Below are 72,089 nucleotides of genomic sequence, written 5' to 3'. Positions count from 1 at the left end.
CACGTACCCGTACGTGTACTACTAGTGTGTACCCGTAAGGAGATCGCACTAGTTGTACACATACGTGTTCGCAATAGTAGTACATGTACCCGTACGTGTACTACTAGTGCGTACCCGTACGTGTACTACTAGTGAGTACACGTACATGTACTACTAGTGCGTACATGTACGTGTACTAAGGTAGTACACGTACGGGTACGTACGGGTACGTGTACTACTAGTGCGTACCCATACGTGTACTACTAGTGCGTTCCCATATGTGTACTAACTTAGTACACGTACGTGTATGCACTATTAGTACAGGTACAAATTACGTGTACTACTAGTGCATACACGTACGTGTACTACTAGTGCGATCTCCTTACAGGTACGCACTAGTAGTACACATACCCGTACGTGTACTACTAGTACGTACACGTACGTGTACTACTAGTGCGTACATGTACGTGTACTAAGGTAGGACATGTACGGGTGGGTACACACTAGTAGTACACATACGGGTACGTGTACTACTAGTGCGTACCCGTACGTGTACTACTAGTGCGTACCCGTATGTGTACTACCTTAGTACACGTACCTGTATGCACTAGTAGTACACGTACCCATACATGTACTACTAGTGCGTATACGTACGTGTACTACTAGTGCGATCGCCTTACGGGTACGCACTAGTAGTACACGTACCTGTATGTGTACTACTAGTGCGTACCCGTACGTGTACTAAGGTAGTACACATAAGGGTATGCACTAGTAGTACACATACCTGTACATGTACTACTAGTGCGTACCCATATGTGTACTACCTTAGTACACGTACGTGTATTGTAATAGCTTATGTGGTGTTGTCATGGCACCATGAATGTTCTATTGGCTCCAGGGTGATGGAATGTATGTGCTTGAAGCATAGTCTCATTCCCTGGAAGCTGTTGATGAGATGAGCAGTAATAAACACGTCTTCAACCACAAGTTGGTGGTGTTTGTGGTCACTTCAATTGGCGACGAGGATGGGATCTACTGCTCATCCTCAGTTCGTACCCACGTGTGTGTATGTGGAGCTGTGCTGTTTTCTACATTTTTTTTGGACCTGTGAACTTCACTGTTGGTGAGATGAGCAGTAATAAACACGTCTTCAACCACAAGTTGGTGGTGTTTGTGGTCACTTCATGTACGCACTAGTAGTACACGTACGGGTACGCACTAGTAGTACACATATGGGTACGTGTACTACAAGTGCCTACCCGTATGTGTACTACCTTAGTACAAGTACGTGTAGGCACTCGTAGTACACGTACGTGTAGGCACTCATAGTACACGTACGTGTATGCACTAGTAGTACACGTATGTGTACGTGTACTACTAGTGCATACCCGTAAGGAGATCGCACTAGTAGTACACGTATGTGTACGCACTAGGGGGCCGATTCACAGAACTAACTTAAGACAAAATCCTAAACTTACTACTTTTGGTATTCACAGAAGTTAGGATTTTGTCTTAAGTTTGTCTTAAGACAAACTTAAGACAGACTTAAGACAGACTTAAGACAAAATCCAAACTTAAGTCTGTCTTAAGTCTGTCTTAAGTCTGTCTTAAGTTTGTCTTAAGTCAGTCTTAAGTCTGTCTTAAGTCTGTCTTAAGTTTGTCTTAAGTCAGTCTTAAGTTTGTCTTAAGACAAACTTAAGATAAAATCCTAACTTCTGTGAATACCAAAAGTAGTAAGTTTAGGATTTTGTCTTAAGTTAGTTCTGTGAATCGGGCCCAAGTAGTACACGTATGGGTACGTATACTAGCAGTGCGTACATGTACGTGTACTAAGGTAGTACACGTACATGTCAAACCGTACCTGTGTGTGAATTTCAAAATTACATAGGGGACACATAAGGGACAAGTATTAGGCCCTAAATGCATGCTGGTTGTCATGGATACAGAGTTTTCTGTTCAAATTTGTCCATCAGGTGGCCTGGAAAAGTCAGGTGGTCAAAAAATACAATGTTGCAAAGTGGTTGTTGACTTGACATGATGCTCAAAATTTGAACGATGCAAATGCTGTCACTGGTGTATGTTTAAAGGGATTGGAGTAAACGTACGATGCAAAGGATTTAGACCAATCACTATGTACTCCTCAAAATGAATGCCCCTAGCAAGACAGATATAAGGCAGCCAGAACCCATGAGAGGCCACTTGCCTGCACAACTTTCCATTCGACAACATTGCTGCTGTCTCTGCTTCCTCTGGACCATGTCACGTACTGTGGAGAGGGCCCAGCCATTCACCCTTGAGGAGAATGAGGCCTTGCTGGACTGCCTCCTCCCACAGTACACCAGCCTGTATGGGAGGCCAGGGGAGCAGGTGAGTGCTGAGTCCACTAGCTTTGCCTATGCACCTGTTGTGTGACAGACAATATTGTGTCCAGGTGGGACACGCATGCAATATTGTTTAGAGTGTGTCCCGGGGGGTCATGCTTATGGCTCTCATGCAGAGCATGAAGTAGTTCCTGTGTACACTCCTCACTTGCATAGTGCTTACAGTGACTTCCACTGCATAGTGCATGACACATTCAGCCTGACAAAACCTTGGTGGTTTTTTTTCCTGTTGTCCAGCGGTGATTCAGTGGTCCCCCCGGTGTGACAGGTGACTGTACCCGCAGATGTGTATGAGTTGAGTGGACCTGTGGTGAGAGTGTCCAAATGATGTGTACGACCTCATTGACATTGATGTGTGTGAATGTTCCTTGTCATGTGGGTGAGTGTCATGTGGGTGAGTGTCTATGTGAAGTGTTGCACCACAGCTGCATGGTGTAGGCAACAGATCTACCCATCTGATGTGACAAGTGAGCCGTGCTTTGTGTCTGACTTGCAGAGCTGGCACGACACCTGTGACTCTCCACTGGCAAATGGCACATGTGCAGATTGAGGGTTGTATCTGCTGTTGTCAATGACAGGCAAGTGATCTGTGCCTGGGTGTGTCTGTCTAGTCTGCTGAGGGTGCATCAGTGGAGAGGGACATGTGACTGCTTGGCACGTGCTGGCCATCAGCCTGCTGTTGCATGTGCTGCACAGTGTGTGGCATGATCAGTGAGTGTGTTGCACCCCTCATGCCACCTGTTATCTTTTAATGCCATGTAGGGCATTGGCGCTTGCACACAGTCAAATTTCTTGTTGTGAATGAGGCTATTCATGTCAGCATCCTATGCCCTGTGCAACATTTCAAAGATGTTCTAATGTGTGTCTCTGGGACATGGAGCAGGTGTATTGATGTTGTGTCACTTTGTCATCCTGACAGGTAACTGCCTACGAGAAGGGGGTGATATGGGACAACGTCATCAGGGCCGTGAGAACTGCGGGGGAGTGTAGTCGGCAGCTGCCACAGGTCCACAAGAGGTGGCAGGACATCCGGTGCTGGACCTGGCGGATCGCCCGGGTCCAGCTGGGGCTCGACAGTCCTCGCCCCCACGGCGGCCGCCGACGCCTGACCCCCCACATGAAATGTGTCCTGGCGGTGGTCTTCCCTGACCTCGATAGGCCGTTACAGGAGAAATTGCAGCAAGGAGGGGGTAGGTACATAGCTTTTTGTCATGTTATGTGTCGCCAGCTTAAGGAAGTGCTATTTTGCATGAATCCACTCCCAGAGTTTATATGTGCAGTGCATTTTCTGTTCCCCAATGTCACCTAGGGCTCTTTTTCATGCCTTCCCCTCCTTGACATGTGTCCCCTGGTCTGTGTGTAATCACATTTGCACATGTTCATCTAGGGTGCCAGTAAATCTCTGTGCACATAGCTTTCTGCATCATGTGGGAGGGTGGTCTGTGACTTGTGTTGGTATCTTGCCTGTGCCATGACCTGTTCAGTATGTTGGGGGGCCATATTTGTTGTCACTGATGTTGATTCTCAACATAGGAGTGTGAGATTTCAACTGAACACCCTTGCAGCATGCATGACCAATGTTGTGGCCTCAGACATGATGTGCATGAGTGGGAGATATGCATAGTTCCATGACGGTTGAACATGGTACAGTCAGCTCATTCCAGGACCACGGAGCAGTGTGCCCACTACAGTCCCCTGAGACACCCTGGCCTCCTAATCATGTGTGTCATCCAACACTGTGCACATTCACTGTGGGTTCAGCATAGGTCTGCCTCTGTGGCATTGTTCCCTGGCCTAGTTTGTATTTTTCCACTGTGTGCTACATGTGTCCACTGGACAGGGATACACCATTTTGCTTGTGCATACTCACACTGGGCTGTGCCTGTGTGGCTAGTCACAACAATCGGTAGATGGTTGTTTGTCACAAATATGTGTTGGCAGCCCCACGAGGTGATGTTGTGTAAATGAAGCAAGTTTTGAAGCACAGTTATTATAACCCAGAATAAGAGGTGTCACTTCTTGATCAGTATCAGTCATATTGACTCAGGTATGGGGGGTGTGTGGGAGAGGCATACATGTGCATCCTTGAAATTTCATTGCGAGGTCTGACTTGTGTGTGGGATTTTGCTGTATAGAATTTCACCGTGCAGTGCCCCCGTGAAGGTGACCAGTGCTTAATGTTCGTGCTTTGCAGCCTGTGTCAGTTTTTTCAAAACATGATTCCTGCTCATACATTTTTTGCACTTGTTTGTGGTTCAGATGCTACGCAGTTTGGACTTTGTGTGCTGACATCTGTGTGTAAATTCTGGCTTGCCATGAGGGTGTCCCCACAGTACAGCTAGGCTTTTTTTCACACCAATTGCAGGCCCATTAGCTTATGCATTGTCCTGGGTGTGGACATGTGTGCCACTCCAGATGACAGGCAGTAGGTCAGATGTATAGGCATCTGTGTAATCAGGTGACGGATAGCCATGTGACAAAAAACATTATTCAAGTTGTTACTCCAAGAAATTGTACCTTGGCGCTCACGGCACTTGTCATCAGTTCTTTATGTTTTAAATGTGGTAATATGATGATTTGTGTTTAGAACATTAATGTGCCTGCATGAAAGATATCTCCAAAGGAAGTGCACACCAAACGGCATTTCCACTTTCACTGAACACACTGCCACCTTTTCAAAGGAGCCACTGTTCGAATTCATTGGTGTTGCAGATTCTCCATATTCATGTTACCACAGTGGTCTTGATTTTGTGAGACTCCTTTGTTGTTGGTGATACACACTAAAGAGTCTCAAGACATTAAGACCTTCGTGGGCACATGTATATGTACTTTCTGCTACACCATTTTTTTCTAACTGTGGCTTCTTAGAAAAGGTGCCAGCTTCTTCAATGATAGGGTAAATGTACTTTTGTGTGTACTGCCTTGTGCAACATATTTCACCCAGGCAAATGAGTGTTCTTTTCACGAGATGGTGAATTGGCACATTCAAAACATGTCGATTGTGTAAAGTAGTGTGAGTCCCAAGGTAGCAACAATTTTTGGTTTTATGTTCCAAAGTACTTACAGGTTTCTGAGTGTGGTGACACCTTGAGTATTGAGGTGTGTTAGTTTACCTTGGATGCACCACTACTTTTACTTTCAGGGTAAACAAGAGGTGGCATAACTTCATTGTATTGCTGTTCTCACCGGTTCACAGCCAATAGCTTCTCAGTGTATTTCTCATCCAAGTTGTGGCCTGGTGTGTTATTTCTTTGCTGATGTCCAAGTGGCATAGTGGGTCTACCAACTGGGCAGTACAGGGCATACATATGTGCGGAGTGATCTAACTGTTACTCATGATGCATTGCCGGATATGCACTCTGACCAATTGTTTTGTGCTCATGTGTCAGATGTATACAGGTGACTGATGCATTTTGGTTTCTTCTCCTTGCCCACAGCATCATCAACCACAAGCGAGGGAGACACCTGCATGGACCTTGAGGAGGGACACAGCGACTGTGCCACCAGTGCTGTGGAGGCAGAAGCAGCCAGTGGCACGGAGGGCGAGGGGAGTCAGTCGGAGGACCTGTCTGGAGGCGAGAGCATCTACAACACTGACGGGTCCGAGGCTGACATCCTTGAGGAGGCGGAGGATGCAACAACAACTGGCAGCATCCCACCATCTGTACCCACCTCCTCCATTGCCATCTCCGCCCTCCCAGTTGCTCCCGTCCCTTCTGTCCGTGCAGGGTCCCTCCGTGTCTCCTTCGGACCAGGCACTGCACCCCCTGCCCCAGTCACCCCTGCTGCCCTCAGTGAAGATTCTGTGGACACACTGCGGCAGTTGCAGGTTGGTCAGGCATCGGTGCTGCATGTCCTCCATGAACACACTAGACTGCTCACACAGTTGGTGTCGTTCGTGGAGGGCATGTCATCAACGATGGCTGAACAATGCAGGACTTTGCGGTCTATGGAGTCTTCACTGACGGAAGCAGTTTCTCTCCTGTGGCGCTCCGTCCCCCCTACCCCGGACCCATCCACACTGCCCTTTCCCATGCCTGATCAACGCACACACAGACAGTCACAGGCACGCACCCCAACAGACACATCCAGCACACCCCCAAGTAAGGCACAGCGCACACCTCCTGGCGCGCACACTCAGGGGGATGTAGTCACACCCACAGGGTCTGGGGGCAAATGGCAGACACGCAGCCACAGTCAGAGTCCGCAGTCCTCACAACCCAGTTCCTCCAAAACCACTCCCCTTAGCTCCCCTGCCAAACTGTCACCCAAAGAGGTATACATGGCTGGTCTGGCCCTCAGCTCCACTGTGACACCACCCCGCAAGCAGGCGAGGAAGTCCCCGGGCAGGGGAGTTGAGTCCCCCCATGTCCACCCCCTCCCTCAAGAGCGCTGCACCCCATCCCGGCCACCCCCCCTCCGTTGGCCCAGGGGTTTCTTCAGGTGCAGGGGTTACTCTGGATGCACTGGCAGCAGTGTGCAGCGCCGAGCTCACCTCCACCTTTGGCGCTGCCCCACCCCCTGTAGTGGAGATGTCCAGCCCTGCACCCACCACACCTACCCAACCCACTCCTGTCCCTGCGGTGCCTGGTACTCCCACTGATGATGCCCCCCCGGTCGACAAATCTTGAGGTTACTTTGTGCAGGCAGGGTAGGGGTGGACACAGTCACCTACGTCCACCCTTGGACTAGAACAATGGACTGGCCATTGGCCTTTGTAAATAGTGTGTTCTTAATTTATTTTTTTGTGTGCTGAATAAAGTCTTTTCTTTTAGTTTCAACACTATTGCAATTCAGGTACTTGATGTTGGTGATGGGGCTCATGAAGGTGGTGTTCTGGTAATGTGTTAGGGTTCTGAGAAATGTTTTGTATGATGGTCATGAGGTGGACCATGGTATCTGTGTGCCATCACAATGTCTGTGCAAATAATCATTGGTAGTGTGTGTTCACTTGGTTTTGATACATTGTCCTAAGGAGTGTTCATTCCTCTGCAGCACCTGACATGTTCCCTGCAAACAGTTGCACAATTGTTGTGCTGACCTATGTCAACATATCCTTTGTTGGTGACGGATCCCTTCAACAATGGCCATGCCTGCTCACCGATGTCTCCTGCTGATTCGTCTGTGCCATCCTTGCCAGTCACTGTACTTGTGTTTTGGGTATGTAGGAATGGCATCAGGGACCAATTGCCCCTTTTCAGTACTATGCATGTGTGTAATCACGGCCTAACACACAAATGGCACGTGTTATGGAGGGAATTTTGGCACCTGACTCACAATTGTGGGCATTGTATCTAGTCGTATTGAACCCTGTTCCTTCCATGAGAGACAACATCTGGGTGGCTGGACCAGCACCTGGACATTCCTATCACAACCGGGATGTGCGTGACAGTGTGTGTTCCCTTGGGCTATCTTAGTTTTGTATGCAGTTCCATGACTATACAGTCTGTTGGCATGAAATCAGGGTGTGTATTGTGCTGCATCCACCATGGGTGGGTATGCATTTGTTATATGTCCTCACACCCACATGTGGTGTGTCATGCAGTGTGTGAAAGACATCCATCCTCCTGGCAGTGGGACACTGCTGGGAGTCATATGCCTGGACACTGCTGGGACTCATATACACCCACCCCTCATTATCCTGGACACTTCTGGGAGTCATATGCACCCACCCACATATCTCTGTTCACTGCTGGGAGTACTCTGCACCCACCCCTCATATGCCTGGACACTGATGGGAGTCATATGCACCCACCCCTCATATGCCTGGACATTGCTGGGACTCATATACACCCACCGCTCATTAGCCTGGACACTGCTGCGAGTCATATGCACCCACCCCCGTATCTCTGTTCACTGCTGGGAGTACTCTGCACCCACCCCTCATATGCCTGGACACTGCTGGTAGTGATATGCACCCACCCCATATCTCTGTCCACTGCTGGGAGTACTCTGCACCCACCCCTCATATGCCTGGACACTGCTGGTAGTGATATGCACCCATCCCTCATTAGCCTGGACACTGCTGGGAGCATACATGCGTGGGTACGGTGCTACCTAAGTTGACATGGTGCCATAGGGGTACGCACCGTACCCACGCATGTATACGTGGGTACGGTCCGTTCCTGAGTTGTTATGGTACCGTAGGGGTACGCACCGTACCCATGCATGAATGCGTGGGTATGGTGCGTACCACACATACCCCTACGTCACCATGACAACTTAGGTACGCACCGTACTCACGCATGAATGCGTGGGTACGGTGCTACCTAAGTTGACATGGTGCTGTAGGGGTACGCACCGTACCCACGCATGTATGCGTGGGTACAGTCCGTACCTGAATTGTCATGGTGCCGTAGGGGTACGCACCGTACCCACGCATGTATGCGTGTGTACGGTCCGTACCTGAGTTGTCATGGTGCCGTAGGGGTACGCACCGTACCCACGCATTCACGCGTGGGTACGGTCTGTACCTGAGTTGTCATGGTGCCGTAGGGGTATGCAACTTAGGTAGCACCGTACCCACGCATACATGCGTGGGTATGGTGCGTACCTAAGTTGGCATGGTGCCGTAGGGGTATGTGTGGTATGCACCGTATCCACGCATTCATTGCGTGTGTACGGTCCGTATCACTGTTCTACTGTGCCATAGGGGTACATGTGGTACGCACGTACACGTCCACTTCCGTTGTTGCGGTACGCAGGGGTTGCTGGACACGCCCCCCCAAGTGGCCAGACCCTGGTGGTAATGTATGGCCTCCATATTATAGGTTTGGGTTTGAGTATGGGGCATGTTTCCTGCCCCTTACCACCACCCTGGCCCCTTGGTGTTGTTCTCACCTTCTGCGGCGTGTGCGTCAGGTGCAGTGCACCAGGTCGTAGGCCAAGATGACCGGGATGACACGTAGGGCGGGTTTCCTAGCTGTACGTCGCGTACCGGGGCTCCGTGGTGTAGGGTTCTGCTTTCCTGGCAGTTTTTCACTCCTGTAATCAAAGCGTGGTACGTAGTGACGTCGGGACGAATCGTACTTGCTGGGCTGGAAAACGCTGCTTAAATACGTGCAGACGTCGCGTACAATCAGTTCTAGATCAGAATCGTTGGTAATTTTTAGCTGTATGGTCTTTCGTACGATTCGTACAGAAAAAGCCTTTCTGTACGAATCGTACTTCCAAGGTTGAAAGGAAAGTTTACCGGGTACGAGTCGTACGGGTAAAACGCTCCATACAACAATTTGTACAACCTTTTTCCATGATTGGAATCGGCCCCTCTAAGAAAATTGTAAAGAACCAATAAATACTTCCAAAGGATGTTGCATGTCAGAAGCAGTATGGATTTTTGTTTTATCAGTTTTCAACTTTTCAAAAATATAATGTAGCAAAGAACAGAATCTTTTTTCTCGATTTTCTATAATTGCATGCTGTAGATTTTCTAAAAAAACACACAACGTTCACAACTACGTTAGCATAGAAGCTGATAGCTGAACTATTTTCTAATTGATATCCTACAATGTTAGCAACCGTGTCCACTTCCATTTTCTTTCTAGCGTCATCATTCTTTTCAATTCTTTTCTTCTTTGCAACCTCAATAAATGTTTCCCATATTTTCGTTGTGGACATATCAAATGTTTTTCATAAATAGGATATTCACCTAAGTTAGGAGGATACAGTCTTCTTAACCTATTGTACTCTTACATAATTTACATCTGCACTAACCTTTTGCTCATCAAAATCAATCAAATACAATCCAGATAATGTTCGTACTCAAGACAATGCAACATATGCCATACCTTGTTTTTAAACATAGAACTTCCAATATTTACCAAAGCACTGTCTATACTTAAGCCGTGAGATTTATGAATGGTCAATGCATATGCTAAACAAACAGGAAACTGTTTTCTACGAACATAGAAATCTTTCGCAAGCAAGAAACGAACAGCACAATGTCTAATCTGTTTGACCTCTTCAATCTGATCAAATGTAATCTTCAAATATTCAAGTCCATCTCTATTTGGATAATTAACAAAGTCAACAACTTTCCCCATTGCTCCATTTACTAAACCTTTCTCAACATCTAAATTACGCTGTAATATTACCTGACAGTTTTCAGATACATATAAGGTCTTTTCCAAACCAGCAGTCTTAGATATTGATTTTTTCAAAGAGTCTAATTTTAACTGTAATTTCTCTAACCAAAAAAAAAGTTACTCCTTCATGTTCTATTTTATCTCTAGCTACCATTTTCCTTATCAGTTGTTTCTCCAGTTTCAACAGTACTTCATTGAATGTAGTGCATTCTTTCAGTCTGGCATAAGGCAAATTATAGACTTCTTTTTTGCAATTTTTTGGTAGATTATTTCAGGTGCAATATTTTCTTTTGGAAACAAGTTTGTTAGTAGCCGACTTTCGAAAGCTTCTTTGCCATCCTTTGTTAAGACACCAATTCTAATATTTTGAAGAATGTTTCCATAATCTTCATCATTTGCTTGTTGCATGTTTTTAATAAGTTCTTTATATTCAAAATAACTCCAAATGTTCACATTTCTAATACTTCCCAATGATTTTTTAGTGTCTTCATGAAGAAGGGTCTTAAAAACTGGTTGCCCTTTCATAGGTGTGAGTTGTAGTAGATCACCGAATACAATTACATGTTTTCCCCCAAATAAAACATCATAATTTGTTTAAAGATCTGCTGCATCCTCAAATATACAAATGCAAGCATTAGGATTGAGACCATGCTATCTATTTTATACAATATTTAAATACATTACAACAAACTGTAATTAACATTTCTACATTTAATATTATATGTCAAATTTAAAAGTTCATGATTTATAATTTACCTTTAAAAACAAAGCCAACACATAATACACCTCACAAAATAATAACTCACCTTTCAAATTGATTTGTAGAATATGAAGTATCAGAAACTCAGAAAAGATTTTCTTATGCACACAATCAATATAATCCAGTGCTCTTAGCAAAGCAAAACCACTAATGGCAATGTGTCTCTCTCTTTCCCCACACATATAGATGTAATCACATTGCTTGCCACATTCTTTCAAATTCTAAAACACATTTATATTGGTTACACATATCAACCCTTGCCAACTGACTTCTAACTAAACCTAAACTGTTTCTGGAATGTTTTGGAGTTGCGACCCCACCGTGCAGTAAAACGATGGAACCGCAAATCCAAACAGAAGTTCAAAAATATATTACAAATAAATGTACCACTTTTTTTAATAACACACCACTTCTAAAGATAGCACTGACTTGGGAAATCTCACTGTAATAATATATTACTTTAATATTTATTAAATAATCACATTTTAATGCCACAGTTAACTTTCACGTCTACCCCCATTCTGCTTAATCCCTGGTTCCATAGTAACAGTTCATGGAACACTCAACTGAACTCAGAGGTCACAAGTGCAGCATATTTTCAAGTTCACCACACAATGTTGCAAATACAAACAGCAAGTGTGGTTGACTTTCCAAAATATGAGTGTATCCTATCTAATGTACCTTTCAAACATTTTTTCTGACCAATAAGAAACATGCTTTTTAAACACAGAAACATGCACCCTAATTTTGACTGTATAATGTTATAAAACAGCCAATCATTTCTCTTCTTTTTTTAAAACTGCATCTTGTCCACCATTTTAGATAAAGCTCATTCTACCAACTGCCTACTTCAGCTGAAGACATATTTTCAGTGCATCCAGACTTCCCTTCGAGATGCTTAGAGTGTGGATTGTGGGACACAGCTATATTTTCTGGTGCAAAAGGTATGCTGAACACAGAGGTATTGACAAAGATCCAGCTTTGCAAAATGTGGACATTAAATGGATTGGACAAAGAGGATTAAAGTGGCACCAATTGATGACTTTGGTGACCTCATGATTGTCCACTGTGGTGGCAATGAAACAGGTACATTGACTGGAGTAGGGCTGGAAATGCTAATGAAGGACACCTTTGCAGAATTGATGTTGCTTTTCCTCCAAACTGTCTTTGTATACTTTAACATATGCCAAAGACAGAAATGGTAGTGGTCCAATAAATTCTGTCCGCAAATTGACAAAGCTAGAAAAAATGTTAATAAAGCTGTTTCTGCTTATCTCAGAGACGATAGGATGGGCTCCATATACAACAACAATATGTGCTTCGATATGGATGGCATCTACAGGAGTGATGGTGTACATTTCACAGATAAGGAAAACAGAGTCCTTCTCAACAACCTACGGCTCTGCATTGGCAGTTACATGTAGCTACAAAAATCTCCCAATAAACACAAGGGCTGTTTTTAGAGCCACTTAATAACCCAACATATAACTTAGTTTTTGAAAAAAAAAAAAATGTTTTTGCTTGGAGTGGCGCACCCAGCGCGACTTTAAGAGCCGTGTACCCATTGCGTTCACACTTGGTGTCCGTGCTGAGAACTGTGCACCCATTGCATTCACACTGCGAGGCCACGCTGAGAGCTGCGCACCCTTTGTGTTCACACTAGGGGGCTGCGCTGAGAGCCACGCACCCTTCATGTTCACACGGGGGGCCGCGCTGAGAGCCGCGCACCCTTCATGTTCACACTAGAGGCCGCGCTGAGAGCCGCACACCATTCATGTTCACACTAGGGGGCCATGCTGAGATCTGCGCTAGGGTCGCAACTCCATTTATTTTAAAATGTCCGCTATCACCAATTTTCATTCGCCTTAGGGACCCCATCCCCCGAGGCATGCTCATCTTTTTTTGGGACAGGAAATGGAAGGAGGGCCGCCTCCCTGGCCAGTTTTGGCCACGGGCACCCCATTCCCCTGGGGCCTGGCCTCTGTGTTGGGGACCGTGGGGGGCCCCCAATGCACCTACGGTCCCACCGGCTCCCCGCCTCCTGCGGGAGCTGGCATTGCTTTTGGACAAGGAGAGCTGCTAACATGCAGCTCCCCTTGTCCAAAAGCTATTCGGCTTTTCTTCCTTGAAGTGAGAGGAGGGTTTCCTCCTCTCGCTGCAACGAAGCAAACCAGGGTTTGCTATGACAGGGCAAGAGCTCTGTTCCCACTCTCTCATAGCAAACAGCAATGTCCCAGGGTGGTCACCCCGGGACACTGCAGGAGCCGGCTCTAGGGGTGGCAGTCCCCATGGCCATCAAGAGTTTCAAGAGGAGTGCCACGTGACTCCCCAAGATATAAAGCCCCAGAGAGGTGGTGTCCCTGGGGCATGGGGGTCCATAATGGACCACCAAATTTAAATATTAAGTGCCCCGGGGAGGTGGTGGTCCCCGTGGCAGTGTGGGGGGTTTAAGCCCCCCACACTAATTTTTATTTATAGCCCCGGGGAGGTGGCCGTCCCTGGGACTCAGGGGGTCCTGCAAGGCCCCCCCACTTACTTCTATTTGTGCCCCAGGGAGGTGGCAGTCCCCGGGGCTGCAGGGGCCCCCACAGCCCCCTGCTAATTATTTTCAGAGTGCCCCCGGGACCTGGCCCACTGGGGGCTTTCTGAGTACGAAATGCCTCATTTAAAAAAAAAAATCTCGGCAGACTCTGCGACCCCAGCGCGACTTCTGCCGTTTAAAAAAAAAAGGCTCTTTTTGCCCTGGGGGGCTTTGTGAGACCCCTGAACAAGCCTAGGGGGTAGGGTATATGCACCCTGGCCCCTTTTCTACATTTTCATCTTTATTTTTCCTTCAGTTCTTGTGACTGGGTTACCGAGTCACACAATAGCTGCCAACACATTCTAGTTTGGAGTGTTGTTAGCCAATAAGAATAGAGCTGGTGATCGGGATGACTCGTGAACCCACCGCGCCCCTAGATATCGATATTTTTATTTTTTGAATTTCTCACAAACTACTGAATGGATGTACACCATTTTAAAGAGCTACCTTTCTTCCAAATTTGGTGTAATTCTGTTCAGCAGTTCGGGCTGTAGCCTATCTCAAAATTTCCTATGGAAATTAACACACGAAAAACACGTTGGGGGACCCCTTTTTTCCTCAGCACCTGCTTGATGAATCACCCCCAAACTTTCAGGATAGGAGCTGACATGGATAGACCTTTTCTTGGAGAATTTCACGAAGATTTGTCAAACCCCCTCGTTTGGTCCAGTGACTCTCAGGTAATCCTTAGGAGCAAGCAGGTCATGCTCCCTGCATTAAATCCACACATGTTTCTCTGTAGGCCGGAGCCCGCGACCCTTAAGGCAGCCTTGGCGGACCACGGGAACAGAGTGTCCCACTGAAATTGCAAAAGAAAATTGACGAATCACACCTTGAGCAATAGTCTGTTTTTTATTTCTATCACAGGGCGGCACCTTTCATGAAGATCTAACATGTTTCAGCTACAATGGCCTCAATCATAGATACATTTTTGCAGTTGTGGGCTCACATAGATTGTAGTCCAATTCCTCTCTTGCCCATAATGCACCACCAGGTAAGTATGGGCACAGGTCAAATGCATCAATGTTCCAATGGTGCTATCGAGCTTTCAAATGCTGCTGAAAAGTGTAGCTGCTATTCCTTATTATAAATTCATGTCTCTTGATCAATCCGCAAGAGGTGGTCATAATACCCCTCTTGTCTCCCTTGCTCACCTCCTTGTTTGGTCCAGTGACTCTCAGGTAATCCTTAAGAGCTAGCGGGTCATTCTAACTGAATAAAATCCACACACCTTTCTCCGTAGGTGGGAGCCCATGACACTTCAGGGCAGCCTCGGCAGACCACGGGACCGGAGCGTCCCCAGAGAGATTCACCCACTCACACATCCATGCAGGGAGTCACACATCTCTTCTCCCACCCACACAGACACTCAGGGACCCATATAGGTTTTCAGACAACTAATCAATATCAATAACCCATATAGACACTCATGTACCTACTCACCGACCCATGCAGACACTTACCTACCAACTGACAGACTGATACAGACAGTGACACAGATTAGTCACTCACCCATACATTCACTGAGACACATATATTCACTCACTTATACAATCAGTCACACACCTACTAAATCTTCCATACAGACACTCTTACATCCACTCATTCTTCAGTATGCCTTGGCTCTTATATATATGACGGGCCCGATTCACAGAACTAACTTAAGAAAAAATCCTAAACTTACTACCATTTTGGTATTCATAGAAGGCACTTACTCATTTCGGTATTCACAGACGTTAGGAGTCCTAACTTTAGGACTCCTAAATGCCTTCTGTGAATACCGAAAGTCTTAAAGTTAGGATTTTTCTCAGTTTAGGAGTAGTAATTTTAGATATTTCTTCACTAACTGCCTCTCGTCTGGATGCCAGTAATCTATAGGGTTTTTGCCGGACCACTACCCCTTTTTCTGTGGGGATGGCATGTCTGGCTAATCTAGTGCAACCAGGGATGTCAGAAAAGATAGAAGTGAAGGATTGCAACACTGGTTGTAGGGAGTCCTTTTCTCCTTCATCAAGTTGATCATTAATAACTAATTATTTTAAGGTACTGGTTAGGGAATCTTTTGGTTGACCAACCAACACTTTTTTGGTGGGGTACTTATCTATTTTTTTTAACATGTTTATTATGTAGATTTGCTCTTTTGTATATCCCATTTTTATTTTGTAAGAGGTTGTCCCTAATTTCTCAACTATTCGATAGGGGTCCCTCCATTCAGCCTTCATTTTCTTTTTTGAAGTGGAAAGCAGAATGAGAACCCAATATTTATTTGATATTCTCTCTGTGTCTTCCCGTTATCATAAAATTGCTTTTGTTTCTTCTGGCTTTTTCTATTTGGGTGTAGGTCAAGTCTAGTAGTTTACTAATAGGTGGCCTTAATTCTTGCATATATCCTAATAGATCTTGGGCTTCTGTCCCATTATTCTTCTACCAGGCTTCTCTGGTTAATCCGAGTAGGGTTCTGGGTTGTCTCCCATAAATAAGTTCAACTGAGGAGCAGCCTAAACTGCTTTGAACCTGGCAATTGATAACAAACTGGGCTAAGGGAAGGAGAAGATCCCAGTTCTATGCATCCCCTAGGAGCATTTTGTTTAATGTGAGTTTGAGGGTCCTATTGTACCGTTCAACTAACCCATCAGTTTGGGGGTGGTATACCGAGGTCTTAAGATGTTTCAAATTTAACATAGTACACAATTCCTACATTAATTGGATATAACTGGAATACCCTGATCAGTGAGAATCTCTTTAGGGAACCCTACCGTAGAGTAAATGTCAAGAAGAACTCGGGCAATATTTCTGCTAGTGGATGTCTTAAGGGGAACTGTTTCAGGATAGCAAGTGGCATAGTCAACAACTACCAAGCAATAGGTGTTACCCTGTTTGGTCCTTTGGAAGGCACCAATCAGGTCCTTTCCAATACTCTGGAAGGGCTGTCCTAATATACGTAAGGTTTGGCGACGGCCTGCGGGAGGTTTATAAGGGTTCTGTTTTGACAGATCCCACAACTCTGGCAATATTATTTTATTCTTGGCATGCTATTTGAGATGTTTTTGTTGGTCCAGTAAGGCCGGCCAATAAATGCGAATGGGAGGAAAATAGAATTTGTTCCTTAAATTCTTTTGGAAATAGGAGTTGCATATCTGACCCTTTTTTCTATTATATGTAGAAGCCCCTTTTTTTATAAACTGGGAAAAGCAAGAGCTAGTGTTTTCTTAATTCTCTATTGCATTTTTTTCCAAGCATTTTGTAGGGTACTGTCATTCCTTTGTGCATGATGGAAATCGCAATTTATCTGCCAAGGTTCAGCTGTGAGGAAGGAATTTTGAATAGGTCTCCTTTTTAAATAGAGAAGAAGACAATTGGGCCTTGAACATAGTGCAAAACTCTGTGTTATCTGTGCCAAGTATCAATTCTTCTAGCAGAGTTGGCACGACTCCGGCTTTTATTTTTATATCTCTACCTGTGTGAATAGTCACTGTCACCTCATCTATTGGATACTTCCTTATATCTGTATGAACACACCTAATCTCTACTTCCATATGTGGAAGGATTTGGAAGAGCTATACCTATTTCTGTAGGATAATTGACTGACGACATTGCGAATCTAACAAAGCCTTAATCCTGTGATCCTGAGTGTATAGTAGGCCTGGGCGGTAAATTCCGTTCCGCTCCCGGAATTTGCGGAATTTGCGTAATTTCGCGTTCCGCGGAGAACGCGAAATTGCTCAAAAGTCTGCTTTCCGCGATTTCGCGAAATTTTTGCTTGTTCGCGTTCTCAAAATGTGTGTTCGCGAGATATTTCTCCCCGAGCACGCAAACAGCAATTGTGAACAGGAAAAAAGCATCGCAAACAAGCAATTCCGAGTGTTCGCGGAATTTTTGCGTGTTCGCGGAGATTTTTTACCGTTTCGCGGAGATTTGCGTGACGCAATTACGCAAATTCCGCCCACCCCTAGTGTATAGACTTAAATAGAAGCAGTGTCCCAGCTCTTGAGTATAAAGAATGTTCCTTGGGATTCAACTAATGTCCATGGGTTCCTCAACTGGTTTTCGAATGGGACAGGACCGAGAAAAGTGTCCCCATTCACCACACTAAAAACATTGGGGATTTTCAAAGAAGTTTGACATTGTTCGAAAGGTCCTAACTTTAGAAGGTTCCGTGACAATTAGAATTTTCTCATTCTTGAAAGAGGTCTAACTTTCCACTCAGTTAGGTTCTCTGACCTTTAAGCGTGGCTGGAAGTTGCGGCCATCTCTACGGCTTGTTTTACGGTTAGGCCTGTATGTTGTTTGAGCTATTCGTGTGATGTTAGGAGTAAAGCCTCTAGATATAGTTCCAAACAAATCAAATTCATGATTTCTTCCTTGGTGTTCTCAAGTGGTCTGAGCCATTTATATGCGGCCAATTTCAATTTGAAGAAAAGAGTTTTGTGATATTTCCCTGCTATGCTGCGTTCCTTTCTAAACTTCAGGCGATAGGCTTCTGTGTTTAATCCGAGGTGGTCCAATATGATATTCTTGACTTCTTCAAAGGAAGTGATACCATAAGGATTGGCTACCTGGTAGGCAACCTGTGCTTCCTTGACTAGTAATGGAGCCAGTGAGAAGGGCCATGTGTCAGGGGGCAGGGCACAATCTCTAGCAGCCCTCTCGAAATTTAAAAAAAAGGCATCTGGGTCTACCCCAGGGACATATTTCTGTAATGATATGTGGGGTCTTTGGATTAGGAATGAGTAACAGAGAGGTTGGACAATAATTAAAATTGATCTTCTGCGACCTTATGTTGACTGGCCACTTGCAACTTCATAATGTCCTTAAAGGTTTCGCGGTCCACCTTGGCGGAAGACACGTGTCTTTCGAGGGCCCATTCAAATTTTCTGTGCACTTGAATGAGCAGTTGTACTATGTTTTCCATTTTTATCAATGGTTTAATGTGCCCACCCTCTCCACCACTTGTCGGTTGTGGGTGAATATAAACACGAATCAAAAATAATCAAGTTCTAGGGTTTTATTGTTCCCCAATTATTTTCTCCAGAATTTCACACAGGTTTCAACTAAAGTGAGGAAAGTAAAATTTCCTTCATGTCTTTTATCTCCTTTCTTTCTTTTAGGGTCGGTCCTGGCGGAGTCTCTAGCCCGCAATCCAGTTCCCCCCGGAAAAAAGATTAAACCCCAAGGTAAGTCACGTCTCTTTTGCCCTATTGAATAAGAACAGACTAATTACCAAGGAATAAGACACCCGTGTTCCTGTACTTTCTTCACAAAAAAGACAAAGAAGGAGGGGTGGATTGTTGCTTTTTTAAAACAAGTATTAATTTGTTAAGTCATGAGAAATGAAAGAAAGAAATAAGAGTCCCACCTAGGTACAAATAAAAAATGGCTTCCCTTACTAACTTGAAACCACTTTGACGAGAGAAGAAGAGACAGAGAGAAAAAAAGAATTGGAAAACTTAGGAACTTGTGGAAGTTTAGGTTCTTCTCCCTACCTGTTTTCCCCAAACCGGCCTTGGAGCTGGCTAAGCCATGTTTCTCTGGAAACATGGCGGGGCAGAGCGTCGTTTTGCGGGCTCCATCCTAGTCTTCCACTCTTTGTGGAACTCAGGGATGCTGATTCCAAGAAGTTACCAGGACTGGGATTTGCTCTCCGAGTTCCAGCAGCTGCGGAGTTTGGATCGCTGAATCCCCGGGTCCTTCCTCTCTGCCAAATTTGAGAAAAGAACCATGTTGGTCTTGGCTCTTGGCAGCCTGGGGGTTTCTCTATTGGCGTCGTCCAAACTTCTGAATTTGTTTCTTCTTCTTCGTCCTCTGGTTACGGATAACGGTCCTTAAAACGACTGTGTTGTTCCCTGATTGGCTCCGAGGAGGTCTCATGACCAAAATCATCAGGTTTAACCAATGTTATCATTGCCCCTTCCGGTGTGGTTGAAGAATGGCAGCTGGGCTGTGGGGTAAGAGAAGAAGGTTCAGGTAAGTCTGTCTCATATAGAACCTGCCAGGGAATGTTACTTTCTACTTCTGATTCACTTTCCTATTTACAGTAGGCTGGTAAAATATTTGCCAGATGGCAACCGTAATCACCAGGGAATCACTTTCGTGAGTTGAAAAAAGGGCAATTCTGAGGTTGAAGAGGCAAAAACAAACATGGACAAAGCAAATATTGTGCCATCTATAGTGAAGAGGTATTGTCAAGTTTCACGGACACACACACACACAACAGGTACAGCACTACAGCACCAGTGTGGACAGCAAGGAAAAAGGGGGCACAGCAGAGGTACTTTATCTATCCCAGGCTAATGGCCAATGTAATGGTTCTCATCCAATTAAATGTGCAAGAATAGATAACTATGCCTGCATTGTAGACATTCTAACTTGTGCCTTGCAGATTGCACACAGATCTCTACAGTAGATGTTTAACCTACTGACCTATGTTAGTGGCTTGTCTGTCCTCGATCTCTATAAAGTCTGTACTAGTTCTTTCCACAGTGCACTGCCATTCAAGCTGGTGTTACATTGTCTTGTGGTCCTACTCCCAATCTTTTCAAACCGGCTTCTGGCATTTTAAGTCTAGTACAGAGGAAGGTTTGCTGTCTCTCTATCTCTCTCTTTCTCTTTCTCTTTTTCTTTCTCCTTCACTCTCTCTCTTTCTCTTTCTCTCTCTCTCTCTCTCTCTCTCTCTCTCTCTCTCTCTGTCTCCAAGAGTTAAATTGATTAATTACCACAGATTTAATAAAAGCCACACATCCATATGCTCACATCAATAGCCACCCATAAAGAAAGCAATTGCTCACACCATTCTTGCACCATCAGTCTTGTAAAAAACTACTGACTCTCACCACCAATATTACAGCTCCTAATATTTATTGTCCACCAGAAAAGGCAGGGTGACTAAAGATCTGTTGCTGTAAAGGGATGAAATGATGAAGTGAAGTTTGTGAGAACATGAACTTGAAGAGTATGATGTCACCACAGGGGGAGGAGTGTGGGTCTCGGCTAATACTGTTAAATAAAGTGGTGTTGTGTATTCCCACTAACTTGTAGTATTTGCACATTGTTTGGACAACATAAACTAAGGGCTTGGTGCCTAGACTGCTTCCAGATACCTCTGCAGGACATGTTGGCCTATAGGTCAGCTAGCGTGTAGTGCCACTGCAAGCCCCCCAAACGTATCAAGGAGCAAACAGTTTCAGGCGACCACTGAATATGACAACCCTGACCCCTACGGAATCGTGAAAACAGTATAGAACCTTTCGCTCTGTTACTCTTGCTCACTTGTTCTCAGCGAAATATACAGAGAATACACAGTGGGACATTTTCAATAATATTTCTTGAACCAACTTTATCCTTGCATGAAATACATATGCTGCAAAGATTAGGAGACAAAAGCAAATAAAGAAGATTATAAGCACCGAGAGAGTAAACTGTAGATACATTTCTACCATAGTGCAGAAGCAATGAATATATGCAGGTATATATGCAAAATGATAATTTAACCCACTCTTACGATGCAAACCATACTCTAAGTGTACATAGAGTGTCCGTAGGGGTAGAGCCAACAATCCTCCCGAGGGACGATCCAACCCCATTACCTGATGGGAGAGATTGAAGGACCTAGTCTTGGGCTTGAGTTGGACACCCCTCATGGAATGTCAGCCGGTGTGTGGTGATTTCTCAGCAGGCAGGGACCTTCAGTGTCAGCAGAAGTGCCTCCTCTACCAATATTTTGAGATGCATATAATTTATGATAAAAAGCAGCCTTCACAATGTGCATGCTAGATTAGTGAAGTTAAGGATATTTGGAAAGTGCTGTCACCCCCATAGATGAAGATATGATGACTTTGGTACCTAGTGCGTAGAGAGTCATAGTGCATGATGTTCAGGGCATTGTGACAATGTTGTACGAAGCTGGATGTATAAACAAAAAAGTTGAAATGTTATTTTATAGGACAATTTAAGGAATAAACTTCCTTGCTACATAGGCCTAACTCTGGAATATAACACCCCTATTTTCTAGTACAATATAAGGAATAAATTGCTTTGCTACAGGGGCCTAACTTGGCAATACAGAAAAAGAAGAATATTTATTGTATTTAGTTATTTAAAACCATTACAACAGTACATATTAATTGTCAAGAGCTAAATCATTTTCAAGTGCAAATATTAAAAAAACATCATTTAATTTAAATACACAATTTACTTTTCCTAATCATCATTCAAGAGCACTGTTATATTATAAAACAACACTAAAAACAACACATTTTAACTACTGACAGTAATAATTTCTCCTGAGCAACATTATTATGAAAACAGATTATAGCCAATATTCTTAGTCCTGTAAACCTATATTTGAAATTTCCTTCAATAAAGGGGTTATAAACTTTACTCCTCTACACGCAAGAATGGCTAAACATCCACTTAGCCAAGTGATTGCCAGCATGTGCGTATTCCCATGTTTCTGAATAGTGATTGCAGAGGTTTACTTTTGCTCTAAGGGAACAGGACAAACACAAAATAGATTAATTAATGATTTGCTCTTATAACCACATAGTCTACAAGAAAGGTTATATGGCTGTTTTTCCAGGATGAAACAAGGACTTTAGTATCTATTATACCAAACCGGAATAGCATAAATTGATGTTTCAATCTTAATGAGAAATGTTCTTCCAGATACCTTTGAGGACCTATGCTGGAATATGAATGTATTACTGTCCAGACATGTCTCCTTAGTGCAAAAGCATTTTTATCTGTTAGATTTGATGACATCCGCGCTGCAGATCTTAGCGCTTGTTTGAAAGATGCCTTTCCCAGTGTTGCTCCACACGCTTCTTGTATGGCTAAATCCTTGATAGATAAGATAATATAGCTTCCCCAGGTTCCCCCGGTAGTACTATTCAGTTGTTCCTCAATTTCCTTCTAGCATGAAGTGCTGATAGACCCTTTTTCCGCTGCTCGCAGTCTCCAACATAATCTTATAAAATCACTTTCGCACTGATGTTTCAGATTTTTCAGTCCAACCTCTAAACGTATTCGTGCGGGTGAAACTAATTTTGATATATTAAACATGGCTACATAGACTTTTATTTGGCTTCTATTTAACGTATCTATTTCCAAACTCCGCATAATTTATTTACCATATGATACTGAAGGTAATAACCATGCCACCATCACCTTGAGTAACTGGGTTAACGACTGACAATTCAATTTTCATTTTAGTACTTTCAAGCCATATGTGATGATTGTGCCTTAGCCTTAATTGGCAACAAGTGGGATTTGCTTATCCAATAAAGCTCAAATATTTATAGAAGCACACTCCCTCCAATTTGTTTCCTTCCAGCCACCAAGCATGAGTTTCTAACTTAAAATCAACCAACCGGATCACCTTAGTTTTATTTAAATTTAGCTCAATCCCTTGTTTTGCCATATATATTTTTTTGCAAAAAGAAGAATTGATGGACAGAATGCAGAACAATGTCATACATTCACCCGAGTACAGAGATCTGGGCCTAAATCCATCTTTTTTTGCTCCCCATGCCATTCTGGTTTTCAACCCAGCCTTATGCAAATCACCCTGTGCCCAATGGGTACAGTCCAGCCCGAACTGCCAGCTAGGTCCTCCCTGGACTGCAAAAAGCATCCTATGACCAGTTTTGGGGTTTCACCCCTCATCGGCCAGGATAGCTTGACTCCAGTGGCATGGAGAGGACCGACATCTGGGCATACCCGTCCCACTCGGGGTGACAAATTCAAAAAGAACAATTGATGGACAGAATCCCCGAAACCGGTCCTAGGATGCTTGCTTCCAGTCCAGGAGGACCTGGCTGGCAAGTGAATATATGACATTGTTCTGCATTCTGTCCATCAATTGTTCTTTTTGCATATATGTATTTAGTTCATTCATACTCCGTTGTAGACCTATTGGTGTTTTACTTAATAGGACTATTGTACATATTGTAGACAGCCCAAATTATTTTCCGAAAATATTAGTGGATGATTATTTTCTAAATCCAAAGTGTTGGCAAGATCTGATAGGTATAAATTAAACAGGCTTGTGGCCAGTATACATACTTGTTTGAGACCTATATTTTTCCTTATTTTGGGTGTTTCAACTTCCGTCCCCTAGTTTGACTTGGGCCCATATTTACGTATATAATTTCATGATTGCCCTTAATAAGTCTTCCGAAATTCCCCATTCCTTTAGTATTTTCAATAATCCACCTCTAGGCACACAGTCAAAGGCAGATTTGAGATCGATAAAACATGCAAACAAACACGTTTTTTTCTGTTTCGCCTTCTCTACTAGCTAAGTTAAGGCTGTAAGGTTGGTCAATGTACCCCTTCCTGCTCTGAATCCTGTCTGGAATTTTGGAATTAATTGTTTATCTCCCATCCATGTTTTTAGGTGTTCCAGTAAACAGGATGCATAAAGTTTAGACTCAATATTGCTTAAAGCTATAAGCCTATAATTGAGGAGTATTGCTGGATTGCCATTTTAAATATGGGTTAAATAATGTTACCTTTCCAGGACTCCGGTCAAAAAGGTGTGTCAAAAGAATCATTGAACATTGAAGTGCATTATTGGGCCCAATAATCTACATATGTTTTTGAGTATCAGTATGAGTGTCTGGGTGTCTGTGTGGTTCGGTGGGGAGTATTACGTAGTGCATAGGTGCATGAATGAGTGACTCACTGTTTGTATGTGTTGGAGACAGCATGTGTGCAGGACTGTATGGGTGGATGAGTGAGTGCATGGGTGTGTTAGTGAGTGAATGACTGTCTCAAAAGTGTCTTTATGAGTATCTACATATGTTTTAAATTATTAATGTATATAAGTGAGTATATGTGTTACTCAGAGATTGAAAGAGTTCCTGTATGAATAAGTATGTGTTTCTATAAGTGATTGTTTAAAAGACTAAGTATGTGTAAGTTTCTGTAGAAGTAAGTGTGGTGGTGTGTGTATAACTGAATATATGCAAGTAAATGGATGTTTGATTCTTTATTAGCATGAGTGACAATGTGTGTGAGTAACTCTATGGATGAGTGGCATTGTGTAACAGGATGTATAGGTGTATGAGTACATATGATGAGTGAGTACATGTATGAGTGACTGTATAGGACTGTTGGTGAATGAGTGGATGTGTATGTGGATCCTAGAATTACTGAATAGGTTGTTGTAACTGGTATTGGTATGTCCATTGGTTTGAAAATGTTAGTTTCTATTTTTAAATGTGTGTATCAAAGGTTATATTAGGGGAAGAGGAGGTCTGCCACTCTATCACAAGGATGATGTCATCAGCGATGTCATCAGTGATGTCATTTGAGATGTCATCAGTGATGTCATGAGTGATGTCACTTACCTTGTCATGAGTGATGTAATATGTGACGTCATCAGCAGTGCATTGCGGGCACGCGAGTTATAGTTAGCTGAACTAACTATAACGGGGGAATTTCAATGGTTTTGTACGAGTGAAAAGTCCAGCTAACTATAACGCCCCTGAAACCTATGGTTTTTTCAGTGAATTTCTAAGGTTTTTTAAATGCTAACTCCTAACTATAATGTGCCTGAAACCTATGTTTTTTTTCAGTGAATTTCAAAGGTTTTTTAAATGCTAATTTCTAACTATGCCTACAGAGATAGGACATATGAAGAAATAAGAAAAAATGCACAGAAGGAAAAAAAAGTAATGCAGAAAGAAGCAACAGAAGTCCTCAAAGACGAGGAAAAGTGCAGGAAGAAGGATAACGTGCAGAAAGAGCAAACAGAAGAGCAGAAAGAAGCCTTGTTGCAAAATCATCCTGTACCCTCAACTTTTTCAGACGGATACTGGTGGTAACTGAGTCTGACTAACCAGTCCTAGAGCCAGTGCTATGTTAAAAGACACTCAGAATACAGTGAAAACACCTATATACACTAGGGAACACTATGCTGCGTTGGGGTCCCCCTGTGATTAGCATGACCTCCTCTGTAAGCCCCTAGTATATAATAGGGCAGGGGATTAAAACTACCTCTTAAAACGTGCCACTGGGCGTGTTTGCACACGTCACCTCAGGCCCCGTCCCCTCCCTTCCCCACTGTGTCAACACGCCCTGTGGCTGTTTTAAGTTGGGAGATTAAGTCCCCTGGAATCCTGAGGGTCCCTAGGGTCCAACAAGACCACTAGGTACCTCCAGTAAGCGCCACAGAGCTGTGTTGCAGAGAGATGTAAAAAGGGGCACGGTCTAGACCACCTCTCTGCAGCGCAGTGGCACTTACTGGAAGCACCTGGTGGGCTAGTTCACCCCCAGGGAACCTCAGGATTGAAGGGGAATTATTTCTCCAACTTAAAATGCGCCACAGGGCGTGTTTGCACACGTTAACTCAGGCCCCGTCCCCTCCATTCACCACTGTGTAAAAACGCCCTGTGTCCGTTTTTAGTTGAGAGATTAAGTTCATTTGAATCCTGAGGGTCCCTAGGGTCCAACTAGCCCACTAGGTACCTCCAGTAAGCGCCACAGAGCTGCGTTGCAGAGAGGAGTAAAAAGGGGCACGGCCTAGACCACCTCTCTGCAGCGCAGTGGCGCTTAGTGGAAGCACCTGGTGGGCTAGTTGGCCCCCAGGGTCCCTCAGGATTGAAGGGGAATTATTTCCCCAACTTAAAATGCGCCACAGGGCGTGTTTGCACATGTTAACTCAGGCCCTGTCCCCTCCCTTCACCACTGTGTAAAAATGCCCTGTGGCCGTTTTAAGTTGGGAGATTAAGTCCCCTGGAATCCTGAGAGTCCCTAGGGTCCAGCTAGATCACTAGGTACCTCCAGTTAGCGCCACATAGCTGTGTTGCAGAGAGATGTAAAAAGGGCCATGGCCTAGACCACCTCTCTGCAGCGCAGTGGCGCTTACTGGAAGCACCTGGTGGGCTAGTTAGCCCCCAGGGTCCCTCAGGACTGAAGGAGAAATATTTCCCCAACTTAAAATGCGCCACAGGGCGTGGTTGCACACGTTAACTCAGGCCCCGTCCCCTCCATTCACCACTGTGTAAAAACACCCTGTGTCAGTTTTTAGTTGAGAGGTTAAGTTTATTTGAATCCTGAGGGTCCCTAGGGTCCAACTAGCCCACTAGGTACCTCCAGTAAGTGCCACAGAGCTGCGTTGCAGAGAGGAGTAAAAAGGGGCACGGTCTAGACCACCTCTCTGCAGCGCAGTGGCGCTTACTGGAAGCACCTGGTGGGCTAGTTGGCCCCCAGGGTCCCTCAGGATTGAAGGGGAATTATTTCCCCAACTTAAAACGCGCCACAGGGCGTGTTTGCACATGGTAACTCAGGCCCCGTCCCCTCCCTTCACCACTGTGTAAAAACGCCCTGTGGCCGTTTTAAGTTGGGAGATTAAGTCCCCTGGAATCCTGAGGGTTCCTAGGATCCAACTAGATCACTAGGTACCTCCAGTTAGCGCCACAGAGCTGCGTTGCAGAGAGATGTAAAAAGGGGCATGATCTAGACCACCTCTCTGCAGCGCAGTGGTGCTTACTGGAAGCACCTGGTGGGCTAGTTGGCCCCCAGCGTCCCTCAGGATTGAAGGGGAATTATTTCCCCAACTTAAAATGCGCCACAGGGCGTGTTTGCACATGTTAACTCAGGCCCCGTCCCCTCCCTTCACCACTGTGTAAAAACGTCCTGTGGCCGTTTTTAGTTGGGAGATTAAGTTCATTTGAATCCTGAGGGTCCCTAGGGTCCAACTAGCCCACTAGGTACCTCCAGTAAGCACCACAGAGCTGCGTTGCAGAGAGGTGTAAAAAGTGTCACGGCCTGGACCACCTCTCTGCAACGCAGCTCAGTGGCGCTTACTGAAAGCACCTGCTGGGCTAGTTAGCTCCCAGGGGCACTCAGGATTGAAGGGGAATTATTTCCCCAACTTAAAACACGCATAGGGCGTGCTTGCACACGTCACCTCAGGCCCCGTCCCCTCCCTTCCCCACTATGTAAACACTCCCTGTGGCCGTTTTTTAAGTTGGGAGATTAAGTCCCCTTAAATCCTGAGGGTCCCTAGGGGCAAAATAGCCCACTAGGTAAGCGCCATTGCAGAGAGGTGTAAAAAGGGGCACGGCCTGCACCACCTCTCTGCAACACAGCACAGTGGCGCTTACTGGAAGCACCTGGTGAGCTAGTTGGCCCCCAGGATCCCTCAGGATTAAAAGGGAATTATTTCCCCAACTTAAATCGCGCTACAGGGCGTGTTTGCACACATCACCTCAGGCCCTGTCCCCTCCCTTCACCACTGTGTAAACGTGCCCTGTGGCCATTCTATGTTGAGAGATTAAGTCCCCTTGAATCCTAAGGGCCTCTATGGTCAAACTAGCCCACTAGATACCTCCAGTAAGCGCCACAGAGCTGCATTGGATAGAGGTGTTAAAAGGGGCGTGGCCTCAGAACACCTGTCTGCAACGCAGCTCCCTGACACATACTGGAGATACCTGTTGGGCTAGTTGGCCCTCATGGACCCTCAGTATTCAAGGGTAATTAATTCCCCAACTTACAACTGGCCAGGGGGCACGTTTGCAGAGTGCTGCAAAGAGGGGGCGTGGCCTCCGGCGCGATGCCGGTCTTTTATTTATTTTATTTTTTTAAGAAGGAGGACTGTGTGGCCCTCCTTAATTTTCTAATTTATTGGCCCTGGGGACCCCATCCCCCAGGGCCTGCACCATAATTTTTTTTGTTGAAAAAAATTAATTTGGCCCTCCCAAGGCCTTAATCGGCCCCGGGGACCCAAACCCTCGGGTCATGGCCCTTTTTTTTTATTCTTAAGGAGGGGGGCTGCGTTGCCCCCCTCCTCAGGCAACTTATGGCCCCGGGGACCCCATCCCCCAGGGCCGGCCTTTGTTTTTTATTATTTAAAAAATATATATATTTATAGAAACACCTAGGACATGCTGGACAAACCGTATGTACCTATCACCATGACGATTTGCGTGATATTCATTAAAAGGTGACTATGCATACAATGAATACACGTGGAATATATTTACACCGCTAGTGAAGCTCTGACGTTTCCGACGCCCTACCGTGCCTAATCCCGGCGCCCCCGCTGGTGGGTACTCTCCAAGTAGACACCCTTGTCGTTAATTTATACAAACATGGGTAGCTATTGATGGGCACTTTTAATACACACGCACACCAAGCCATTCAAAGGGGATTCGACAAAAATTCAACCAAACTATGCAAGAAACCCCCCTCAGGGTTAATAAAACACACATCCACCGCCGGATGTGTAATACTTTTTATTTTACTCTCTGGAAAGGAGACGAACCTCACTTGAGAGTCACAGCATGCTCCTGGCTGAGCCCAATGCTGTATTACACCCACCAGTGCCCGCCGAGTGCCACACACCTCTGTGTTGTATTTCACCAGCTAGTACGTATGCTATGACACTCTCTAGCCCATGTGCACTGTAACACCACCCCGTGAATATGTCATGCCACACTTGCCTTCGCACGGGTTATATTGCCCCATCTAACGTGCCTTCCTCGATGCCTATGTTATAACGCACAGCGCTATGCCAAACATATTACAATCTGGGATCCATATCTTTGTCACAGTGCATATGCAACGTTACACTGCCCAGCACATATTTTATATTACAACTTTAGAGACTAGTTAGGTTACACAACACTGCCCTGTGCATATTACACTCCAAGGCGCATATTGCATAGCACGCGCTAGAGCCTGTGCTATCTCGCGCTCTCCAATAAATCTGTCATTGGGCAGAATGTATTGCATATTATATTTCACGCCCCGGTTCATCTTATATCACACCTTTTGGTGCATAGTTTATACCATATACTATATCTAGTTTTCATTTACAATCGTGCTCTCAGGACTTTGTTCTATATAACACAGCGTCCACCTACCCTTTTCACGGGCATTATATTTTGCGATGGGGGTGGAGGGTCAGGGGTTGTCTCTGCCAAGTGAGCACGGAGTCACAGTCACAAACGTCCTCTTCTTCCTGAATAAAAGTGAGATTATGATGCATACTTGTTCATATTTTCGGTAGTTCGCACAGACACACATTTTAAAAACAATAAAGTTCCTAATACCCACCTTTTCTGAACAGTTAGCTTGCTGCCCCATCCAACTCCTTCCTATCCTCTGTTGTCTGAATCCATGGACTAGCCTCCTCCTTCCTGCCATGCATGGTCTTATGTGCTGCCACTGCCATCCATTTAACATGATGTACCAGTCCACTCCTCCTGCCCTCCATTGCCCAATTCTATGGCCCATCATTGACCTCCTGCTTAGCCTCTGTGCTTAGCTTGCTGCCCCTATTCTCCTTCCTCCTGCCCTCAGATGTCTTTGTGCATGCCCCTGCTCCATCCTTTTTGCCCACCATGTTCCATGGACCTGCGACTGTTCCGTTGAGCTGCCACTCCCCTCCCACCTGCCTAGCATTGTCAGATGACTGTAACCTGTCCCTGCCACCTCCACCCTGCCTGTCCACATGCCATGTCCCTATCCCCTTCCTCCTGTCCTCCATGGTCCATTTTACTGCCACACCCTTCTGCCCTCACTGGTCTGTTGTGCTGCAACTGCTCCTCCTACCTGTCCCACGCGGTCTGTTGTGAGGCCCCTTCCCCTGAACTCTCTTGTCTGTGCCGAGGTCCTGACCCTCCCTTCTATCCTCCATGGTCCTTTGTGCATGCCCCTGCACCCTCTTTCTTGCCCATCATAGCCATTGTGTTGCCACTAACCCTCCTGCTTGCCATGCATGGTCTTCTGTGCTACCATGGCCCCTCCCACCTTCCCTGTGTGGTCAGCTAGCTTCCCCTGACCCCTTCCCACCTTCCCTCCATGGTCTGTGTATATGCCATCATAGTCTCACTGTTGCTCTCCATGGTGTGTCTTTTTTCTAATGCCCATCCTGCGTGACCTCCATGGTCATCTTGCTGCTCCTGCCCTGCCCCCTTGCTCCCAGCCCTCTGTTTCCATGTGCAGACCCCTATTCCCTCCCTCCTGACTTGGCTGTTCCATTGTAATGCCCCTGATCTGTTCCTCCTGCCCTTTATGGTCCGTTATGCTGCAGCTTTCTCTTCTGTCTGTCCATTATGGTCAGCTAGCTACCATTGCCTCTTTCCCCTCTGTTCTCTGTTGTCCATTTGCATGGTCCTGTCCCCTCCCTATTGATTTCTATGGATTGTTGTGCTGCACTCCCGTCCCGCATGCCCTGTGTGGTGTATTGTGCTGCTGCAAACCCTGATGTCTGCCCTCTAGGGTCAGTTTGGTGCACCTCTCTATGTCCCTCCTGTCCTCTGTTATCCGAGTTCATGTCCCTACCCCAATTCCTCCTGCCTACCATGATCCAATGTACCATACCTGCAAACATTTTGAACTTGGTAAGAGGGAGATTTTGAAAAAAAACTGGGGTATTGATTTTCTCCTTTGAGTTACATTGAAAAAGAGGAGATTGTAGACAGGAGACATATCAAATAAAGCCCATTTGAGCTTAAAAACATTGGACGTTTCCTGGCTTAAACGGGTCTGTTGGCATGTAGGGTTATACTACCACTGCCTCTTCCTTCTACCTACAATGGTCTATTATATTGCCACAGCCTCTCTTGCCAGTCCTGTATTGTTGGTTTGTTGCCTCTGCCCCCCTTTCCACTGCCCTCCATAGTCTGTTGTGCAGCCACTGCCCTTCCTGCCTGCCCAGTGTGGTCAAATTGTTGCCTCTGCACTCTCCCACCTGCCTTCAATTTTCAGAGTCCGTGTCCCTGGCCTCTGCCTCTCAACAGTATCCCAATGAACAACTAGATTGCTAACATTCTATATTTATTACAAAAGTGTGGAACGCCTGATGTCATCTTGATGTAATCAAAACTGTAATACCTAGAGCCTTTACTTTAGAAATTACATATATGAGAGGGTCTTATTTGCATCAAAATTATGGTTAGTGCTCTAAAAAACCTAAAATGAGGAAATATTTTCTGAGTTTTCAAATAGCAACAAAGAACTTTTAAATTATTTGTAATCTTTGTTTTTTTATCCAGTTGACCACTTGATTAAATGTTGCACCTAGGGGAGAGGATGTGGTGTTACTTCCAGAGCTGCAGACTTTGCAACTGGGGAACCAGGTTGGAGTTTCTGCTTCAGCTCAACATTCTGTGATTCTGGTAAAATCACTTATCCTCCCCATTTCTACAACCAAAATGAATTTGATCTTTTGTGATGTAACCAATGCTCATGCAAAGCACTCCAATACCTGACAAGTCTGCACTATATAAAACTGCAAATACACAAACAATAAGTGTTTTGCACACTTCTGTCATTGGGCTACATGTGGGCTACATCTGGGTGATATTTGTGCTGCATTAGGGCTCTTTTGTCTCTGGCATTTGGGCTCTTTTGTCTCTGGTGGCCATTGGGAGATTCATTTGTTATTTAGTTTCCTAATTTCCTCATTTACTGCAGTCTCCTCAGTAGGAAATGCTTTAAATGTTTTACTTTGATTCCATCAAGAAGGTATTCAGATATGTCACACATTTGCCATAAATTCTGAATGTTAGCACTCTAGTTGCTCATTAGATCACTGTAGTAAAGCTACTGCTCACCACGGAAGTCTGCTGCTGGTATTAAAAGTGCATGTTTCAGTCTGCATATCAGAATTTTTTTATGAAATACAAGAGGATTTGAGAAGTCACTCAAAATGTGCCCTAATTTTTCTTTCTGCGGCACTAATCATACTTTCTATGGCAAAATGAACCCCCTCATTTTGTTCCTTTTTAAATTAAATGTTTTAAGAGTTACCACTTTATTCCAATCAAGATGGCTTCAGGTGTGCAATACGTTTGTCATAAGTAGGACTGATAGCGCTCTAGTTGTTCTTTAGAACACTCTGGGAAACTGCAGTAGAACACAAAGGAATCAACTGATAGTCTCTGCCCTTGTTGGATGTACATGTTTTACTGATAATGTCAGACTTCATTCTCACATGACTGAGAAAGATAATGTGAATTTACAGAAAATATGCTCTTAGTTAAGCTTATAGATCACCTTCCAAACCTCTGTGGGAAAAGCATGAGAAAATATTTTTCTCTCAATCATGATATCCCAGCAGAAGGCTTTTTCACATGGTGAAATCACCTTAGAACATACCACAATTCCTAAAATGAGTATGGTACCATCAACAAATGATTTATAATGTAACTAAAGTCTTAAAACCTTCTATTAACTGCAATGCTTTTTAATGAGGTGCTATCATGTATATTGGTCCCAAGATGGCTGCCAACACTTCTTGGATGAAGTGCTGACAGCCAATCAGATCTCAGGATGAGATGTGTGGTTAGGCTCCTCCCACATATATATATGATTTTACTTTTGATTCTCTCAGGAACTACTGAACAGATTGACACCAGACCTGCAAAAGGCACATCCCTGACCTGAGGACTACCTCTCTGCCAAATTTCAAGTAATTCTGTTCAGCCGTTCGGGGTGTACCTTGGACTAAAGGTCCCTATGGAAAATTGCATGGGGAAAACGCGTTTTGGGACCCCCCTTTTTTCTCAGCCCCCACTTGACGAATCCCCCCGAGACTGTCAGGGTAGGAGCGGAGCGGAGCGCCCCGCCTATTTTGAAAATCTCGCGAGGATTCGTCAACCGGCGCCAAAGTTATTCCAAATAGAATGTTGCGGATTTCCTATGGAAACACGGTCCTAACTATAACTATCTACTGGCGACAGCCAGTAGATAATATACATATATATATATATATATATATATATATATATATATATATATATATATATATATATATATATATATATATATATATATATATATATTATCTACTAGCGGTCACCAGTAGATAGTTATAGTTGGGACCTATTTTCCATAGGAAATTCACAACATTCTATTTCCAATAACTTTGCGCCGGTTGATGTATCTTCGCGAAATTTTCAAAACTCGTTGGGCGTTCCGGTCCGCTCCTCTCCTGAAAGATTTGGGGTGATTTGGCAAGCGGGGGCTGAGAAAAAAGGGGGTCTTCAAACGTGTTTTCCCCATGCAATTTTCCATAGGAAACTTTAGACACGGCTACAACCCGAACTGCTGAACGGAATTACACCAAATTTGGCAAAGTGATAGTTCTTGGTTCAGAAAGAACCCTTTTTAGGTCTCGGCTAGCGAAGGCTGCGCTTGCGCAGTCTCGCTCGCGAGATTTAATGACTTGGAGAAGAGGGGCTTGAACCCGCCCCTCTTCTCCCCTCTTCTCCATTGGCTGGCCTCTTGAATACTGGCCAGCCATTGGAGAAGAGGTTTGTCTCTCCGAACAGGCCCCGTCCTTTTCGGATTCGGGGGCGTGTTTTTTGCTACTTTTCTCATTATCTCCTCCAGCCAATGGCAAGAGGAGAGAAAAGAAAAACACGCCCCCGAATCCGAAACCGCCGCTGCCTTTCTCCGAGGCATTTCTGCTTCGCCTCGGAGAAAGGCAGCGGGGTTCTAGGCTGCCTGCCCCCTGTTTAAACCACTGTCTGCAACATGTGATGCCCCCTCCGCCTACACTCGCCCCTGCTCTTCATGCCGCAGCCTGGTGAAATACAACTGATGCTACAGGATATCGCAGGGTACAAGACACGACTTAGGTAAATGATTTCACGGCGCAGTATTGGTGTGGAAACAAACGTGTTTGGTGCTCGTTGTGATCACGAGTAAGTGAAGGAAGTGAAAAAAAATTGCGTGTGCAAAGGGTGCAAATGACTAAGCGGCGGTGACGCTCTTCTTGCCTTCGTTTTTAAACTCATTTGGCGGTGCTTTTAGGCATGGGTTAAAACCAAAAACGCGTTCTCTCTGTGATTGCTTAGATGTTGCTTCTTAATTATTTCCATATACATCTTTTTTGTGTGTGATCACCATAAGCACAAGCACTTTTGCTTCTGTTTCTGTCCCTATGTTCAGTATTAAAATCATTCACATTAATCATCCGCTCCCGCCCCCTTCTCTGTCCCCTTCACCGTGCTTTCTCTTTTATTTGACGAGCATGTCCTAGTCTCTGCGCTTTCCCTTTAATCTGCCGACCCTGTCCCATTCGTGTTTTTCTCTCCTCCAGCCAATGGCAAAAGGAGAGAAAAGAAAAACACGCCCCCGAATCCGAAACCGCCGCTGCCTTTCTCCGAGGCATTTCTGCTTCGCCTCGGAGAAAGGCGGCGGGGTTCCAGGCTGCCTGCCCCCTGTTTAAACCACTGTCTGCAACATGTGATGCCCCCTCTGCCTACACTCGCCCCTGCTCTTCATGCCACAGCCTGGTGAAATACAACTGATGCTACAGGATATCGCAGAGTACAAGACACGACTTAGGTAAATGATTTCACGGCGCAGTATTGGTGTGGAAATAAACGTGTTTGGTGCTCGTTGTGATCACCAGTAAGTGAAGGAAGTGAAAAAAAATTGCGTTTATGATTTAAATAGTGGGAGTGTCAAAGCGCCAAACTCAAGTCGAGCCTCTGAAGACGAGCGAAGGCTCAGAAACGCGTCAGGCTTTTAATCGAGACATGAGGGCTGCAGACCGGCATGCGGTGATGTCTTCTACCCGCTTGGAACTGTAGTGCTGCTGGATGAGTGCCACCTTGACTGTGGGTACTTTGGAGCTTTTATTTACACGCGGCAGCCCAGCCGCGAAGGTTTGCACCACCCCGAGAACAATGGGGGTCACGGGGGACGGAATTCGCCGAGCCCCTACAGTGAAGCAGCAGCCGAGGGATTTATGGACACCTGCCTCCCGGGGCCCATCCAGGGCTTTGAAATGGCAGAATGAGACGCACCCATACAGGGAAATGACACGGACTATTAGTCCCAAAATGCAGTGCGTTTCAAACTCATTGGAGTTTGCCCAATCCTGGGCGTTTATGATTTAAATAGTGGGAGTGTCAAAGCGCCAAACTCAAGTCGAGCCTCTGAAGACGAGCGAAGGCTCAGAAACGCGTCAGGCTTTTAATCAAGACATGAGGGCTGCAGACCGGCATGCGGTGATGTCTTCTACCCGCTTGGAACTGTAGTGCTGCTGAATGAGTGCAACCTTGACTGTGGGCACTTTGGAGCTTTTATTTACACGCGGCAGCCCAGCCGCGAAGGTTTGCACCACCCCGAGAACAATGGGGGTCACGGGGGACGAAATTCGCCGAGCCCCTACAGTGAAGCAGCAGCCGAGGGATTTATGGACACCTGCATCCCGGGGCCCATCCAGGGCTTTGAAATGGCAGAATGAGACGCACCCATACAGGGAAATGACATGGAATATTAGTCCCACAATGCAGTGCGTTTCAAACTCATTGGAGTTTGCCCAATCCTGGCCGTTTATGATTTAAATAGTGGGAGTGTCAAAGCGCCAAACTCAAGTCGAGCCTCTGAAGACGAGCGAAGGCTCAGAAACGCGTCAGGCTTTTAATCAAGACATGAGGGCTGCATACCGGCATGCGGTGATGTCTTCTACCCGCTTGGAACTGTAGTGCTGCTGGATGAGTGCAACCATGACTGTGGGCATTTTGGAGCTTTTATTTACACGCGGCAGCCCAGCCGCGAAGGTTTGCACAACCCCGAGAACAATGGGGGTCACGGGGGACGGAATTCGCCGAGCCCCTACAGTGAAGCAACAGCCGAGGGATTTATGGACACCTGCATCCCGGGGCCCATCCAGGGCTTTGAAATGGCAGAATGAGACGCACCCATACAGGGAAATGACGCGGACTATTAGTCCCACAATGCAGTGCGTTTCAAACTCATTGGAGTTTGCCCAATCCTGGGCGTTTATGATTTAAATAGTGGGAGTGTCAAAGCGCCAAACTCAAGTCGAGCCTCTGAAGACGAGCGAAGGCTCAGAAACGCGTCAGGCTTTTAATCGAGACATGAGGGCTGCAGACCAGCATGCGGTGATGTCTTCTACCCGCTTGGAACTGTAGTGCTGCTGGATGAGTGCAACCTTGACTGTGGGCACTTTGGAGCTTTTATTTACACGCGGCAGCCCAGCCGCGAAGGTTTTCACCACCAGGCCGAGAACAATGGGGGTCACGGGGGACGGAATTCGCCGAGCCCCTACAGTGAAGCAGCAGCCAAGGGATTTATGGACACCTGCATCCCGGGGCCCATCCAGGGCTTTGAAATGGCAGAATGAGACGCACCCATACAGGGAAATAACACGGACTATTAGTCCCACAATGCAGTGCGTTTCAAACTCATTGGAGTTTGCCCAATCCTGGGCGTTTATGATTTAAATAGTGGGAGTGTCAAAGCGCCAAACTCAAGTCGAGCCTCTGAAGACGAGCGAAGGCTCAGAAACGCGTCAGGCTTTTAATCGAGACATGAGGGCTGCAGACCGGCATGCGGTGATGTCTTCTACCCGCTTGGAACTGTAGTGCTGCTGGATGAGTGCAACCTTTACTGTGGGCACTTTGGAGCTTTTATTTACACGCGGCAGCCCAGCCGCGAAGGTTTGCACCACCCCGAGAACAATGGGGGTCACGGGGGACGGAATTCGCCGAGCCCCTACAGTGAAGCAGCAGCCGAGGGATTGATGGACACCTGCATCCCGGGGCCCATCAAGAGCTTTGAAATGGCAGAATGAGACGCACCCATACAGGGAAATGACACAGACTATTACTCCCACAATGCAGTGCGTTTCAAACTCATTGGAGTTTGCCCAATTCTGGGCGTTTATGATTTAAATAGTGGGAGTGTCAAAGCGCCAAACTCAAGTCGAGCCTCTGAAGACGAGCGAAGGCTCAGAAACGCGTCAGGCTTTTAATCGAGACATGAGGGCTGCAGACCAGCATGCGGTGATGTCTTCTACCCGCTTGGAACTGTAGTGCTGCTGGATGAGTGCAACCTTGACTGTGGGCACTTTGGAGCTTTTATATATATATATATATATATATATATATATATATATATATATATATATATATATATATATATATATATATATTATCTACTAGCGGTCGCCAGTAGATAGTTATAGGTAGGACCTATTTTCCATAGGAAATTCACAACATTCTATTTCCAATAACTTTGCGCCGGTTGATGTATCTTCGCGAAGTTTTCAAAACTCGTTGGGCGTTCCAGTCCGCTCCTGTCCTGAAAGATTTGGGGTGATTTGGAAAGCGGGGGCTGAGAAAAAAGGCGGTCTTCAAATGGGTTTTCCCCATGCAATTTTCCATAGGAAACTTTAGACACGGCTACAACCCGAACTGCTGAACGGAATTACACCAAATTTGGCAAAGTGATAGTTCTTGGTTCAAAAAGAACCCTTTTTAGGTCTCGGCTAGCGAAGGCTGTGCTCGCGAGATTTAATGACTTGGAGAAGAGGGGCTTGAACCCGCCCCTCTTCTCCATTGGCTGGCCTCTTGAATGCTGGCCAGCCATTGGAGAAGAGGTTTGTCTCTCCGAACAGGCCCCGTCCTTTTCGGATTCGGGGGCGTGTTTTTTGCTACTTTTCTCATTATCTCCTCCAGCCAATGGCAAGAGGAGAGAAAAGAAAAACACGCCCCAGAATCCGAAACCGCCGCTGCCTTTCTCCGAGGCATTTCTGCTTCGCCTCGGAGAAAGGCAGTGGGGTTCCAGGCTGCCTGCCCCCTGTTTAAACCACTGTCTGCAACATGTGATGCCCCCTCCGCCTACACTCGCCCCTGCTCTTCATGCCGCAGCCTGGTGAAATACAACTGATGCTACAGGATATCGCAGAGTACAAGACACGACTTAGGTAAATGATTTCATGGCGCAGTATTGGTGTGGAAACAAACGTGTTTGGTGCTCGTTGTGATCACGAGTAAGTGAAGGAAGTGAAAAAAAATTGCGTGTCCAAAGGGTGCAAATGACTAAGCGGCGGTGACGCTCTTCTTGCCTCAGTTTTTAAACTCATTTGGCGGTGCTTTTAGGCATGGGTTAAAACCAAAAACGCGTTCTCTCTGTGATTGCTTAGATGTTACTTCTTAATTATTTCCATATACATCTTTTTTGTGTGTGATGACCATAAGCACAAGCACTTTTGCTTCTGTTTCTGTCCCTATGTTCAGTATTAAAATCATTCGCATTAATCATCCGCTCCCGTCCCCTTCTCTGTCCCCTTCACCGTGCTTTCTCTTTTATTTGACGAGCATGTCCTAGTCTCTGCGCTTTCCCTTTAATCTGCCGACCCTGTCCCATTCTCTGTCCCCTCAATTTAATCAGCAGTTCCTGCCCTATTCCTCTGTCCCTTTTCTTTAGTCGGCCGCCCTCTGTCCCCTTCTTTTTTCTCCAGCCGCTTTTGCCTTCTTGTTCCGTTCTCTGCCCCTCAATACCCCCTCGCCTTACCAGCTTCTCTCCCCTTTCTTCTTTGCAGCTCTTGTTATTCTTTCTAGTCTTCCATTCTCCTCAGCTGCTCCTTTCTCTTGTTTCCCGTGTATCCCCTCGTCTCAGCAGTAGTTTTACTTGTCTACCGATATTCGCGTTCTCAGCAGTTTCTGCTCTACCCCTATCTGCCTTTCCTCTCAACAGTAACTACACCTCCACACTGCCCCTTTCCTCTCAGCATCATCTACTGTCCCCCTCTCTGTCCCTTTCTCTCATCACTCGTCCGAGTAGTTACTGCTCTTCGTGCTTCGTCTCTTTTCAGCAGTTCTTGCCAGCACTGTGAATCTGTCCTCTTGGTAGTTCTAAACCCTACTCATTTTTCTTTTCAGTAGGCCTTGCCCCCTCCTCGCACCTCTTCCCAGCAGCTCCCTCCTCTTACCACCAGAGTAGTTCTTGTACCTTCCTCATATCCCCTTATTAGATCCCGTACCCCCTCACACTCATATCTTCTCTTCTTAGTTCCCTTTTATGAGTTCCTGCATTAAAGCTTGCACCTTCCTCATGTCTTTGTTCTGCGCCGTTTCTGCCCCCTTGGACACACTGTAGTTCTCATTGCAGCGCAGAATAGAATGCTCAGAAAGCGTTATAATAGTGTTTATGGGTTTCACATGTTATCTGTGACCCCCTGTCCTGGCGCTAGAGCCAGTGTCACTCTCCTCGTCATTGCCACCCGCTGAGCCTCCCTTATCTCATAACTACATAATGACTACAAGTACATAAAGGCCAAAGAGGCCACATGACTGCAATTTGAGGATTTTGAAACATGATTCTCTGGGGCTGATGTACTATTTGAAGTACTAAATCTCAGGACGACAGATGTAAGTCTTTGTCATAGCACAATATGGCCAAACAAAATAATGTCATGAGCAATGCCAATAGCTCTAACTTTAACAATGCCGAGACCGTTGCATTGTAAATGCTTGTTGTTAAATGGTTTAAATCCGTTCAGTAGTTGCTGAGAAAATCAAAAGTAAAAACACATATATATCTATGGCCGCGGAGGATCCGCCCACCCTCCCGATCATGAGCTGTATGCTAATTGGCTGTCAGCACTCCAAACCAGGAAGTGTTGGCAGCCATCTTGTGCCTCGGTAGAACGGTAAACGGGAAAATCCACAGAGGATCCACGGATCCAGCCGTGAAAATAAACCAAAGCGCAGCTCCCGCGCTTCGATACTATTTAGCCCCTGGGGGGGCCAAGTCCAATATTTTTATGTAATGGGGGCCCAGAGGGGTCTCCCAGCCCTGGGGACTGCCACCCCCTGGGGCTCTACTTAATTGTGATTGTGGAGGGCACACTGCCCCCGGCAGTCCCGGGGACCACCACCCCCCTTTGCTTTAAAAAAAAAAAAATCTGTGTGGGGGTGCTCAAGCCCCCCACACGCCCCGGGGACCGCCACCTCCCTGGGGCTCTAAATATTAAAATTGGGGGGTCAGTGATGGACCCCCCAACCGTGGGAACCCCCACCCCCGGGGCTTTGTAAATGGTGGGAGGGGGGCTGTGCGGCCCCCCTCCTGGAGCCTTGTCATAACCCTGGGTACCGCCACCCCCAGGGCTGACTCCTGCAGTGTCCCGGGGTGCCCACCCCCAGGACACTGTAGTTTGCTATGGCAGGGCGGGAGCCTCATGGCTCTCGCACTTCCATAGCAAACTTGGTTTGGATTTTAAAAGAGAGAGCAGGGAAACCTGCTCTCTTTTTCAAAATGCAAAGCAAATTGCCTTTCCACATGGAGAGCTGCATCTTAGCAGCTCCATATGTGGAAAAGCAATGCCAGCTCCGGTGGGATGCGAGGAGCCGGCGAGACTGTGGGGGAATTGGGGACCCCCCACGGTCCCCAATGGAGAGGGCCAGCCCCAGGGGACGGGGTCCCCGGGGCTACAAATGGCTCGCGAGGTGGGACACACGGCCCCCTCCCCAAAAGTTTATATAAAAAATAAATAAATAAAAAACAAAGGCTGGCCCTGGGAGATGGGGTCCCGGGCCATAAGTGGCCTGAGGAGGGGGCAACGCAGCCCCCTTCGTAAAGATTTTTTTTTTTTTTAAAAAGGCCATGCCCCGGGTGATGGGGTCCCCGGGGCCAATTAAGGCCTTGGAAGGGGGGCCACGCGGCCCCCTTCCAAATTATTATTATTATTATTTTTTTTAATTAGGGGGCAGGCCCTGGGAGATGTGGTCCTCAGGGTCAATAAATTAGAAAAAGGAGGCCACACAGTCCCCCTTCTTAAAAAAATTAATGAATAAAAGATCGGCATCGCGCCGGAGGCCACGCCCCCTCCTTGCAGCACTCTGCAAACGAGCCCCCTGGTGCGTTTGCAGATATTGAACGAATTCCCCTTGAATACTGGGGGTCCCTGGGTGCCAACTAGCTCACCAGGAACCTCCAGTATGCTCCAGGGGGCTGTGTTGCAGAGAGGTGTTCTGAGGCCACGCCCCTTTTTACACGTCTCTGCAACGCAGCTCTGTGGCTCTTAATGGAGGTAGCTGGTGAGCTAGTTGCACCCTAGGGACCCTCGGGATTCAAGGGGAGTTAATCCCCCAACTTAAAACATGCCACGTGGCGCGATTGCACAGTGGTGAAGGGAGGGGGCGGGGCATGAGGTGACATGTGGGCAAACACGCCTTGTGGTGCGTTTTAAGTTGAGGAATTAATTCCTCTTCAATCCCGAGGGTCCCTGGGGGCCAACTAGCCCACCAGGTACCTCCAGTAAGAGCCACGGAGCTGCATTGCAGAGTGTTGTAAATTGGAGCATGACCTCTGAAAACCTCTCTGCAACGCAGATCTCTGGCACATACTGGAGGTACCTGGTGGGCTAGTTGGCCCCCAGGGACCCTCAGGATTGAGGAGGAATTAATTCTCCAACTTAAAACATGCCACAGGACGTGTTTGCAGACATGTCACCTCAGGCCACACCCCCTTCCTTCACCATTGTGCAAACGCGCCCCCTAGCGAGTTGTAAATTGGGATATTAATTCTCCTTCAATACTGAGGGTCCCTGAGGGCCAACTAGACCAACAGGTATCTCCAGTATGCACCAGGGAGCTGCGTTGCAGCCAGGTGTTCTGAGGCCTCGCCCCTTTTTACACCTCTCTGCAACGCAGCTCTGTGACGCTTCATGGAGGTAGCTGGTGGGCTAGTTGCACCCCAGGAACCCTCAGGATTCAAGGGGAGTTAATCCCCCATCTTAAAATGTGCCACGGGGCGTGTTTGCACAGTGGTGAAGGGAGGGGGCTGGGCCTGAGGTGACATGTGTGCAAACTCGCCTTGTGGCGTGTTTTAAGTTTAGGGATGAATTACTCTTCAATCCTGAGGGTCCCTGGGGGCAAACTACCCCACCAGGTACCTCCAGTAAGCACCACAAAGCTGTGTTGCAGAGTGTTGTATAAAGGGGCATGGCCTCTGAACACCTCTGTGCAAAGCAGCTCTCTGGCACATACTGGAGGTACCTGGTGGGCTAGTTGGCTCCCAGGGACCCTCAGGATTGAGGAGGAATTAATTCTCCAACTTAAAACGCACCACAGGGCGTGTTTGCAGACAAGTATCCTCAGGCCATGCCCCCTTCCTTCACCATTGTGCAAACGCGCCCCCTGGCGAGTTGTAAGTTGGGGAATTAATTCCCTTCAATACTGAGGTTCCCAGAGGGCCAACAAGCCCAACAGGTATCTCCAGTATGTGCCAGGGAGCGGTGATGGATCAAACCCGGATCTATGGACTGGGTCTGAGTGTTTGATTGGTTCTGATGCTCCGTCCATCACCACCCCCTTTTGTACCGCTTTGTTCGCCATAAGTTGGCAGGGTATGCTCAGACGTGAGTCCCTTGCTCACTTTGCCACTGGATTCAAGCAAGCCTGGCTGAAGACTGCTGAAATGCCAGAAACCGGTCCTAGGAAGCTTGTTTCTGGTCCAGGGAAGGCATGGCCTGGCAGTTCGGGCTGGACTGTTCCCATGAGGCACAGGGTCAGACTGATTTGCATATGGCCATGACTGAACTGGGGTGGCAGAGTGGGCTAAAGAACGGTGATGGATCAAACCCAGATCTATGTACTGGGTGTGAGTGTTTGATTGGTTCTGATGCTCCGTCCATCACCACCCCCTTTTGTACCGAGGGAGCTGCGTTACAGCCAGGTGTTCTGAAGCAACACCCCTTTTTACACCTCACTGCAACGCAGCTCTGTGGCACTTACTGGAGGTACCTAGAGGGCTAGTTTGACCCTAGGGACCCTTAGGATTCAAGGGGACTTAATCTCTCAACTTAGAACGACCACAGGGCGCGTTTACACAGTGGTGAAGGGAGGGGACGGGACCTGAGGTGACTTGTGCAAACATGCCCTGTGGAGCGTTTTAAGTTGGGGAAATAATTCACATTCAATCCTGAGAGACCCTGACGGTCAACTAGCCCACCAGGTGCTTCCAGCAAGCGCCACTGCGCTGCGCTGCAAAGATGTGGTGCAGGCCATGCCCCTTTTTACACTTCTCTGCAATGGCACTTACTGGGCATACCTAGTGGGCTAATTTACCCCTAGGAACCCTCAGGATTCAAGGGGACTTAATTTCCCAACTTAAAACAGCCACCGGTCCTGTTTACACAGTGGAGAAGGGAGGGGATGGGGCCTGAGGTGACGTGTGCAAACACGCCCTATGGCGCCTTTTAAGTTGGGGACATAATTACCCTTCAATCCTGAGGGCCGCTGGGGGCTAATTAGCCCATCAGGTGCTTCCAGTAAGCGCCACTGCGCTGCATTGCAGAGAGGTTGTCCAGGCTGTGCTACTTTTTACACCTCTCTGCAACGCAGCTCTGTGGCACGTACTGGAGGTAGCTAGTGGCCTAGTTGGACCCCAGGGACCATCAGGATTCAATTGAACTTTATCTCCCAACTAAAAATGGCCACAGGGCGTGTTTACACAGTAATGAAGGGAGAGGACGGGGCCTGAGGTAACGATTGCAAACATGCCCTGTGGCACGTTTTAAGTTGGGTAAATAATTCCCCTTCAATCCTGAGGGTCCCTGGGGGCCCACTAGCCCACCAGGTGCTTCTAGTAAGCTCCACTGCGCTGCGTTGCGGAGAGGTGGTCTAGGCCGTGCCCCTTTTTACACCTCTCTGCAATGCAGCTCTGTGGTGCTTACTAGAGGTACCTAGTGGGCTAGTTGGAACCGAGGGACCCTCAGGATTAAAGTGGACTTAATCTCCCAATTTAACACGGCCACAGAGCTTGTTTGCACAGTGGTGAAGGGAGGGGACGGGGCCTGAGGTGATGTGTGCAAATACGCCGTGTGGCGCATTTAAAGACGTAGTTTTAATCCCCCTGCCCTATTATATACTAGGGACTTACAGAGGAGGTCATGCTAATCACAGGGGGACCCCAACGCATAGTGTTCCCTAGTGTATGTAGGTGTTTTCACTGAATTCTAAATGACTTTTAACATAGCACTGGCTCTAGGACTGGTTAGTCAGACTCAGTTACCACCAGTATCCATCTGAAAAAGATGAGGGTACAGGATGATTTTGCACCAAGGCTTCTTTCTGCTCTTCTGTTTGTTCTTTCTGCACGTTTTCCTTCTTCCTGCACTTTTCTTCGTCTTTGAGGACTTCTGTTGCTTCGTTCTGCATTTCTTTTTTTTATTTCTGTGCATTTTTTCTTCTTTCTTCACATGTCCTATCTCTGTAAGCATAGTTAGAAATTAGCATTTAATAAAACCTTTGAAATTCACTGAAAAAAACAGAGGTTTCAGGCACGTTATAATTAGGAATTAGCATTTAAAAAACCGTAAAAATTCACTGAAAAAAACATAGGTTTCAGGGGCGTTATAGTGAGCTGGACATTTCACTCATACAAAACCATTGAAATTCCCACGTCATAATTAGTTCAGCTAACTATAACTCGCGTTCCCGCAATGCACTGCTGATGATGTCACATATTACATCACTCATGACATGGTCAGTGACATCACTCATGAGATCACTCATGACATCTCAAAAGACATCACTGATGACATCATCCAGTGAATGTGTGTTTTTCTGAAAATTAAATGTATTTTATATATGTATATCTCGAGGTCGATGGAAGAATAAATGGGTATATAAGTGTCTAAATGGATGATTTATTTTTGAAAAAGTGATTGTATAACTGACTGAGTAAGTGTATCTTAGTGAATACATGGGTTAGTGAGTAATGTTTTTGATAATTTCAATGGTTTTGTACGAGTGAAATATCCAGCTAACAACAACGCCCCTGAAACCTTTGGTTTTTTCAGTGAATTTTTTAAGGTTTTTTAAATGCTAATTCCTAAATACAACGTGCCTGAAACCTATGTTTTTTTCAGTGAATATATATATAGATATAAATATATATATACGCATTTATATACATATATATATATACGTATGTGTGTATATATATATATATTCACTGAAAAAACCATAGGTTTCAGGGGCATTATAGTTAGCTGGACATTTCCCTCGTACAAAACCCTAGACATTCCCCTGTTATAGTTAGTTCAGCTAACTATAACTCGCGCCCCGCAATGCACTGCTGATGATGTCACATATTACATCACTCATGACATGGTCAGTGACATCACTGATGACATCACTGATGACATCTCAAATGACATCAGTGATGACATCACTGATGAAGTCATCCAGTGAGTCTGTGTTTCTGTAAAGTTTTAATATGTTTAATATATATAGGGAAAGGCATGTTGAAGAATGAGTGGGTGTATGAGTGTGTGAATGGATGATTTGCTAGGTGTGTAACTGACTCTATAAGTGAGTCATTAAATGTATCTTACTGCAGACTAGTGACTAAACTGAGTGAATGTCTGTATGTGTCTGTGTGTTGGTGTATAAGTGGCTGCATGGTTTTGTGAATAGCTATATGAGTGTCTATATGGGTTATTGATTGGTTGTCTGAGTATCTATATGGGTGCCTGAGTGTTTGTGTGAGTAGGGTGTGTGTGACTCTGTGCATAGATGTGTGAGTGGGTGATTCTATGGGTGCAAGGTTATAAGAGTGCAACCGTGATCGACTGTATGGTTGGGTGAGTGTATGTATGGGTTTGTTAGTGATTGAATATATATCTCAGTTGTACATGTGTCAGTAACTACATATGTGAAACACAGTGTATATGTGTGTAAGAGTATATAACTATCTATATGTGAGAGTGTGTGATTGCGGGAGTGGCTGTTTGGATGAGTGTGTGCTTGTATCAGTAATTGTATAGGAGCGTCAGAATTTGGTAATATTTTCATGAGTAAGTGAACTTGAGTGTGTTTAACTGTATAGGTGAGTAAATTGGACTGTGATTAATTATTTGCATGACTGACTAGGTGTGTCAGTACCTCAATGGATGATTGGCGGTGTGTGAGTGTTTATATAGGTGTATAAATGCATATGATAGTCCTGTACGGAGTGACTGTAAGTATGAGTGACTGTACAGGTGAGTGAGTGGAGATGTAAGTAGACCTAAGAGTCAATGAGTGGGTATGTAGTTATTGGTTTGGAGTATCTATGGTTTTCAAAATGGCCGTCTGAAATTTTGAGTCAGTGTATCAAAGGTTATATTAGGGTGTGAGAAGATGCACTAATTTGTCACATGGATGACGTCATCAGTGATGTCATCAGTGATGTCATTTGAGATGTCATCAGTGATGTCACTGACCATGGCATGAGTGATGTAATATGTGACGTCATCAGCAGTGCATTGCGGGGGCGCGAGTTATAGTTAGTTGAACTAACTATAACGGGGGAATTTCTAGGGTTTTGTACGAGGGAAATGTCCAGCTAACTATAAAGCCCCTGAAACCTATGGTTTTTTCAGTGAATTTCAAAGGTTTTTTAAATGCCAATTCCTAACTATAACGCCCCTGAAACCTTTGTTTTTATCAGTGAATTTCAAAGGTTTTTTAAATGCCAATTCCTAACTATAACGTTCAGGAAACCTATGTTTTTTTCAGTGAATTTCAAAGGTTTTTTAAATGCTAATTCCTATCTTTAACTTATCTCTGAAGATATCATGTTTAATGATTTTGATTGGATTTCTATATTTGTCAAATTCAGTGTGTCAAATTCATTAGTTTTTTTTTTAAATACTTTTTTATCACAATTTTTTAAACGTATTTTTTTAATTTATTCTTTTGAAAATTAAAAAATATTATTTGAATTTAATGGGTTTTTCAAACATATTTTTTTATATTTTTCAAAATATTTTTTTAACTATATGTTCAAAACTTTATTTTATATATATTTTTTCCATGTTTTTGGATCCGCGCACCCTAAGCGCACCGTTCCCGATCCCTACGCGATAGCATCCGTGCGTGGTATGCGTTGGGTACGTGTTTAGCGCGCGATCACAATGCGACCGGTACGCGACTCCCAGCCTATACATGACACGTTCGATGTACGTAACGCGACGTTTACGCGCTTCAGCGATGCGTCATCTGTGTCTATGACGTGGTAGGTGCACGGATCCCGTGAAATATTTAACATTTTAAAAAACATATATATATGTATTTCATGTGAATATTAATTGAAGACAAACCCTAAAGTAGTCTTAAAACTAATATATTTTTACATCTAATCCAATAATCTTTTTAAATTGAATTTTGCGGATGCGCGCTGGGTGTTCCGTTTGCGGAAATTGCGATAATTTGACATTTTCGCGTTCCGCGGAGAGCGTGAAAATGTCAAAAATTCCGGTTTCCGCAGCTTGGCGATAATTTGTTGCTTGCTCGCGCTGTAAAATAATACATTCTCGCGCGCGCGCGATCGCCTTACCTGAATCCCTGCGTTCGCCGACAAGTTTTCTTGATCCGGTCGCGTTCTCCATGAGATGTTGTATTGTTTTTAGCCATTTGCGCTATCTCGCGACAGTTCGCGCCCGCAGTGACGTCATGCGTCGCGCGATCACGTCTTTCTTCTCGCGATTATGCACCGCGAGACAACTCAAAACAAGATGGCCGCGCCCGCAAGCAACCACATGGGTAAGTTGGCGACTCGCAACCATGCAGAAAATCTCGCGAACATGCCGGAAAAAAACTTCCGCATCTTCGCGATATTTCAGCTTGTTTGCGATAATTTTAAACATTTTCGTGATAATTTGCGAATGTTAATTTCGCAAATTCCGCCCACCCCTAGTGCGCAGATCCCATGTGTCCTGCAAAAAAAGAGATTTGATTGGTTCATTACACTTCCTATTCTAACTATTGAAAGACCCCACCCATTTCAATCATTCTTTGAGCTTCTTTGGAGGAACATCTCACACCTTAGAACTAGAAGAAACTTTTTGGGGAAGATTTCCACAGCTGCAATTTTTCTGAAGACAATGGCTTCTGCACAGCAGCCACCATCAAAATCAGACCATTCGTCCGATGAGGAATTTTTTGTGGAACCTCCACGCCCAGAAAGATACACCTCTGTAGTGTGGATTTTTTTTTCCTTCCCAGAAGGACAAAATAAAACTAATTCAACTAAAGTGACATGTAAAATACGAAGGGAGGCCGCGTGGGGTGGGGGTGGTCGAAGGGGGAGGGTCCAGGGGGGGTATATAAACAAAAAAATTGTTCCACAGTACACTTTCAGATTTTATTTTATTTCTGTCTTTGTTTATCAGTTTTTTTTTATGAAAAAGCTTAAATTTATTGGTAACTTATCACACGTTGCATTATGGCTAATACAAGGATAAGAATAGGTACATATAATGTATGTGGCCTCAATAACTATGATAAGCGGAAGAAGATTCAGGCTGAATTAAAAATTATTAATCCTGGGGGGGAGCCTAGCGCGTGACCAAGATGGCTGCGTGAGCTTTGAGCTCCCGGGACCCTCGCGCCCTCCGTCAATTATCCTGTTCTTCATCCTGTCATCTATGCACGGTATCTTGCAGATGAGTCATCGTGGGGACGATTGACGCTGTCCGGGCCAAAATCGCCCGCCGGGGACCGGAGTTGTGGACGATGGCGGATTGAGGCCTACATCCGAGGGATGCCAGGGGCTCGCGTTGGCAAGATGCCCGGCCTCTAATTGAACAACAGCGGGCCAGCGGGGTGTGAACGGGCGGATGGAGACCGTCGCACTTTCACTTTCACTTTCTAGCCCTGTGTTGGCTCCGGCCTGAGAGCGCTTCCTGAGGCTCCACGGACATCTGGAGGACTCGTGCCCGCCCTGGTCGTTGAGTGACGGTCTGGCCTGTCTCAACTAGCTGGGTGAGGGACGTTTCTCCGTAACTGTCTACATCGAGTCTGCAATGTCGGCCAAAGCAGAGGCTGACAAGCCGAAACTCAAGGCAACCAGGCGGGGAGGTTATACCCAGTCCAACAATATGGATCGATATGCCCAGCAGAAGGGGTCCCCTGGTGGATCGGGACAATCGCTGGAAGTACAGAAAGCTGACCCGGCCCCGGCCTCGGAGCTGTCGTTGCAGGATGTTATGGGGGCTATAGAGGGGATGCAAACATCGATCGGGCGACAGTTTGATGCCTTGGCACAAAAAGTGGATACTATTTTGGTCGATGTTAACTTGATACGCGCGGATTTGGCCAAAACCAATGAGCGGGTCAAGTCCCTGGACCTCAAGACTACTGGCCTTGCGGATGATGTTTTGGGACTGCAAGCGGAGGTCGAGAAACTGCGGACTGCTAGTGATCTCTCTGCCCGTCGGCTGGAGGAATTTGAAGGTCGGGCCAGGCGCAACAACGTGCGCATTACTGGTGTCCCGGAATCCTCGGAGGAGCGCTCAGTGGACCTCCTCGTCGAAGACTTGGTGGTGAACCATCTCGGGCCTAAGGGCCTTGGAAAGTTTTTTGCAGTAGAACGTGCTCACAGGGTACCTGGCGGGAGGCCTAAGGTGGGAGCTCCCCCAAGGCCGATTGTCGCCCGGATTTTTCATTTTCGAGATCGGGACGCTATCCTGCAAGCGTCGAGGGTGGCGGGCCCGGTTCCTTTTCAGAATGCCTCTGTGAACTTCTATCCTGACTTCACCCAGATGGTGCAGAAGCAAAGGCAGTCTTTCCTGGGGGTTAAGAGACGCCTTAGGGAGATGGATTTAAAATACGCTATGCTTTTCCCTGCCAGACTGCGTGTGGTGTATGAGGATCGGACTTTCTTCTTCGACTCGCCTGAAATGGCCGGAGAGTGGTTGGACGCTCTGCCACGGAGGCGGACCAGCGGGGACTGTACCACGGGAAAGGACAGTGACCGGGCTGAGCAGGAGTGATGCCCCGTGTGTTGGGTCTATTTATTTTTGCCCCGGACAATGACTTGTGGCTAACTGCAGTAATGAGGGGGTGGCAGAGGGCCGTTCGGAGCTCTTTCCTCCCTTGGGGTTCTTTTTGTAGATTTGTTTTTGATAGGGCGACAGGCACACTGCAAGTTGGGGGGGCTTTGTAAGCTGATGCAGGGGTGCAGGGAGGGGGGTGGACATGGGGTGTTGGGGTGGTTGTTGGGGGGGGTTTTCTTGCAAGGCGTAGTAATTGTTGTCAGGATGGTTTGGTGGTGGTTTTTCGGGGGGGGTGAAGGTCTCTTGGGGTTTGGGGATGGGGGGTAGGGGCCTCAATATTATTAGCTGGAATGTTAATGGCTTGGGTGATCGTATTAAGCGGGGGATCGTCTTACAATTCCTGAAGCGGGCCTCGCCTGACGTTGCCCTATTGCAGGAGACACATCTTATAGGCAATATGTGCTATGCACTCAATAGAAAGGGCTACAAATTAATTGCCCACTCGGGCTTTTCATCGGGCTCCAGGGGAGCGGGCATACTAGTGCGAGCCTCACTGCCACTAGAGGTTGATTCCACCATTGTTGACGATAGGGGGCGGTTCGTAGCTGTGGCGGGGAGGTGGGAGGGTAGAAAGTTGGTATTGGTTTCTGTGTATGTTCCTCCGGCCCTGCAGGCCTCCACGTTTGCGGATCTGGGCAGAGCCTTGTTGGAACTCCCTGAGGGACTTTTGGTGGTGGGGGGAGATTTCAATGCTGTTGGTTCTGGGCTGCTCGATAGGCACCCGCCCAGGGATACCGGGGGGGCTAAGAAGTGGCTTCCTGATTTCATAGACACTTTTGGCTTTGTGGACTGCTGGAGGCTCCGGCACCCCACTCAGAGTCAGTATACCTTTCACTCCGGGGCGCATGGGAGTCTTTCCCGGATTGATTATGTGCTCACCCTGGCTGCGAATGCCTCGCTAGTTTCTGAGGCTAGGCATATGGCACGCGGCATATCTGACCACTCTCCGGTGTGGGTCCGTTTTGATATTGGCCGGGTGGGAGGGGGTAGGGTTGCTCCCATTAACCCCTGGTACTTCCGTGACCCCAAGACGCGCAGGGCGCTGCTGAAGGCGGTTGATAAAAAAAAAAAAAAAAACAATTATTAATCCTGATATTATCTGTATGCAGGAGACGCATATCTCTTGGTCTTACAGGCAGAAATGAGCTGATCTGGGATATACTACACTTGCTACCTCTAAACAATCTGATACGACGCGAGGGGTGGATATTTTAGCACGACCCTCTCTAGTTTTCTCAGGGCGTTCTTTGGTAGATATCCATGGCCGGTGGGCAATCCTCGAATGTTTAGTGGGGGAGACAAGATTTACCCTATGTACTATATACGGCTCCAATTTAGATGAACTGGACATTTTTAACTATCTAAATGGGGAACTTGCTCTTTGGCCCCCTCCACTAATACTCTGCGGAGATTTGAATATTCATTTATCTGGTGATTGGGCTTGCTCTTCCTCGTATGTCTATAAGGGTCGTAAACCCAAAGTTTTTCAAGCTCTTCATAATTTAATGGACGATCATGGGTTGGCGGATGTCTGGAATATGATTCATCCGCAAGATCCTGGGTATACTTTTTTTTCTCCACCTCATAGTAAACTATTTCGCTTAGATTATTTTTTTGTACCTGTTGCTTGGGCTCCTAGCACTCAAATTCAAATCTTCTCGAGATTATTGTCTGACCATGCCCCCTTAGTCATTTCCCTCATAATGTTGCTATTTCTAGAGGTGTAAAGGCCTTCTCCTTTGACAGGAAACTGCTATATGATCCTCTTTTCTTGGGTCATATGAAAAAATGGATTCAGAACTTTTTTCTGTGTAATCGTGGTTCTGCTTCCCCTGCGGGTGTGTGGGATGCTTTTAAGGCCTGTTTTCGGGGTGAGGTCCTCAGTTATGGATTATTTGTTCAAAAGTCACTCAAACAAAAAATGCTAGAGCTTTTTTCTCATCTACGGAACGCTGAACTTGACCTCGCTACCCAGCTACGTGCAGCAGTGGATCCCAAGGAAAGCCTAGCAAAGCTTGCCCAATGCAAGGCTAATATTAACCTTGTATGGGCCCAGGAGATCGCACTTAAACATCATCTTTACCGGAGACAGCTCTATGAATTCGGTGAATCCTCAGGGAGATTCTTAGTAGGCCTGGGCGGTAAATTCCGTGCCGCTCGCGGAATTTGCGGAATTTGGGTAATTTCGCGTTCCGCGGAGAATGCGAAATTGCCCAAAATTCTGCTTTCCGTGACTTCGCGAAATTTTTTGCTTGTTCGCATTCTCAAAATGCGTGTTCGCGAGATATATCTCCCCGAGCACGCAAACAGCAATTGTGAACTGGAAAAAGCATCGCGAACAAGCAATTCCGTGTGTTTGCGGAATTTCTGCGTGTTCACTGAGATTTTTTACCGTTTCGCGGAGATTTGCGTAACGCGATTACGCAAATTCCGCCCAACCCTAATTCTTAGCCCAAAGAATACGTGCCAAAAGTCAGGCTTCAAAGATTAATGCTATCTATGATGCTCAAGGTACTCTAGTTCATGATCCCCAGACTATTATGAAGGTGTTTCACCACTTTTATTCTGAGTTATATAGCCAACCGAATATCGGTGACCTTCCTCTGGATCTGGGGCTACCTGCATTGAATTGGGAACAGCTAGATCCGGTAGATGTAGAGAAAATGGATATGCCGTTCACTTTTCAGGAAATTGATCAGGCATTACTTAAAATGCCTTCGGGCAAGGCTGCTGGGCCAGATACCCTCCCTATGGAGGTTTATAAGGTATTTTTCCATGAACTGCGAGAGGATATGTTGAATACTTTTGTGGCGGCTAGACAGGCATCCTCTCCTCAATCTTGGGACGAAGCGCACATCGTTATATTTCATAAAAAGGGGAAGCCTCCTGACCAGCCGGGATCTTATCGTCCCATCTCTCTGGTTAATTGCGACGGTAAATGATATGCCAAACTCCTTGCCAATCGAATGGCCCCGCTTGTCGCTGGATTGGTTTCATTGCAGCAGCATGGGTTTGTTCCTGGTCGGGGTACAGTTGACCATGTTAGCCGGGTTGTTGCTCTTCTCGACGTCGCGCAGGTGGAGTCCAGGTCTCTGGGTCTCGTCCTGCTCGACGCCGAGAAGGCTTTCGACCGGGTTGCATGGAGTTTCCTCTGGGAGATAATGGTGCGTATGGGGTTTGGGGGTGGTTTCATCCGCGCTCTTCTGGTCTTCTATCAGGCTCCTACTGCGAAGATATGTGCAATGGGAATCAAATCGGAGTGGTTCAGATCTGCAGAGGGACCCGTCAGGGTTGTCCCTGCTCTCCTCTTCTTTTTGTGTTTTATATTAATCCCTTTGTGAAAATGCTGGAATTAAACACCCAGATCCCCCCTTTTGTTGTTCAGAACTTGCCCTATATGGTTTTTGCTTATGCAGACGATATCACTGTGGTTATTTCCAACCTTGATACTGCCTTGCCGGTCATCGAACAGCTTGCCGACTCCTTTGGTAGACATTCTGGTTATAAGTTAAATACTGCCAAGACTCAATGCCTCTGTATGAATCCAGCCACAGCATCCGATCCCAGGGTAGTGGAGGAAGTGGTGTACCTTGGCATCAAGATTAGATCTAATTTGAACGACATGATTTCAGTTAACTGGAATGATATCTTGGATAAAACTAAGTCTACCTTGGATTCTTGGCAGAGTCTCCATCTTTCTCTTGTGGGCAGATCCAACCTGCTAAAAATGGTTATTTTACCAAGAGTACTTTATTTCTTTCGCGCTGTCCCCTTACTAATCAAAAAGCCTCAGATTCGACAGCTTCAGTCAGTATGCGAAAAATACCTGTGGGCTCCTGGAAAGATTCGAAGAGCCTCCCATTTGATGACGCTACCATTTGCTCGTGGTGGATGGGCTGTCCCTGATTTTGCATTATATCAAATGTCATGTTTACTTTTGAAGATTCGTATCCTTCTTACAGGGGAAGAAGTTGGTAATCCCGCAGAAGCCCCTACTATCTACCAGATGGCTCTTGGTTGTTTTGCTAAGAATTGTTTGCAAATTGAAGTTGAAGGCAATTATTACAAACGCACACGTTTTAAAATTATTGCCTCAGCCTTTTCTGTTTGGAAAAGCCTCAAAAAGATGTTTCATATTCCCAAATACACAGTGTATACTCCTCTTGCTGCACCTCATTTGTTACCTCCAATTTTTTGTGACTCAATAGTGCGCCAATGGCACACCAAAGGGATTATACGGCTAGGGGCTTTCGTTTCTACAGAGGGTGTCTGTCTTTCTTTTGATTAACTTAAAAAGAAATTTGATTTAGTCAACATCCAATTTTTTAATTCCTTCAGATTCGGGATTTCTTGCAGAAACACACTTCTCACCTTGTTTCCATTCGTATTATAGATGCTGTAAGATCTCAATTACGAATAGGTTCCATCTACCATATATTATTGGATTCTAGATTAGATGACCTCGATAAAACAAATGCGAAGTGGAGTACTTGGCTTTCATCTCCCTCTATCCATATCGAAGACTCTATTGGTATTGCTCATAAGAGTTTTTATTCTGCTTCGTTAAAAGCCCAGCACTTTAAAACTGTATTTAATTTATATCACACTCCTGCGGTTATCATGAAATGGGGCAACGCCCTACAAGCTTCAAAATCTGGGGAATGTTTTAGCTGTCAAGTAGGCAATGCCGATATAGAACACATTTTCTTTTCTTGCCCCTCTTTACGTCCTCTTTTTAACCAAATTGAAAGTTTTTTGTTTTACATCTTAGGCAAACCTATCTCTGTTTCCTCAAGTATGATTTTATTAGGGATAGATGGGGTTTTATCTGTGGGACAACCTCTCTGTAAATTTTGATATTTTTTGTTCATTATTTCGGCTGTAACCCGACTTTCCATTGCTACTGCCTGGTTACAACCTGAGGCCCCGAAGTTTGATCTATGGTGGGCCAAATTATTTAATCTTTATAATCTAGAAATCAGTATATACTCGCTGAAAAAAACACGTAAAAAGAAATTTGGTACAGCTATTTGGCAACCATTAATTGATTATTTTTCTGATTCGTTTTTTTTTTCCTTCTTTCTCCCTTAGCTGTTGTTGGAAAAGTCAATTGTACTGTATGTTTTTTTTGTTTGTTTTTGTATATATGTACATGTGGAACATCAAAACAAAAAAAAAAAAAAAAAGAAAAAAAAAAAAGAAATGCGGGTTTACAAATTACACAGTTGACTAAAAAGCCAAGACTGGTTGAAGGTTTTACTCTTGATTTAGGTCACTTGGCAGTTGTGTACATATTCCTAATATCTCAATCTGAGTCGGTGGAAGAATACTCGCCTAATTGTTTTATGTAGTGCCAAATATGTTAACATGTGGCCATTAAAAATGCTTTCTCTGAGATAAAAAAAAAAAAAATGTCAAAGAGTGCTTTCCAGAGGAGATCCATCAAAAAAATTCTCTTGTGGGACTGCGAGTATGTTAAAACACCTGAAGACTCTGCATCCCGTGAACCTGGCCAAGCAGGAATGCAGAAGACTCCAACAGCAGCCTCAGCCAGCAGTGGCAAGCACTTCTGCAGCATCACCACCAAGCACTCACCCGGACATACGTCCAGAATTTGGAAAACTAAAAATTAGTTGCATTAAATGCAACATACTACTATGTTACGGTGAGCAGTCAATTGAACTAATCTGCCGAGCGCAGCAAAACCACAAGTGCTAAACTTGTGTTTATTTTTTTTTGGGCAGAAGTTGACTGTTTTGTTCCTCCTGTTGTCTTTTTTTCCTTTTGAAAAAAACTAAAAAATAACAAAATTGTTCCAAAAAATTCAAAAAAAAATTAAAAAACAAAAAAGAAGAAAAAAAAAAGCTCTTCTAAGAACTAACTTTCCTGGTTTAAAATGAGAGCTAACTTTCTTTGTTAGTGTGTGAAAGTTTAGATGAATGTATGCGTAGTACGTAATTGACTGAATGAATGCATTAGTAGCGTGTGGTGAATGTATAAGTGCAGAACTATGAGGAAGTGCTGCAGCATCACACAGTAACCTCTTTAACTGCAGTGTGCTGTAGTACTTCCGAAGCACAGGGATGCAACATATGTACATAAATATGTTGCAAATCTATGCTTCTCTCTGCACGGCTGCTTAAACTGCAGCCATGTGGTGACACAGGAACCCTTGCAACATAGTGCAAGGATATCTGTGTCATGTGCTGTTTGTTTTTCTACAGGAAGACACACCTTCCTGCACAAAAACAATGAGCAAATGCATTTTTCTCCTTCAGTGTATGCTGAACATTTCAGCATGCATTGAAGATATAAAAATGTAAAGAAATTAAAACAATTCTCCTTGTTGTGCTTTCCTACACCAATTTTAGAATGGTGCAGCATTCACACACATATCGAGATTTATGATTTCTGATAAATCTAGACATGTATCTTGTTCTATGAGTATTAAGTGCAATAATGCACAACAACACTTATAGAACACCCTTTCAACACAAAGTGGTGTGCATGATGAGGTTGTATTTACATGGAGTATAAAAAGTGCACAGAGTGCCTTTTCCTCTCTTTGTAAATATGAAAGAGTATCTTGCACAATAACTATGTTACAAAAAGTGACATATTTCCGTTTTTAAAATTCCTTGCGAATGATAGAAGGCAAGCACAGAGTTTTGTCTGCAAAGATGTTCAAAGAAGAATGATTGAAATAATTGTGGTCCTTCAATAGCTAAAATGGGAAATATTATGAACCCCTCAAATCTCTTTTTTTGCAGGTCACATGATATCTGATTATGGTCAGATTTCAAAACTACATAGGTATAAACATGGTGTTTTTAGAAACGTGTTTCAACTTTGTAGCTTCTTGCAGACCTCCTCATTCTGTATATTGAGACTTAGTTAAGCTTACCTTCACAGTAATAGGAATAAAAAATTGTATACATTTTTTTCAGATTTTCATTCCAATCTAAATTCATATAAATTGCTTATTTTAAAATTTGGATCTCTGAAAGAAAAGGAAAAAACAATTATAACATGTAATAATACATTTTTTACAACACAGCATAATTTCCACAAAGTAATTTGTTTGATTTCTTTACTGTTCTCAGAATATATTAAATTTCACTAAAAATAGTGATTTCAATCGTACTCATCACTTAACAGCGGGCAAAAAAAACAATCACAAAGATTGCTAAAAAAAACCAACATGCTATTCTCAACAAAATACCACAAGCGCATGGACTTTTCAAAAGACTTTTCAAAAGAGCGCTCTTTGCTCCATGTCAGGTTTTCATTATTCCCATCATGCACTCTGTAAGAAAATGTGCCTGCGTGTTTAATAGGACCACGTGGGGCGATTCATAATGCAGAGATTAGTCCCGTGATCAAGGCTCCTGTGAGAGCAGAAACGTTGGGAAAGTGTGCGTCCCTCATGCTGTGGGGTTTCATGGAATAAACAAATTTATTCACGACACGACCTGTGCTGGTGCACTTCTTTTGAAGCAAAGAGGAGATTTGGTGGGACATATTCAGGCTGCCTCGTCCTGATGCACTGGCTGCCCTGTGAAGGTCGGGCTCTTCCGAGGCATATCGGAGTTGGACAGTTAAATGTGGGAGCCGGACCTGCTTGCCCCTGAAAGGTGAAGTCTTTCATGCGTGGAAAGTAAGGGAAGCTGTTGAAGGGTTCACTGCTGGCTGTGTCGTGTTTCAAGGAGTACCTGGAACTTTTAAACACTTTGGATTGTTGGGACACACCTTATTCATGCATGCAGGGAAAAACTGTAAGTGGAAGGAAAGTTTTGTAGCGCTGTGTCCATTCTCTGCTATTTAGCGCATGGACTTTTCAAAAGAGCACTCTTTGCTACATGTCAGGTTTTCATTATTCCCATCATGCACTCTATAAGAAAATGTGCCTGCGTGTTTAATAGGACCACGTGGGGCGATTTAAAATGCAGAGATTAGTCCTATGATCAAGGCTCCTGTGAGAGCAGAAATGTTGGGAAAGTGTGCGTCCCTCATGCTGTGGGGTTTCATGGAATAAACAAATTTATTCACGACACGACCTGTGCTGGTGCACTTCTTTTGAAGCAAAGAGGAGATTTGGTAGGACATATTTAGGCTGCCTCGTCCTGATGCACTGGCTGCCCTGTGAAGGTCGGGCTCTTCCGAGGCATATCGGAGTTGGACATATATATATATATATTCACTGAAAAAACCATAGGTTTCACACACGTTATAGTTAGGAATTAGCATTTAAAAAACCTTGCAAATTCACTGAAAAAACCATAGGTTTCACACATGTTATAGTTAGCGGAAATTTTACTGATAAAAAACCAATGAAATTCCCCCGTTATAGTTAGTGCAGGCAACTATAACTCACGCGACCGCAATCCTCTGCTGATGCTAATACTGTATTTAGACACTTATTTGCCCATGTCTTCTTCCATACATTTTTAGCTATACATATATTACAAATATTTTTTTTTCATAAAGACACATATGTCATCAGCAGAAGATTTTTTTAAATATTTTTTTTCCGTACGCGTACGGTAAGCGTAATCGGCGAAATTAGCGAAAAAATAAAAATTCCGTTTTTGGTCTTGGGGGATCTTTGGGGACTCCCTCAACATGGCTAGGTGTTTTGGAGCTGTCCAAACAGCCCCTTTACATGTTTTTGGTCTTTGTATTTTAATCATCACTCTCAGTGCGAGAGAGAAAATGGCGGCCGCCGCTTCCTGGTTTCGGCCGATTCGAATGTTTACTAAGATCTAAGAGCCAATCAGAATCGCGCTCGCGCACGCCACCGTACGCGTACGGTAAGCGTACCGTAAGCGCACCGTAAGCTGGCTCAGTTATATATATTGATTTAAAGGCTATTTTCTCAGAATCTACTGAACAGATTTACACCAAACCTACAAAAGGCACTTCCTTGACCTGAGGACTACCTCTCTGCCAAATTTCTAGTAATTCTGTTCAGCCGTTCGGGCTGTAGCTGTGTCTAAAGGTCCTATGGAAAAATGCATGGGAAAAACGCGTTTTGGGACCCCCCTTTTATCTCAGCCCCCGCTTGACGAATCCCCCCGAGACTTTCAGGGTAGGAGCGGAGCGTAGCGCCCCACCTATTTTGAAAAATTCGCGAGGATTCGTCGACCGGCGCCAAAGTTATTCAAAATAGAATGTTGCGGATTTCCTATGGAAACGTGGTCCTAACTATAACTACCTACTGGCGACCGCCAGTAGGTAATATATATATATATATATATATATATATATATATATATATATCACCTACTGGCGGTCGCCAGTAGGTAGTTATAGTTAGGACCACGTTTCCATAGGAAATCCGCAACATTCTATTTTTAATAACTTTGGCGCCGGTCGACGAATCCTCGCGAATTTTTCAAAATAGGTGGGGCGCTACGCTCCGCTCCTACCCTGAAAGTCTCGGGGGGATTCGTCAAGCGGGGGCTGAGATAAAAGGGGGGTCCCAAAACGCGTTTTTCCCATGCATTTTTCCATAGGACCTTTAGACACAGCTACAGCCCGAACGGCTGAACAGAATTACTTGAAATTTGGCAGAGAGGTAGCCATAAGGTCAAGGAAGTGCCTTTTGCAGGTCTGGTGTAAATCTGTTCAGTATTTCCTGAGAAAATAGCATTTAAAAGCATATATATATGTGGGCGGAGCCTAACCACACATCTCATCCTGAGATCTGATTGGCTGTCAGCACTTCATCCAAGAAGTGTTGGCAGCCATCTTGGGACCAATATACATGATAGCACCTCATTAAAAAGCATTGTAGTTAATAGAAGGTTTTAAGACTTTAGTTACATTATAAATCATTTGTTGATGGTATCATACTCATTTTAGGAATTGTGGTATGTTCTAAGGTGATTTCACCATGTGAAAAAGCCTTCTGCTGGGATATCATGATTGAGAGAAAAATATTTTCTCATGCTTTTACCACAGAGGTTTGGAAGGTGATCTATAAGCTAAACTGAGAGCTTATTTTCTGTAAATTCACATTATCTTTCTCAGTCATGTGAGAATGAAGTCTGACATTCTTAGTAAAACATGTACATCCAACAAGGGCAGAGACTGTCAGTTGATTCCTTTGTGTTCTACTGCAGCTTCCCAGAGTGTTCCAAAGAACTACTAGAGCGCTAACAGTCCTACCTATGATAAACGTATGGCACACCTGAAGCCATCTTGCTTGGAATAAAGTGGTAACTCTTAAAACATTTAATTTCAAAAGGAACAAAATGAGGGGGTTCATTTTTCCATAAAAAGTATGATTAGTGCTGCAGAAAGAAAAATTAGGGCACATTTTGAGTGACTTCTCAAATCCTCTTCTATTTCATTAAAAAATTCTGACATGCAGACTGAAACATGCACTTTCAATACCAGCAGCAGTTTTCCCTGGTGAGCAGTAGCTTTACTACAGTGATCTAATGAGCAAAAAGAGTGCTAACATTCTGAATTTATGGCAAATGTGTGACACATCTGAATGCCTTCTTGATGGAATCAAAGTAAAAAACTGAAAGTATTTCCTACTGAGGAGACTGCAGTAAATGAGGAAATTAGGAAACTTCATAACAAATAAGTCTCCCAAGATGGCCACCAGAGACAAAAGAGCCAAAATGTAGCCCAAATATCACCCAGATGTAGCCCAAGTATAGCCCAATGACAGAATGTCCCAGAATGTTCTTAAAAACAACTAGAGCGCTTACTGTCTTCATTATGACAAAAGTATGGCACACCTGAAGCCATCTTGATTGGAATAAACTGGTAACACTTAAAACATTTAATTTAAAAAGGAAAACAATGAGGGGGTTCATTTTGCCATAGAAATTATGATTAATGCTGAAGAAAGAAAATGAGGGCACATTTTGAGTGACTTCTCAAATCCTCTTCTATTTCATTAAAAAATTCTGACATGCAGACTGAAACATGCACTTTTAATACCAGGAGCAGACTTCCATGGTGAACAGTAGTTTTACTACAGTGATCTAATGAGCAACTAGAGTGCTAACATTCAGAATTTATGGCAAATGTGTGACATATCTGAATACCTTCATGATGGAATCAACGTAAAAAACTGAAAGCATTTCCTACTGAGGAGACTGCAGTACATGAGGAAATTAGGAAACTTCATAACAAATAAATCTCCCAAGATGGCCACCGGAGACAAAAGAGCCCAAATGTAGCCCAAAATCACCCAGATGTAGCCCAAATAAAGCCCAATGACAGAAGTGTGCAAAACACTTATTATTTAGTGTTTTTGCAGTGTTATATAGTGCAGACTTGTCAGGTATTGGAGTGCTTTACATGAGCATTGGTTACATCACACAAGCACAAATTCATTTTGGTTGTAGACATGGGGAGACTGAGTGATTTGACCAGAATCACAGAATGTCGAGCTGAAGCAGAAACTTCAACCTGGTTCCCCAGTTGCAAAGTCTGCAGTTCTGGAAGTAACACCACATCCTCTCCCCTAAGTGCAACATTTAATCAAGTGGTCAACTGGATAAAAAAACATAAAGATATCAAATAATTTAAAAGTGCTTTGTCGCTATTTGAAAACTCAGACAAAATGTCCTTATTTTAGTCTTTTAGAGCACTAACCATAATTTTGATGCCAATAAATCCCTCTCATATATGTAATTTCTAAAGGAAATGCTCTAGGTATTACAGTTTTGATTACATCAAGATGATGTCAGGCGTTCCACACTTTTGTAATAAATATAGAATGTTAGCAATCTAGTTGTTCATTGGGATACTGTTGAGAGGCAAAGGCCAGGGGCACGGACTCTGAAAATTGAAGGCAGGTAGGATAGTGCAAAGGCAACAATTTAACCACACTGAGCAGGCAGGAAGGGCCGTGGAAGCACAACAGACTATGGAGGGCAGTGGAAAGGGGGGCAGGGGCAACAAACCAACAATACAGGACTTGCAAGAGAGGCTGTTGGAGGGAAGATCTATTACGGGTCAAGGAAGCTAGAGGCGGTCCCCAGAGCCCCGGGAGCCACCACAGAACTGAGCAGGAGAGTGAGTCAGGGACAAAAGGGGCACCTTAATTTGAGCCGGGGTGCCTAGGAACGCTTGCTCCAAAAATGAAGAAAACAGACATATGAGACATGGAATTGGTGGCAGAATACAATGGCAGTTTAATGAGAAGATACAACTTCAAAGAAACCGCAGAATAGAGACATAAAGTACAAAATACAGAATCCAGATAATCATACAGCTGTCATGATATTCTCTGTATCTCAATTAATGTACTGACAGAGAGAGAGAGAAAACACATCTATAAATGCATCATGAGAAACAAGTTACACCAAGGAAAATGTTACCTAGGAACACTCACGTTTACTCTTAGAGCAAGCATTCCTGCAATTACAATACAAAATCTTTTAAATGCAAAAGTAAAGAGAACAATGGTTAAACATAACATGACATTTCATATAGGTAAAATAGAATAAGATACTTCAAGCAAAGCAGAGCAAGACATTTTAAGCAAAGGAAGACAAGAGCTCCCAGCTCTTGGGGAAAACCTGCACAGCCTGTTAACCTACATACAGACGGCGAGGTAGTCCGTCGATATCTGTGGGTGCTCCCTTTTTATATCATTTTGTGGGCTCCTTTGCACGCTACATCTACCTACGTATGCTACCCAAAAGCTTCGTCTGCAGATTTTACCAGACATTTCGTAATTTACCCACTTAATGCTGACAATGGACTGGGTGAAAAGTAGGGGTGGGCGGAATTTGCGGAATTAACCTTCGCAAATTATCGCGAGAATGTTTAAAATTATCGCAAACAAGCAGAAATATCGCGAAGATGCGGAAGTTTTTTTCCGGCATGTTCGCGAGATTTTCTGCATGGTTGCGGGTCGCCAACTTACCCATGTGGTTGCTTGCGGGCGCGGCCATCTTGTTTTGAGTTGTTCTCGCGGTGCATGATCGCGAGAAGAAAGACGTGATCGCGCGACGCATGACGTCACTGCGGGCGCGAACTGTCGCGAGACAGCGCAAATGGCTAAAAACAATACAACATCTGATGGAGAACGCGACCGGATCAAGAAAACTTGTCGGCGAACGCAGGGATTCAGGTAAGGCGATCGCGCGCGCGCTAGAATGTATTATTTTACAGCGCGAGCAAGAAACAAATTATCGCCAAGCTGCGGAAACCGGAATTTTTGACATTTTCGCGCTCTCCGCGGAACGCAAAAATGTCAAATTATCGCAATTTCCGCGAACGGAACAAAATTTTTGCCCAGGCCTAGTGAAAAGGTCAGTCTCTCAGGCCAATCGCTTATCGTAAGTTCCATAGAGCAAGCAGAAAATAATGGGTATTGTACGGGAATTCAATATATTCATGTACAAAATCTCCTCAGTTCTCCTAACTTGACGCTCTGCGGTTGCCACTTCCTTAAAAGCGGGAAACCTGCCCAGGAAGCAAGTACCAGTCCAGGATGCAGCCTACTGTATGTCGACAGCTTCAGTGGGATGTTGAACTTTGATACCGAGCACGGAGCACTCGGGTAGGGTGGGGGCTACTAGTTTGGAGCAGAAGGCCTCGCAGACCTGCCTTCAGACTGCTATACACTAAAATTGCAGAGCTATGGTCAATTTAACAAAGAGGCCTACATATTGAACAGAAGGGCCTACACAGGGGTTTTATGCTGGCTGAGTGGTAAGGATGTCTCAGGATAATTATATAGCAACACAGGACCCGCTGGTCAATTTAATACGGCCTACAAATGCGGCTGGCAGGGCAAGGACAAGGGTCTCATACTTCAGGTGTGGACAGAACAGGCCAGGGGCCCCCTGTGATACAAAATCTACCCTCCTTCAAGGCTGTGGCAATGTAATAGACCATTGTGGGCAGAAGGAAGAGGCAATGGTAGAACAACCATACATGCCAACAGACCCGATTCAGCCAGGAAACGTCCAATGTTTTTAAGCTCAAATGGGCTTTATTTGATCTGTCTCCTGTCTACAATATCCTCTTTTTCAATGTAACTCAAAGGGGAAAATCAATACCCCAGTTTTTTTTCAAAATCTCCCTCTTACCAAGTTCAAAATGTTCGCAAGTATGGTACATTGGATCATGGAAGGAAATGGGATAGGGACATGGACTTGGATAACAGAGGACAAGAGGGACATGGAGAGGTGCACCAAACTGACCCTGCAGGGCAGGCATCAGGGTTTGCAGCAGCACAATACACCACACAGGGCATGCAGGACGGGAGTGCAGCACAACAATCCATAGAAAGCAAGAGGGAGGGGACAGGACCATGCACATGGACAACAGAGAACAGAGGGGCAAGAGGCAATGGTAGCTAGCTGACCATAATGGACAGACAGGAGAGAAAGCTGCAGCATTACAGACCATAAAGGGCAGGAGGGACGGATCAGGGGCATTACAATGGAACAGACAAGCCAGGAGGGAGGGAGTAGGGGTCTTCACATGTAAACAGAGGGCTGGGGGCAAGGGGGCAGGGCAGGAGCAGCAAGATAGCCATGGAGGTCAGGCAGGATGGGCACTAGAAGCAAGACACACCATGAAGAGCAACAGTGAGACTGTGATGGCATACACACAGACCATGGAGGGAAGGTGGGAGGGGGTCAGGGGCAGCTAACTGACCACACAGGGAAGGTGGGAGGGGCCATGGCAGCACAGAAGACCAATGGCTATGATGGGCAAGAAGGAGGGTGCAGGGGCATGCACAAAGGACGATGGAGGATAGAAGGGAGGGTCAGGACCTGTGCACAGACAAGAAAGTTCAGGGGAAGGGACCTCACAACAGACCACACGGGGCAGGCAGGAGGAGCAGTTGCAGCACAACAGACCAGGGAGGGCAGAAGGGTGTGGCAGTACAATGGACCATGTAGGACAGGAGGAAGAGGATAGGGGCATGGCATGTGGACAGGCAGGGTGGAGGTGGCAGGGACAGGTTACAGTCATCTGACAATGCTAGGCAGGTGGGAGGGGAGTGGCAGCTCAACAGAACACTCAGAGTAGATAGGAGTGGCAGGTCCATGGGACATGGTGGGCAAAAAGGATGGAGCAGGGGCATGCACAAAGACATCGGAGGGCAGGGGGAAGGAGAATAGGGGCAGCAAGCTAAGCACAGAGTTTAAGCAGGAGGTCAATGATGGGGCATAGAATTGGGCAATGGAGGGCAGGAGGAGTGGACTGGTACATCATACTAAATTGAGGGCAGTGGCAGCACATCAGACCATGCATGGCAGGAGGAAGGAGGCTATTCCATGGATTCACACAACAGAGGATAGGGAGGAGGGGGATGGGGCAGCAAGCTAACTGTTCAGAGAAGGCGGGTATTAGGAACTTTATTGTTTTTAAAACATTGAGTCTGTGCGAACTACTTAAAATATGAACAAGTATGCAGCATAATCTCACTTTTATTCAGGAAGAAAAGGACGTTTGTGACTGTGACTCCGGGCTCACTTGGCAGAAACACCCCCTGACCCTCCACCCCCTATCGCAAAATGTAATGCCCGTGAAAAGGGTAGGTGAACACAGTGTTATATAGAACATAGTCCTGAGAGCACGATTGAAAATGAAAACTAGATATAGTGTATGGTATAAACTATGCACCAAAAAGTGTGATATAAGATGAACCGCGAGAGCGCGAGATAGCACAGGCACTAGCGCGTGCTATGCGATATGCGCCTTGGAGTGTAATATGCACAGGGCAGTGTTGTGTAACCTAACTAGTCTCTAAAGTTGTAATATAAAATATGTGCTGGGGAGTGTAACGTTGCATATGCACTGTGACACAGATATGGATCGCAGATTGTAATATGTATGGCATAGCACTGTGCGTTATAACATAGGCATCGAGGAAGGCACGTTAGATGGGGCAATATAACCCGTGCGAAGACAAGTGTGGCATGACATATTCACGGGGTGGTGTTACAGTGCACATGGGCTAGAGAGTGTCATAGCATATGCACTAGCTAGTGGAATACAACACAGAGGTGTGTGGCACTCGGCAGGCAATGGTGGGTGTAACACAGCATTGGGCTCTGTCAGGAGCGCGCTGTGACTCTCAAGTGATGTTCGTCCCCTTTCCAGAGAGTAAAATAAAAAGTATTACACATCGGCAGTGGATGTGTGTTTTATTAACCGTGAGGGGGGTTTCTTGCATAGTTTTGGTCGAATTTTTGTCGAATCCCCTTTGAATGGCTTGGTGTGCATGTGTATTAAATGTGCCCGTCAATAGCTACCCATGTTTGTATAAATAAACGACAAGGGTGTCTACCGGGATTAGGCACGGTAGGGCATCAGACATGTCAGAGCTTCACTAGTAGTGTAAATACATTCCACGTGGATTCATTGCATGCATAGTCGCCTTTTAATGAATATCCCGCAAATCGTCATGGTGATAGGTACGTACGGTTTGTCCAGAATGTCCTAGGTGTGTCTATAAATAAATATTTTTTTAAAATAATAAAAAACAGTGGCCGGCCCTAGGGATTGGGGTCAAAAAAATATAATTAGGAGACAGGCCCTGGGGGATGGGGTCATCAAGGCCAATAAATTAGAATAAGAAGGGGAACCACACAGCCCCCCTTCTTAAAAAATTAAAATAAATAAAAGACTGGCATCGTGCCGGAGGCCATGCCCCCTCCGTGCAGCACTCTGCAAACGCACCCCCAACAGGCATCTCCAGTATGCGCCAGGGAGCTGCGCTGCAGACAGGTGTTCTGAGGCCAAGCCCCTTTTTACACCTCTCTGCAACGCAGCTCTGTGGTGCTTACTGGAGGTACCTAGTGGTCTTGTTTGACCCTAGGGACCCTTAGGATTCAAGGGGACTTAATCTCTCAACTTAGAACAGCCACAGGGCGCGTTTACACAGTGGTGAAGGGAGGGGACGGGGCCTGAGGTGACGTGTGCAAACACGCACTATGGCACGTTTTAAATTGGGGATATAATTTCCCTTCATTACTGAGGGCCCCTGGGGGCTAACTAGCCCACCAAGTGCTTCCAGTAAGCGCCACTGAGCTGCATTGCAAGGAGGTGGTCCAGGCCGTGCCACTTTTTACACCTCTCTGCAACACAGCTCTGTGGCATTTACTGGAGGTACCTAGTGGGCTAGTTGGACCCTAGGGACCCTCAGGATTCAAATGAACTTAATCTCCCAACTAAAAATGGACACAGGGCGTGTTTACACAGTGGTGAAGGGAGGGGACGGGGCCTGAGTTAACGTGTGCAAAAACGCCCTGTGGCCTGTTTTAAGAGGTAGTTTTAATCCCCATGCCCTATTATATACTAGGGGCTTACAGAGGAGGTCATGCTAATCACAGGGGGACCCCAACGCATAATGTTCCCTAGTGTATGTAGGTGTTTTCACTGTATTCTAAGTGTCTTTTAACATAGCACTGGCTCTAGGACTGGCTAGTCAGACTCAGTTACCACCAGTATCCGTCTGAAAAAGTTGAGGGTACGGGATGATTTTGCAACAAGGCTTCTTTCTGCTCTTCTTTTTGTTCTTTCTGCACGTTATCCTTCTTCCTGCACTTATCTTCGTATTTGAGGACTTCGGTTGCTTCTTTCTGCACTTCTTTTGTTTCTTTCTGTGCATTTTTTCTTCTTTCTTCACATGTCCTATCTCTGTAGGCATAGTTAGAAATTAGCATTTAAAAAACCTCAGAAATTCACTGAAAAAACCATAGGTTTCAGGGGTGTTATAGTTAGCTGGACTTTTCACTTGTACAAAACCATTGAAATTCCCCCGTTATAGTTAGTTCAGCTAACTATAACTCGCGCGCCCGCAATGCACTGCTGATGACGTCACATATTACATCACTCATGACATGGTCAGTGACATCACTCATGACATCACTGATGACATCTCAAATGACATCACTGATGACATCACTGATGACGTCATCCTTGTGATAGAGTGGCAGACCTCCTCTCACCCTAATATAACCTTTGATACACACATTCAAAAATAGAGACTAAAATTTTCAAAACAATGGACATACCAATACCAGTTACAACAACCTCTTCAGTAATTCTAAGATCCACATACACATCCACTCATTCACCAACAGTCCTATACAGTCACTCATACATGTACTCACTCATCATATGTACTCATGCACCTATACATCCTGTTACACAATGCCACTCATCCATAGAGTTACTCACACACATAGTCACTCATGCTAATAAAGAATCAAACATACATTTACTTGCATATACAGTTATACACACACCACCACACTTACTTCTACGGAAACTTACACATACTTAGTCTTTTAAACAATCTCTTATAGAAACACATACTTATTCATACAGGAACTCTTTCAATCTCTCACTCTCACATATACTCACATATATACACCAATAGTCACATATACTAGTTTAAAACATATGTAGTTACTCATAAAGACACTATTGAGACAGTCATTCACTCACTAACACACCCATACACACACTCATCCACCCATACAGTCCTGCACACATGCTGTGTTCAACACATATAAACAGTGAGTCACTCATTCATGCACCTATGCACTACGTAATACCCCCCACCGAACCATGCAGACACTCAGACTGATACTCAAAAAACCAACTAATAACCTATATAGACACCCATGTAGCTACTCACCAACCAATGCAGCCACTTATACACAAAGTGAGAGACTGATACAGATATTTACATATTTAAACATTACTCACTAAGCCATGTATTCACTATGATACACTTAATCAGTCAGTTACACAATCAATTTTTCAAAAACAAATCATCCATTTAGACACTTATATACCCATTTATTCTTCCATCGACCTTGAGATATACATATATAAAACATATTTAATTTTCAGAAAAACACACATTCACTGGATGATGTCATCAGTGATGTCATCAGTGATGTCATTTGAGATGTCATCAGTGATGTCATGAGTGATGTCACTGACCATGTCATGAGTGATGTAATATGTGACGTCATCAGCAGTGGATTGCGGGCGCGCGAGTTATAGTTAGCTGAACTAACTATAACGGGGGAATTTCAATGGTTTTGTACAAGTGAAAAGTCCAGCTAACTATAACACCCCTGAAACCTATGGTTTTTTCAGTGAATATATATATATATATATATATATATATATATATATATATTGACTGAAAAAACCTTAGGTTTCAGGGGTGTTATGGTTAGCTGGACATTTCCCTCGTACAAAACCCAAATTAAGGTTAGCTGAACTAACTATAACAGGGGAATTTCTAGGGTTTTGTACTAGCTAACTATAACACTCCTGAAACCTACGGTTTTTTCAGTGAATTTCTAAGGTTTTTTAAATGCCAATTCCTAACTATAACGCCCCTGAAACCTTTGGTTTTTTCAGTGAATTTCAAAGGTTTTTTAAATGCCAATTCCTAACTATAACGTGCATGAAACCTATGTTTTTTTCAGTGAATTTCAAAGGTTTTTTAAATGCTAATTCCTATCTATAACTTATCTCTAAATGCTAATTCCTATCTAGAACTTATCTCTAAAGATATCATGAAAAGCATTCTTTTTTTAAAAGTAGGGTGCACATTAGTTTTGTGGAAAAGCATCTTTGTGATTGATTAAGAAAAAGCAGTTTCAACGTGGAGTACATCATAGGATAAAATTTGCTCAGCTCAACCACACCTGCTACTTGCATTTGGAAGGCACTCTTCGAACTTAAAACAATCGTCAACTTATTTCAGGAGTGCACTTTTGAGTCAAAGCCTGACTCATTTAATAAAGCATAAGCAAAGACTTGCTTCTAATGTTACTAAAACTTGACAACATGACCTTTTTTAAAACAGTTATCTGTCAGCAAATACACGATGTTACCAAATGCTTCTCTCACAATCCTTACCCAAATGCACACTCACAGTGTGATTTTAGACAATCAACACTATCTTAGGAGTTTACCAAAACTCATTCACTAGTCTAATAGAGTTAATGGTACTGAACACAATCTACATATTTAAGTACAGCACATCAGTGTCAAAGCATGACTCATTTAATCAAAGCATAAGCAAAGACTGGATTCTAATGCTACTAAAACTTCGCAACATGATAGGTTTTATAAAAGTTATCTGTCAGCAAATACATGATGTCACCAAATGCTTCTCTCACACTGATCCCAAATACACACTAACTCACACTGTGATTCTAGACATGCACCACTATCCCTAGGAGTTTACTAAAACTCATTCACTACAGTGCAGATGGTAAGGGAACTGCACACAATCTACATATTTCAGGACTGCACTTTTCTGTCAAAGCCTGACTCATTTAATCAAATCATAAGCCATAACTGTCTTCTAACGCTACTAAAACTTCACAACATGACAAGTTCAAACAGTTATCTGTCAGCAAATACCCAATGTTACCAAATGCTCCTCTTACAGTGGTTCCCAAATGCACACAGACTCACTGTGTGATTCTAGACAAACAACACTATCCCTTGCACTGTACCAAAACACATTTCTTCATCTAGAAGTAGTACTACATTTTAGTATAGAAACATAACATAACTCATTTCACAAATTCATAAACAATGACTGGTTTCTAATTCTACCAAAATATAAAAACAGCACAGTTATCTTTCTACCAACACATGAAAAACACAAATGCTTATCACAGAATGGTTTCTACATGCACACACACTGTCAATAAGATTGTAAAGAAAAAATGTACTCCCTACACTTTAGCAGGAGAAATACATTAGTCTACATACATCCCCTCACAATTAAAAAACTCATCTTTCAAGTTTTTTTGTAGATTTAAAAGTATATCAATCACTCACCATATTTTCTTTTACAGAATCTCTGCACTGTGCACCTCTCAGCAAAAGCAAAGAATGGAAAAGTTTCCCTTTCATTTTCCACACATATACATGTAAACATCAAATCACAATCCTTCACACATAAACTCAAAAGCAAACACATTTCTATTGGTTAATCATTTCAACCATTTCCAACTGAAATACATTTCAACCCTTTCCCCAATCTGCCTTCTTGCTATTACCATAGAAACAGGTCATGGAACACTGCACTGAGCTCTTAGGTCACAAGTTCAGCACACAATATTCCTACACAAGACAGGAAGTGTGCTTGACTTTTCAACATATCAGCTTATCATATATAATGTTCCTTACAATCTGTTTTTGTTAACCAATAACAATCATACCTTTAAAAAACAGAAATATACCCTACCTTTCAGTGTAGAAAGTTGTCATACAACCAATGATTTCTTGTCATTTTTCAAAAAACGTTGCCGTGGATCCGCGCAACCCCCGCGAGAGAATCCGTGCATCCAACGCGATAGGATGCGCGCACCATGTGCGCATTTCGCAGTATTTTTTTTTTTTAAAGGGGGCCCCAGAGGGTCTTTCTGGGACCCCCTAATCACCTCTAGAGGGTCAGGGTATTTCCACTCTGCCCCCTTTATATGTTTTATACACGTTTTTCCCTTGCTTCTTCAGCCTCGCTTCTACCGAGGCAGAAAATGGCCGCCAACAGTTCCTGGTTTCGAATGTAGAGAGACACTCGACAGCCAATTAGCATTCAGCACGTGATCGGGAGGGTGCGCGCTCGGTTCAGGGAGGGTGCGCTTACGGTGCGGGTAGGGTGCGCGGATCCTCCGCGGCCATAGATATCACTAACATTTTCACCCTAATTTTC

Source organism: Triturus cristatus, chromosome 8, assembly GCF_964204655.1.
Source record: "Triturus cristatus chromosome 8, aTriCri1.1, whole genome shotgun sequence".
Taxonomy (NCBI): Eukaryota; Metazoa; Chordata; class Amphibia; order Caudata; family Salamandridae; genus Triturus; species Triturus cristatus.
The sequence above is the reverse complement of the archived record's forward strand: the minus strand, read 5'-3'. Positions refer to the sequence as shown.